This window comes from Heterodontus francisci, chromosome 18 (genome assembly GCF_036365525.1).
Source record: "Heterodontus francisci isolate sHetFra1 chromosome 18, sHetFra1.hap1, whole genome shotgun sequence".
NCBI lineage: Eukaryota > Metazoa > Chordata > Chondrichthyes > Heterodontiformes > Heterodontidae > Heterodontus > Heterodontus francisci.
The window spans coordinates 24,139,447-24,211,535 of NC_090388.1; the positions used below are offsets into that span (position 1 = coordinate 24,139,447).

Genomic DNA, 72,089 nt, shown 5'->3' on the forward strand with positions numbered 1-72,089 from the left:
CTAACTGGTTATCTGGCACAGATTCATAGCTAAAATATTTGTGGCTGTTTATACCCTGAAACTCATAAAACTCAATATTTCAGCCCTCTGGATTTACATTTTCATCAAACAATTGTTACTCAATATATTTAGACACAGATTGTACTAATTTTACAGATTTCTTTTGCAAACTAGATTAATTAATTTATTGTTTATTGTAAGTGCTGGTAGTCTGGATTAAATAAAGCCATTAACCTAGTTGTCTCACATGGATTTACTCTATATTCCTCTGATGGTAATTCAATTTTTACCAGAGAACCGCCCTTATTGTTTAGACATAGTGTCAGCGGAGAAGAAGATATTGGAAAAGTCTGGATGTGAAGAGGAGCAGACCAACAGTGAAATCGGTCAGGGATAAGAATAAAGCAAATTTTACGGGATCTGGCTTTAATTTTATTCAAGGCAATGAAAAACTATGTGTTCAATTGAAAGAATAAGGATTCACTCTGATACATTTACCGTTGGGCATGCTGACAGACGTGCTGATATGTGCATTTTATAGACAGGTTTTATCTTTCACTTTAAATCTGGTGGCATTGAAAATAGTTCATTCAAACAGTGACTGATGATCAAACCGAGGGATTTGGTGGATGCTTAAATCTGGGAAGGACAAATGAAAGCACGAAAGTGCGAGATAAATTTCGAATGCATTATAACGACGTTAACTCACTCTACATTGAAATGTCTTGAGTATCATCAAGAAGGGAGAATGTAGTATTCTAGTCCAATGGTAACATGCATCCAGTTACTCTCTGGAAAATGAGGACGACATTGCATTGATCTCTTAATTTAACAGTGATCCGATTTTATGAAAAAATAATTTCAATCAGATAAATTAGCGTGCGGTTATTTCAGTTTACTCTGCTTAGGCTGCTTGTGCAAAAAATCCCCAAGTATCACATTGTGATGTAAATGAGAGGCTGGAACGTTAATCGAAAATGTTGTTTTGTTGGTTTGCTATAATGAAACAGCAGGTGCATGGTAAATGGGTCAAATCAAAATATATCGATAGACCAGTGCCCATACTTGGGAAAGCAGCTCGTCCTTCCAATACGAATTTCAGTACATTCTCTTTCCAAACAAACGGCTCAAATAATATCTCAAGGTATCCGAGACAACTGTTCAGGGAGTTTCACCGAGTCAGACGTGATGTCCCCAAACCTTTCATTGTGCACTGAAATCCGATTACACGCCAGGGTCCACTATATAGAGTTAAAGCAATATTTGGAGATGCCGCATAAATATTATTTATGCACCATTTCTGCGGGAACGAAAGAGCTAAGAGAACAGGTTCATGAGGATGTTTCCGTGATGTCTCTCGGATGCGCAGAACAGCAGCTCCTCTTATCACTCCATCAGCACTGCAGAGTATTTAAGCACCCAAAGCTGCCACTGGAAAGGACATCATCCAGACTGATTCGCAGTCCCATTGAAGAACACGGTTCTACCTTTTCCAGTCCTTTAAACCTTCCCTCCTAAAAACGTTGCCAAGATGATGATTGGAAGTAAATACTGGGCAAAGAGAGGAATGTCGCTGGACTCGGCCTTACTGGAAGAACAACGATTAAGTAATCAGGTGAGTTCACAGCCGGGGTTTACCTTAGTCTTGGATCCTTAGTCTTAGTTGGTGGGTCAAGATTGAGGGTTCAGAGATGCAAGATTAAATATGAGATTTAGAACAGAAGACAGGAGAAACCTGTTAACACAGATTTATAAAGCTGTGGACTTCACTTCCAGGGTTAGTTGTTGAGGTAGAAACAATATCAGCAGTTAAGATTACATTGGATACGTAGGTGAAGGAAAAGGTGTTGAAGACAAATGGGAACAGAGCGGGCAAATGTGATTTACTGGTAAAGGGTAAATATTGACATTGACTCCATGAACCATCTAGTTCCTTTCCATGTTGTAATGTTCTTTTGCTATAAATGGAACTCTAGATATTTAATTGCATCTAATTTCTACAATCTTAAACAGGAATTAAACTTTGGGCTAAATGATCACCTACAATTCTATTCTCTTGTGACTGCGGGAGTTGCCCTTATATACAACTAATCACTTACTAGTTGGTTTTGGCTTCTTACTCTTTCCTTAGCAACTCTTAAAAACTGTCAATACAGTAATGGTAGAAAAACCCATTGTGAAAATATAGTACTTCATAATGTGGTCATTGCTTTTTACTCATTCTGGGGATAGGGGCGTCACGAGCAAGGCCAGTCCTCGTTGCCCCGATAAGATGGTAATTTTATATTAATTTACCTAAAAATACATTTAATTGACACTTTGCTAAACTGGTAGTGTCAAATCCAGGATTTTATACAAGATGTGTTGAAACTAACGTATAACTAACTGTTCGATGATACATCTTCCGGTTTCTGTCAGTTTATCTAATCTGAGAACTAGAGTGCTTAAACTCGTCCTTTGTACCAGACTCATAAATTTTCGGAATATGACTGTTGGTTGTTTCTACTGATGGAGAATTTTAAATAAACAATGGGGAAGGTGTAGATTTAGCAAAGTTAATATAAACTGGACCACAATCAAGCTAATTGAGCAAAACTTTCAAATGAAATATGATGATTCAAGTGCAAATACAGATTGAATGCTTGTTCGAAATGAACGAACCCATGGTATAAAGTACCATAAACTTCCTGGCGATAGCTGAAGAATAAGAAATGCTGAGGCAGAGGGAAGTGAGACAAGTTTACGGATGATAACAGCGAGTAAGGAAAAGCAGCCGATTCAGTGAATTAGTCAAGAGTTTTAAACTGGTAAGTAATATCCATTATTCATGTTACAGCTGATAAGATTTTTTATCGCATCCTTTTCATCAGAGGGAAAATGACTGCATTGAAAAACAGCAAACAAATAAAGCAAACATATTTACTTTGTAGATTTAAACGTTTCCACGGTGACTAAAAGCCAATATCTGAGGAACGAATCTGTTCCATGGTTTTTTTTAAAGATTGTGAGTTTCTTGGCTCCGAACTAAGTAGACACGAAGTTGCACACATGACATCTGGCACTCAGTCTTAGAGTTATCCAAAAATCCAGAGCACCCGATGGAAATCCACGCGGTCACAGAGAGAACTTGCAAACTCCACACAGGCAGTACCCAAAACCGAACCCGGGTCGCTGGAGTTGTGATGCTAACCACTGCGCCACTGTTATTGTGAAAACCCTGCAGTTTTATTGTAGTTTTGTTACGTATGGACGTACAATAATGTATATTAGATTCAAAATATAAATTAGAAAGGTAATCCATTGACATTAGGTGTATCAGGAGCACCCGAGTCGCATGCCAAATTTGCCTCAAATTATTTATATTTGTCCAGCTGTGAATTTAATTTAAGTTCTCATCCCAGTGCATATGGACAAGTTTGTGGTACAGGAATTGTCTCATTAAATTTGCATAATGTCAACAGTTGAACTGACTCGGAGTTGAATAAACCTATTGCTGTTCACTGAATCCCATTTCTCCACAATATACCAAGAATTCCCTGCACAAATTAAAATAATTGCACCAGAATTTCAATGCCAGTATAACAGGGATACAACAGTAAGAACAAATATGCTAATCTTGGTTGAAATAATCAGTTTGCTTTAAATTGGAATATATTCATTAAACATCAAGGTGACCTGAGCCAAATCATCAGCAATATAAGTAACTTTAAAACTTACTATGCTATGCCTATTCTTTATATTATTCTAAAATAATAACATTATTGCTAAGCCATACCATGTAGTATTCCTTAATGATTCTGAATGCCTAACAACACAAACTCATAGTTTTATACTATGCAGAGGAAGTCTTTTGGTTACAAAGAACAAAGAACAGTACAGCACAGGAACAGGCCACTCAGCCCTCCAAGCCTGCGCCGATCTTGATGCCTGCCTAAACTAACACCTTCTGCACTTCCGGGGCCCATATCCCTCTATTCCTTTCCTATTGTTTATGTTTGTTTATGTTTAGAGATACAGCACTGAAACAGGCCCTTCGGCCCACCGAGTCTGTGCCGACCATCAACCACCCATTTATACTAATCCTATAATAATTCCATATTCCTACCACATCCCCACCTGTCCCTATATTTCCCTACCACCTACCTATACTAGGGGCAATTTATAATGGCCAATTAACCTATCAACCTGCAAGTCTTTGGCATGTGGGAGGAAACCGGAGCACCCGGAGGAAACCCACACAGACACAGGGAGAACTTGCAAACTCCACACAGGCAGTACCCAGAATTGAACCCGGGTCGCTGGAGCTGTGAGGCTGCGGTGCTAACCACTGCGCCACTGTGCCACCCTGTGGCATTTTTCCTCATGTTTGCTTTTTTCTTCTGCAGTAGCACCACCCTCAAGACCACTGCTTTTCACAGAAAAATTATGCTCATTTTCACTGGATGGCACTATCCTTAATTGTAAAGACACAATTGACAAATGTCACTAATCTCATAACATTGTAAAACAACACAGAGGAATGGTCTATCAGAGACCAGATATCTCTCTATTGAATAGTAGATACATATTTCTTTCCAGATATATATGGGAAAATGTTTCTGAATTTAATTCCACCAAGTATAATCATGAATTCACTTTAATTAAAAGTATTAATTCTCATTTCAAATTCAGCCACTACTTAAACTTGTACCTCATTTTCCTGTCTGTATGACACCCAATTAGATTTATCAGAATTACAAGGGATAAATTCATGAACTTCAATAATTATTACACAATACTGCACACAGATTCAGTTAATGGTATTTGAATTAATCATATAATTTACAAATCACATGAAAAACCAATTTATGCATCATACCACCAAGTCTAACTGATTATTCAGGCAAATCCTTTAACCCTATAACCTAGAGACAAAGGGTGAGACAAATTTTTCAGACAACTCGAGCTTCTTATTTCTAAACCGATCGATAGTTTAAAAAAAAATCCTTTTTCTGTTCCAGATTTGAATCTTGGGTAAAAGCCTACATCTTACTTACCTGTTTCTCAGATCCTACTGAGCTCTTAATTGGAACAAAGCAGCTGTTGAATCTCAGTCAAACTCCTCAGGCTCTTTTCAAAGTATAACTATTCCGTCCCTTGTTGTTCTGAGACTAGATGCTGTCCCCACTGTTATTTCCTGAATGCATTTAGTTTACTTAATTTCTTATGCTCACACCAATTTTTTGTCCGCACTAACCATCAACTCCTTACAAGTAGTTTAAGTGGATGCATTGTAAACAATTAGTCATTGGATTATGAATTGTCTTCTTTCTCCCATACCAAAAGTACAAAGAGCAGCCAAGGCCCTACCATAGGAACAGGAATAGACCATATAGCTCCTTGAGCCTATTGCTCCATTCAATGAGATCATGGCTGATCTATGACCTAACTCCATATACCTGCCTTTGTCCCATATCCCTAAATACCTTTGTTAACAAAAATCTACCAACAACAGATTTTTTTTTTTTGTATTTGTCAAGATGTCTCTTAAACGTCGCTATCGTATCTGCTTCCACCACCTCCCCTGGCAGCAAGTTCCAGGCACTCACCACCCTCTGTGTAAAAAACTTGCCTCGCACATCCCATCTAAACTTTGCTCCTCGCACCTTAAACCTATGTCCCCTAGTAACTGACTCTTCCACCCTGGGAAAAAGCTTCTGACTATTCACTCTGTCCATGCCGCTCATAACTTTGTCAACCTCTATCATGTTGCCCCTCCACCTCCGTCGTTCCAGTGAAAACAATCCGAGTTTTTCCAACCTCTCCTCATAGCTAATGCCTTCCAGACCAGGCAACATACTGGTAAACCTCCTCTGTACCCTCTCCAAAGCCTCCATGTCCTTCTGGTAGTGTGGCGACCAGAATTGCACGCAATATTCTAAGTGTGGCCTAACTAAGGTTCTGTACAGCTGCAACATGACATTCCAATTTTTATACTCTATGTCCCGACTGATGAAGGCAAGCATGCCGTATGCCTTCTTGACTACCTTATCCACCTGCGTTGCCACTTTCAGTGACCTGTGGACCTGTACGCCCAGATCTCTCTGCCTGTCAATACTCCTAAGGGTTCTGCCATTTACTGTATACTTCCCACCTGCATTAGACCTTCCAAAATACATTACCTCACATTTGTCCAGATTAAACTCCATCTGCCATTTCTCCGCCCAAGTCTCCAACCGATCTGTATACTCTGACAATCCTCATCATTATCCGCAACTCCACCAACCTTTGTGTCGTCCGCAAACTTACTAATCAGACCAGCTATATTTTCCTCCAAATCATTTATATATACTACAAACAGCAAATGTCTCAGCACTGATCCCTGCGGAACACCACGAGTCACATCCCTCCATTCAGAAAAACACTGATACCCTCTGTCTTCTATGACCGAGCCAGTTCTGTATCTCTTTCCAGTGGAAGCTGCTATTGTACATAGGGTATGCAATGTTCTATATTGCAGTAATGGTTAGGAATGTAGGCCTCATGCAATTTCAAGAAACATCAACTAAAGTCATAATGAGGAAGCACCTCACAAGATAGCTCAGGCTAGAAAATAACTAAATAATGGAAAGTGACGGTAGACATATGATTGGAAAGGCAAAACTGGAAACAACCAGCAGAATAACCCTACAGTACCTGGGCAATGATGCCTTAAATAACTGTATCAATAGTGCTGTACTGATGATCATTTCTATGTTGTACATTATGTGATGAGGTGTTCCATTAGTGAGAACAATTATTTGTTTGAAAAAAAGTATTTCCCTGTAAACGCTACACAAACTGACTTCATAAAATATGGATACATCTGATGACTTCCTGAAATATATACATGGATGCAATGTCTTTCTTTTCAATTAAAGCCACCAATTAAATGCCACCACATATAATAGCTATTGTTATTTTACTTGGTTTCCTTAAACATACATTTCTGGACATATGGATCTAAAGAGATTATCGCAGTAAGAGGAGTCGCAAATGATATCTGTTTGCATTGAATCGCAAGTCAATGCAGGAAGCAATAAATTTGACGCATTTAAATAACGTTATTTAAATAACGAACATCATGGGACAGGATGTCACAAATGCCCCATCCATAAATATCGGCGACCACACTCTGGAAGTGGTTCAAGGGTTCACCTACATAGGCTCAACTATCACCAGTAACCTGTCTCTCGATGCAGAAATCAACAAGCGCATGGGAAAGGCTTCCACTGCTATGTCCAGACTGGCCAAGAGAGTGTGGGAAAATGGCGCACTGACACAGAACTCAAAAGTCCAAGTGTATCAAGCCTGTGTCCTCAGTACCTTGCTCTACGGCAGCGAGGCCTGGACAATGTACATCAGCCAAGAGCGACGTCTCAATTCATTCCATCTTCGCTGCCTCCGGAGAATACTTGGTATCAGGTGGCAGGACCGTATCTCCAACACTGAAGTCCTCGAGGCAGCCAACATCCCCAGCATATACACCCTACTAAGCCAGCGGCGCCTGAGATGGCTTGGCCATGTGAGCCGCATGGAAGATGGCAGGATCCCCAAGGACACATTGTACAGCGAGCTCGTCATGGGTATCAGACCCACCGGCCATCCATGTCTCCGCTTTAAAGACGTCTGCAAACGCGACATGAAGTCCTGTGACATTGATCACAAGTCGTGGGAGTCAGTTGCCAGTGATCGCCAGAGCTGGCGGGCAACCATAAAGGCGGGGCTAAAGCGTGGTGAGTCGAAGAGACTTAGCAGTTGGCAGGAAAAAAGTCAGAAGCGCAAGGAGAGATCCAACTGTGCAACAGCCCTGTCAACCAATTTTATCTGCAGCACCTGTGAAAGAGCCTGTCACTCTAGAATTGGCCTTTATAGCCACTCCAGGCACTGCTTCACAAACCACTGACCACCTCCAGGCGCTTACCCATTGTCTCTCGAGTCAAGGAGGCCAAAGAAGAAACTTCAAAAGTGAAATTTCCAACTTACATTTGGTTACTTGTGTCTGAAAAGAAGCCATAGGAACTTTCATTGCAAGTTATGATATATTCAAATTTCACTATTATGATCACATGCAAAGGGCCATTTTCCAACTTCACGCTGTTAGAAGAGAGCTTTGACCATATTGGAAGTTTGCAACTATCTAAATTTAAGTTTGGAAAATCGTGCACTGTATGTGCCTGAATTTCTGAGATGCGCCCTTGGCAAATGAGGCTCCCTGCCTGGCAATGCAAGGTTGGAAAATGACCCCTGTCTCATATTCTCAGTTATTAGAGAGGCTACTTCTTCCTGACTGTAAAAATGAATGAACATCACATGCTGAGAAGGTAAATGTTTTTGTGTTAATTAAATCTCACTTGTTCTTTATTCAATGAGTAAGAATTAAAAGTACCAGTTGACATACTTTTGCAAAGAGAAAAGAGACAAACAAGGCAACATGTGAGAAGAGGCTTAACAAATAGAGCCTAGGTTAACAGCAGAAGCAATGTTTCATAAACGAGAATAACAGAAAGGTCGAGAGCAAAAATAAACAGCATTTCAGTGGAGACCCCCAGATAAAGTTATAGCTAGAAACTTCGTATATTACCTTTATGCCTATGAGATAGATACATCACATGGAGGTACAGAACAGCTGTAAAAAGGATATGATGATTCAGATCTGCTTATTAATATATGTGGCAGGGGAAGAAATAGATATTCTCATTTCATCTAACCTGAAATAGAATCTGAATGGAGTTGTAATTTAGTAGTGGAAAAATTTGCAAAACCATTTTGCGATGAGGAGAAAATATAATCTGAGAAATTTTACAAAAGGAAACAAGAGGGGAAATATGCAGGAGGTTTCATCATAGCTGTATATTGGTTAGTAAATCACTGTGTGAATGGCACATTAGGGGCTGAATTTTACCAGCCTCTCGATGCATGGGTTACAGCAGGGTGGGGAGGGGGTGGGGCCGGTAAAATTCTGCGGGGAGAGGCCCGCCTTGACCCACGACATCGAGAAGGTCCCGCCACATATTATCAGCGGCGGGTCGAACTGTGGTGTGGCCCCACCCCCCCACCCCCCACCACCATCTGGCGGCGGGCCCTTCATCTGCATATTAAAATGAACCTAAATTATATGCAATAAAACTTACCTGCAGGCGGCGGCCATCCCACGCCGATTATACGGCCGTCATTCGTACTTCGCACGCCTTCGGAACTCCATATGGAGTTCCAAGGCGTTCACCTGGTGAGGACGGGGGAGGAATAAATTTTCAGGGTGGGAGGGTTGGGGGAGTGGGGAAAACACTGTTTATTGACTGTGGGAAGGTGTTGAAGGGCAAATGATAGAAGGTTGGGGGGGAAGTTTGGGTATGGAATAAAATGAGTTTTGTCAATGAGGGCCAATTAAATAACCATTGGGGGGTTGGGGTATCCTAATTGTATATTTTTTAAAAATTGGCACTACTATAACTTTATAAATTAAAATCTGTGTTAAGGGCTTAAAACCCTTTAAAAATGGCGCTGGCGCCTGCCCGGTGGTGTCAGACGCCATTACCGGGGATCCGGTGGCCGCCCTCTCTATGCCATCTGGGGCGGTCATTCCACCCCCTCTATTTAAATCAGGCCCCACATGTAATATTGCAGGGCCTGTGCGGTGGCCTTTCCATGTTGGAAGGCTGCCGAGTTCAACACGCGTCAGTGTGCAAATAAAATACAGCCCTAGATGAAGAAGTGATTTCTGACCATGTTGCAGTTGGCAAGTGACAGTCTGGGAAGCTTCAGATCAATCCTGACCTTACATTTGAGAAGTTAATCCAAAGACAGGAGAGAGTGACGCTATTAAAAATGCAACAGATGGTAGTTAGAAACCAAACTGATGGGAAAGCGAATGTAGATCAGCTGAAGATGGGAAAGCCCCATCAGCTTACATAAGTGACCCAGCCAAAAGCAAAGTCATAAATGGAGGGAGAAAGACCCCGATGAACCAATAGACTGCAACAGCTGTGGACTTTTGCCCCCATACCTCAGAGATATGTGCTCTGCTGGAATCACAAAGTACCGTACATGTCAGAGGAAGGGATGCTTGCAGGTATTATGCCAGAAGCGGTACAATTCAAGAGAGTGAAAAAGAAAATATATTCCCAACTGAAATACAACAAAAAGATCGAAATCCCAGGTCATTCAGGTTGCTCCTTATAAAATGTCACATCATTTTCTAGACATACATAGGACTGCCCACGACAACCTTTTTGGAATCCTAGTAAGTGGAAAAGCTAATGATTGCATTAGAGGGAACCTCACCAAAGAAACTGACCAAAATCCTATATTGAACAGGACAGAAATGCACCTGACAGCTCTTGGGTTACCTTTCTAAAGAAAGAGAAAGTAGGGAGGTGGTAGCATAGTGGTAATGTCACTGGACTAGTAATCCAGAGCCCAGGCTACTGTTCTGGGGACATGGGTTCAGAGACCACCATGGCAGATAGTGAAATTTGAATTCAATTAATAAATCTGGGATTTAAAGCTTGTCTAATGGTGACCATGAAACCACCGTCGACTGTTGTAAAAACCCATCTGGTTCACTAATGTCCTTTAGGGACTCCAGACCCACAACAATGTTGTTTTACTCTTAAATACCCTCTGAAATGGCTGAGCAAGCCATTCAGTTCAAGGGCAAATAAGGATGAGCAATAAATGCTGGCCTAACCAGTGATGTCCACGTCCCACAAACAAGTAAAAAATTAACAAGAAATCTCTAAAGTATAAAGATTTCGTGCATAATTTGAAATCGATGATTACACGTCCTTCAAAACCAGAATGGACAATTTCAGCTCTGCCTTTTAATATACCTTGGAAAAGAAATCCCAGGAATCCAGAAATTGATGGCCAGATGGCAGAAAGTTACATATTTAGGTCATTTACATCACCCTTACTGACAAACAGGCTTCCTCTTAAGACCCCTACCAGTTTTCATCCATGTAATATCATAAAATGGTTTAGTGCACTGGACAAAGAAAAGGCTACAGGACCCGACAACATCCCAGCTGTGCTCCAGTATTAACCACACCTCTAGCCCAGCTGTTCTAGTAAGGCTACAACACTGGCCTTAACCCAACAATGTGGAAAATTGCTTAGGTATGACCTGTCCACAAAAAGCAGGACAAATCCAACCTGGTCAATTAGTGCCCGATCAGTCTTCTCCCAATCATCAGCAAAGTAATGGAAGGAGTCAGCAGTGCTATCAAGTGGTATTTACTCACCAATAACCTGATAATGCTCAGTTTGGGTTCTGACTACAGACTTCATTAGAGTCTTCATCCAAATGTGGATATGAGCTAAATTCCAGTGGTGAGGTGTGAGTGACTGCTCTTGACATCAAAGCAGCATTTGTCTGAGAGTGGCAGCAAGGAACTCTAGTAAAACTGAAGTCAATGGGGAATTGGGATGAAAACACTCCAGTGGCTGGAGACATACTTAGCACAAAAGAAGATACTTGTGATTGTCAGAGGCCAATCATCTCAGCCCCTGGATGTCGCTACAGGATTTCCTTAGAGCAGTGTCCTGGGCCCAGTTATCTTCAGCTGCTTCGTCAATGGGCCTTCCTTACATTACAAGGTCAGAAATGGGATTGAAGATTGCACAGACTTCAGTTCCATTTTAAATTCCTCAGATAGAGATTGTTATGACCAGGTGGGAAGGGGTCTAGGGGTTCCCTCACAGCCTTTGCCTGGTTTAACCATAACAGGGTTCAATTTTAGAAACACCTTGTTTTTAGCTCCGCCTCAGTGAATCCTTGTTCACTGCTCTAATTGTATGGCAAAGAAATCAGACGGGTTTCCTTAGATTTAAACAAGAAAGGTGGAAGCTTATTAATCGTAAACTCTAATCCAGTTAACGACCATGAATATGCGGCGTGACCACCCTAGCATGCATACGCAATAAAGACACGTGCAGAGAGAGACAGAAAAAGTAGAAGGAATAAAGGGGAAAAGTTTGAGGCAATATCTGGTAGCTACAGTCCTTTAAGTTCAATGTGGAGTCTTTGGTTGCCAGTAAGTCTTGCAATTCGTTCGGGCCCAGTTCACGTTTCAACTTGTTCCGATGTAGGAGTCTTTTCTCTCTTGAGGTATACATGTCTACAAGGGTCCAGTGGCTTGGGAGAAAGTGAGAGAGAGAGAGTGGCTTCCTTGTTCCAGCTTCAGTTGTGAATTGCCTTCTCTTCCTTTCACAATTCACAATTCCTGGCACAATTCAAAAAACCCCAGGTTGCCCAGCAGGTTAGTCATATGACTTGGTCCTTATTTGGAACAGTCTCTCCTGCGAGGTTTGTGGATTGTATTACTTAAGCAGTCTCTGGAATGTGCTTCCTTACACCTTCAATGTCTGGTGATCAAAATCCATTTGGGTTAATTGGAACAGGGAATAGTCCTATGTCTCCACAAGCAGGGTCTCTCAGGATGCAAATGTCCTTCCAGCCCAGAGTCTGGTGATCTTCAAACAAGTAACTTCTTCACTCCAGCAACAATTTAAAATCAGTGTTCATATGACAAAATTAATATGCCTCATTCTTGGCAGGTGGAGGTCTGCATGACAAGATGCAGTCCCAGACCACATTCAGCAAGACCTGGACAATATCCGGGCTTGGCTGATAAGTGGCAAGTATCATTCGCGCCACACAAGTACCAGACAATGACCATCTCAAGCAAGAGAGAGTCTAACCATCTCCCCTTCATATTCACTGACATTATCATCACTGAATGCTATAGAGTCCCAGTAAAGATGTCCCTTATCACTGTATGTTCTACACAGTAATTACTACTTAAAAAAATTCTTCTGATTTTTCTGACAATAGACACAAGACTTCTCTTTTGTTCTAAATGTAATTATTTTGTTTGAAACATTTTAGCAGGTAAATAAAGGACGGTCCAGCAAATATGATGAGAAGAAAATCAGCAAAGAAAACTGCAAGAATGAGACTTCCAGGACCACAATTCTGTTTGCTTTGAAGAATGAAGTTGGTGGATTAGTGCAAGCCCTTCAGATCTTTCAAGTAAGATCCTATAGTGTGCAGGGAAACAACTGTTGCTGAAGAGCTTGTTTACCTACTAAAAATTATTTTTAAAAATATCTATAATATATTATAAAAATGTTTGCATGTAATTCCTGTCTATTAAATCTTATTTCTTGTCACATTTTTGTTAACATTCCCATTACGCAGCGAGTTGTAATGATCTTGAACTTGTTGCCTGTGAGGGTGGTGGAAGCGGAGATGATCAATTCAAATGGAAATTGGATGGACACTTGAGGGAAATAGACTTGCAGGGCTATAGGGATAGAGTGGGGGAATGGGACTGACTGGATTGCTCTACAGCGAGCCAACATGGACTTGAAGGGCTGATTGGCCTCCTTCTGTGCCATAATGACTCTAACAAATTCCTATGTCCATTTTTACATTGGAAATGGCCATGTAAATGCGCCATGGTGTAATTCCACCCCCCGCCAGTGATGACATTGTAGTGCCACAGTTTTCCATCTCCCAGCTCCTTTCCCTGCAACTCTTGAGAAACCCCAATGCAAAAGTAAAATACTGCAGATGCTGGAAATCTGAAATAAAATCAGAAAATGCTGCAATTACTTAGCAGGTCTGGCAGTATCTGTGGAGCTAGAAACAGAGTTAATGTTTCAGGTTGATGACATAAGAACATAAGAAATAGGAGCAGGAGCAGGCCATTCGGCCCCTCGAGCCTGCTATGCCATTCAATAAGATCATGGCTGATCTGATGGTGACCTTAACTCCACTTTCCCGCACGTTCCCCATAGCCCTTGATTCCCGTGTAGATCAAAAATCTCTCTAACTCAGCCACTCTTCTATGGGTAAGAGAATTTCAAAGATTAATCACCCTCTGAGAGCATAAATTCCTCCTCATCTCCAGCTTAAAAGGGAGACCCCTTATTTTGAAACTGTGGCCCCTAGTTCTAGATTCTCCCATGAAGGGAAATATCCTCTCAGCATCTACCCTGTCAAACCCCCTCAGAGTCTTTGTTTCAATAAGATCACCTCTCATTTTTCTCAACTCCAATGGGTACAGGCCCATAATGCTCAACCTTTCCTCAAACGACAACCCCTTCATCCCAGGAATCAGCCTAATGAACCTTCTCTGAACTGCTTCCAATGCAAGTACATCCCTCCTTAAATAAGGAGACCAAAACTCTCTGCAGGTGCAGTCTCATCAATGCCCCGTACAGTTGTAGCAAGACTTCCCTAACTTTTATACTCCATCCTAACATTCCTTTTGCCTTCCTAATTACTTGCTGTACCTTTCATCAGTGAACACCAATTCTCTGGGTTTCTTAAATTTCCAAATGTTTGCTATTTAACCATAACTGATAAAATTAAATCATCGAGGCTTAGTCAAAAACAGAGGCAGAATGTATGAGTTTAAAATAGAGACAGAATTGTACTGTATCCCCAATCTATTTATGGCTGAGACAGACAGAGTTTCCGTCTCTCAGGGAATCAAGGGATATGAGGGGCGAGTGGGAAAGTGGAATTGAAGCCCAAGATCAGCCATGATCGCATTGAATGGCAGAGCAGGCTAGGTGGGCCATAAGGGGCTAGTCCTGCTCCTATTTCTTGTGTTCTAATTATCCCCCACCCTCTAACACCACTTCACCTTAATACTACATTTCATTTTGACTCTCCCTGTGTAAATTCTAACCCTTGAATTAAATTCTGCTTCATCAGGAGAAACACATCAATCTAGTTCATATAGAGTCCAGAAAGTCAAAGAGAAGAGCTTCAGAAGTCGAGATATTTGTGGATTGCAGCAGCACAAAAGAAGATTTTAATGAACTGATTCGGTTACTAAGAACCAACTCAAACATTGTTTCTTTGAATCCACTGGCCAGCAACTGGACAGAGGAAGAAGGTATGAGCCACAGCCACAGTCTACACATTGTAGTGTCATATTATTAGGAAAAGTGAGTCAAAGCAGCTGGGTGGTAATGTGAATTTGAATTTGCCTTTTCATCTCTGGGAGCTGAAATGCACCGAGTATGTGGTACAAGGGTCAACGGAGAAGTTGTTGTGTATTGTCTATTTCTTACTGGACTTGAGGCCATAGAACAAAACTGCTCTCACAATTTAAACCTGTCACTGAATATAATGATGGAAAAGAATTACTTTTCAGAATTTTCTATCTTTACAAGACATTCACATAACAGGGATGAGATTGGGGCATCACCATGTTGGAAATCACAGGCTGGATGCCATATTTTAAAATTCATTACAACTGTACAGCTGGAATTCTAATGGTCACCCATGTTGCCTCCAACATTTCACATTGTTATATTTTGTGCCTAAAGGATCAAAGAGGATATTTATTTTGTCTGCTGGAGGCTGGCAATGAGACCATGTGATAAGTTTGCTCATTTTTTGACATACTTTGACTTGCATAAATGAAGTAAACACGCAGCAGTCCTCGCTCCAGTGGCCTAAGAGGTGACTTATCAGCTATGGTCACTATTAGCTTCTTACATCCCTACTATAGACTAAACAATGAAAAGGCAGATAGCCATTATTGCTGATCTATTTCCATATGGATTAATTTGATTTCTTACTTGAATTCCAGAGATAATTTACGACCACACATGAATGCTAAATATGTGGCTCATGGTCCCAACTAACTGGTGCTTTCATTTCAGGTGTAAACTTCGGTTTCTCCTATTTTACAAGGCATTCCAGTTCTGTAATGATCACCGTAACTCTAAAGTGGTCATTACGGACAGATTCCAATACATTCTCATGTAACCTTAACAAAAAAATAGCCTGTCCAAAGAAGGGAAAACTGTCCAGTCACTACTTATCTATCAGGCCCACCCAAGGGTAATGCTGACCAATTAAACTATTGTACAACATTTATTAGCCTATAAACGCTATATGTAAGATAGGTACATGTATAATATATAGCATTTTATAGATATTATTACTTTAAAGTAATGTCATTGGCATCAAAAAAACCGCAACCAACCAGAACCTCCCATTATTGCACAAAAATACATAAGAGAGTTTCATTGGTCTGCATCCAAGTCCCCCAGTGTGCAGAGCCAAGAACATCTGCTCTGTTGTACCTATTTAGAGCCATGCCACTCATGCTCTTTTGTAATTATAGTCAGGACAATGGCATAATTAATGTTGTGAAAGGAGATGCCACACTAACATATTTTATTGGAGTAAAAATGGATCATTGCTTCTGTAAAGAAAGCCTTTTTAGAAAGGGGTCTATGGGGGCACATCTATGTTGTTTCCAGGAAGGGTTAACAACCTGATCAGAAACTGCAACAGTCGCTGGATTTTCTTTTAGCATATTGAGACAAGTGGGTGCCTGAGATGTACCACTGCTGATCTGGAGCCCACCAGCAACGTGCAAAAGAGGAAACCTCCCTATGACTCCAATACCTGCGGTCAGGTTAAAGACTGGTGCAACATTGACAAGATTGCTGGGATCAGCGACCCATGAATTTTCAGCACCATAACAGGGAAAACTATCTTATAATTAGAAAGTTACTCAACTAATTCTGATAGTATTACTTAGAATGCACTGATGGTTCAGGTGTTCTTATATCTTTATTTTACTGTGTATTGTCTAGAATTGTGTGGCCTTCCTTGGTTTCCAAGAAAGATTTCTGAATTAGATAAAAGCTCCCAGAGAGTCCTGATGTATGGATCAGATCTTGATGCAGACCATCCAGTAAGTACAAACAAAGTATCAGAGTTCAAATAGCAAAAGGAAAGTTATTACGAAACAGAGTTGTCACTAAACTCAGAGGCTAGTCTTTGTGGAAATGGTGGTTTAAATGCAATTCTGGATAAGAGTCCAAAATATTTCATAAAGGATCAGCAAAATAAGGCTGGTTACCTTATTCTAGTTAGCTCTGCCCAGTCAATAAAGAATTGAATCTAGTCCGTTGTGTCTCCATTATGTAGCATAGTGGTTATGTTACTGGACTAGTAATTCAGAAGCCTGGACTAGTAATCTGGTAAGACATGAGTTAAAATCCTATAATGCCAGGTTGGGTATTTAAATTCAGCTAATTAAATAAATCTGTAATAAAAAGCTAGTACCAATAAGTGGGGACCAAGAAACTACCAGATTGTAAAAACCCAACCCAATCCTTACCTGGTCTGGCCTATACATGACTCCAGACTGACAGCAATGTGACTGCCACTTAATCACCTAACAAGTCATTCACTTGTCACCACAACCTTCTCAAGGGTGATTAGGGATGGGCAATAAATATTGGCTTTTCCAGTGTTACAGTCAAGTGAGGAAGGGTCAAAGGGCTTCCTTCTTTTTTCTCCTTGTTTGACCACAACAGGTTTAATTCTTTCTTAAAGTGGATGTACTGGCCAATTCAGTAGGTGTTTGATTACTTACTTGCTAAGATCATAACAAGAACCAATCGGACAGGTTTTCTTGAGTTAACAAAGAAACAGGTTAACTTTATTGTACCTAAACCAAACTAATAAAATAATAATCAATGCGCCAACTTTCACTCACACACACGCTAGAGGTTTACATACACACAAATAGGTTACAGAGTGTGGAAAGGTAGATTGGTTGAGTTAGGGTCCATAGAAAAATGCAGTATACAGTCTGTGGCATTTGGTGATTTGGCTGGCTTCTAGCTGAATTCAGTGGTCCTGAGGCTTTTAGTTTAAAGAGGTAGATGACTGGTTTGGTGGGTTTCTTGGAGATAGCGATACGGATGATTTCCTCCAACGGAGTTTCTAATTGTAGCCGGAGTATGCAAAGGTGGTCAGTCAACAGGCAGGATTTGAAAGCTTTCAAGCTGGAATGGAGAGGGAGAGACCCCCACTCCGGTCTGCACGTGTCAGAGTCCACTTGCTTCTCCTCTGCTGCAGAGAAAATACCAGGTTAAAACTACAGATGGGGAGGGGCTTGTCACATGACAGTCACTCAGTGACTTAAACATAGCAGTTGGCAGTATTTCTTCTTCTGGCTAAAAGAAAGAGAAGAAACAGTTCCCTTAAACTTCCTAGGTCTTGGTTCTTGCTGGGGAATTACCAGACATTTTGTCTCCCTCATCACAGTCCTTGCAGGTAGGATACAGTGTTGCAAATTAGGTGACCATCCTAAGCTACTAGCAAAGTCATCTTTTTTTAAATGTTTTTAAAAATATAAATTCACATCTCAAGTCAGTGGATTAAAGAAACTTATCACTCAACAAAGCATATTGGCACAACACCAGTGATGTCCACAACCAGTGAATTAAAAACTTAGGACATGGGCAGCACTAGTTGCCCTCAGGGCATTAGGATTCAGAAGCCTTGAAACAAATGCCTGCCTACCTTTCCAGGTGATGACTAACATTTACAGAGTGTCTCATGCCAACACTGCCAGCGCGGGAACAAGCTCTGATGTCATCTGAGTGTGTCCGCAAATTTGCCACCTTGCCAGGATTAACTCGTGCATGCGCACGGTGATGTCAACACGTATTGTGATATCATCACGTGCGCTGTGCCCAGTCGGGAGCGAGGGAACGAGCAACAGGGTGAATGGGGGGACGGAGAGGGAGTGGGGCTGGGGGGTGGGTGGGGATCCAGCGGTGATGGGGGGAACAAGCGGCGAGGGGGACGGGAGGAAGTGAGACAGGGGAATAAGCTGAAAGGGGGAGTGGAGGGGGGTTTAAATGGCAAGGGGGGGAATAAGTGACTGGGGGAATAAGCGACGGGGCAAATAAGCGATGGGGGGAACAAGCGGCAAGGAGGGGGGAACAAGCGGCAAGGGACTGGAATAGGTGGCACGGGGGGGTAATAGGCGGCAAGGGAGGGGGAATAAGTGGCAAGGGGGGAATAAGCGGCAAGTGGGGGGCAAGCGGCGGGTGAAAGGGCAAGCGGGCGGGTGAGAGGGAGCAGGGGGACAAGCAGCGATTGAAGTGGCGGACGGACGGGAGTGAGTGAACTGGGGTAGAAGCGGCCATTGAGGAGGGCAGGGGGAGTTGCACTTTTTCAAATGACTTTCAGACTCCAATGCATGGCGAACAAAATTTGCCAATGCAGAGTGTGTTTACTTTTCTGTGTATGAATGAGCAGTGCCATCTGTATTCCAGGCAGCTGCCTGAGACATTGCTGACATTTCAGTCAATGACACTACATTTGTGCATGTGTGAGTAGTGCACCATCCAGTGGTTGTATTGTCAACAAACGCGTCCTTCATAGCAGTTTCTGCCAATCTTCCGCTGAAGTTACGGTGAGAGATCGGGAACCCCTGTGGAAATCATACCTCCAAGTCCTTATATTATAAATGAGAAAAATGACTCTATTAAGCAGTAATTTTCTGATGTTGTGCTATTGCTAGGGGAGGGGCCCATCTATCAGAGGTAATCATTAGAAATTTGGGCACAAGCTGGGCATGAATTTCTGACTGTTTAAATTAGTGGTTGAAAAATTAAGTGCAACCTGTGCCCTAGTTTCTAATATTCAGTTCCAGTGTAGAGACTCCTGTAGCTCATTATGAAGTTGAAACATATCTGAAATGCAGATGAATAGTCTGATACTTTAGAGAATTTGTACAATGGAAATCATAATGTTTTGTTTTAAAAGCTGATTTTAAAGCTGCAAAACTTCAGTTTTCTATTCCTGAATTTCAGAACTTCACACAATCTGGACTTTCTTGATGAATATAGTTAATGCATGAGCGACTGAAAATACTTCTTTTACAGTTTCATTGCAATATAAATTCACACTGCTGTGCTTTCTTTAGTATGGACATTCTGTTTGCACTGATAATGATACTATATTGTGTAGCAGCCTTTAAAATGATGTGTCTTAGGCTACATTTACACTGCAACTGTAAGTGTCAGTGCGAAGCAGTTTTGGTTTACACTGATGCTACTGTTGTAGTGTAAGTGCAGCCTAGATCTCCCTCTGTTCCCAGGGTTTTAAAGACAATGCATACAGAAGGCGGAGGAAATACTTTGTGGATGTTGCCATGAATTACAAAATGTAAGTGTTAGTAGGTAAAAAAGAGAATTTCATAGATTTTTAAAAAAAATCTGTAGATCAGCTTGTTTCCAATAGCTTAAGTTAATACATACAGTTACTGTCTCAACTTAAAGCTCATTTACGTAATATTAGCTTTACCATCAGAAACTGCAAGCCTACTATCAAGAGGCTGTCCTATTGGTCTACAACCATTGCGATTCTTACAAGGAAAAATCCAAACATCTGAAGTCAGGAAATTACAGTTAATGTTGTTACTCTCCAGTTCACATGAAGAGCCATGGGACAGATCTTCCGATCAGTGGGAGTGGTCTTGGTGTTGGTAAATGTGTGAGCAGAGACTGCAAAAACAAAACTCCTTGGCTCCTCAATTCTATGGTGCCCCATTCTGCTTCCCACCTTAAGTTGTCCAACCCTGTTCTTTGCTGTTGCACAAAATGTGTAAAAGCTTTATTATGGATGGATAATCTATGTTAATTAGGGCATTGTAACGCAGCCTTCCATTTCCTGTATTTTAACTCTGAATGCAATCTGACAAAGAAATAAATAATTCTGCACTTTGTTGCTGCAGCTCTTTAAATCCCTGCTTCTGTACTCAGACCTCCATGCAGAGTGTCAGTCCATTCTGGGTGTGAGCCTCCCTCATGCACAATAATTAGGAGTCAAATCAGAGGTTATGATGTGACCAGCCGTGTGCAATAGGTGGATGTTTGTTCATATTAACCTGCCCTGGAATCACCTGTTGTGGAAGTTTTACACTTGCATCTTCCTGCTTTGCTCAAAAAAGGCATTAAAAAGTCTTTTTCATCAATATTGTTGGTCGATAACAAAACGGCAGGAAAATGTGATTTTGAATTGTATACTTCTTAGATGTAATTAAATTTGCTATGATAAAAACAAGTCCTATTGTTGAACACCAGTAATAATGAACCTTTAACACTTCTCAAATAGTTAATGAGCCACTTAATTGGAATAAATGACAAGAAAAAATTGGTGATCCAGGTATAGATTTTGCTAACTGTTCACCTGATGTTCTTCTTAACTGTGTTGCTGTGATGTGGGATAATGGCCCCTATACGACCTGGAAGCAACTGATTTGGCACTAGTAGCAGCATAGGCCATATATGGAATGAAGGAAAATCAGAGTGAAAGATCTGTATAAAAATGCTGTACTTACAGAAAAATGCTTGCAAATCAAAATAGCAGAGGCAGGTGGATCATATTATTCGATCAGAATGTCCTGACTTAATCCACACTGCTTCTATGTCTAAAGGCAAAACTCGTAATTAACTGGAGGGCACTGATGGTGGACTCAACACTCATTGACTGTGATGAAGAAATAGTCGCTTTATTTGGGAGGGGGTTGGAGGCTCAAAAAGATGTTCGGACTGTGGATGTTATAGGGATGCGTGCAACAACTGGTATGTACCATATCAGCCATGATTTGCATATTCTATATTAAAAGACTATAAAGACTGATTATACATAAGCCTCTTCTAGTGCATGGAATGACAATTCAGTGTGCAAACGGATAAATGTGCTCATGCATTCACAATGTTCTATCTCTTTGCAGAGCAAGGAGAACACGATGATTTACAAGTTGTACACACAGAGAGAATGTACCACAAAACAAACCATTACTATCTACACTTTGAAGATCAGCCATGATCTAGTTGAATGGTGCAGCAGGTTCGAGGGGCCAAGTGGCCTAGACCTGCTCTTATTTCCAGCACACTAGGAAGAAGATCCTAGTGGGATTGAAGATGAAACAGTAAAGTACAGAGCATCAGTTTTAATTTTTAAGATATTTTTAGTTTTCAGATGCAGTATCTATTGTCACTCGTTCAGGACTATGTGATGATACATGACTACCTATCAGAGCTGGAGGTTGATGAATGTCAGTATACTGGTTGCAGCTTCAGAATGCTGATTGGCCCTGCTGTTTTTGCAATATCATTTATGTAACACTTTTAATGTAGAGAAACATCCCAAGGTGCTTCACAGTGCTATAATCAGTCATAAAATTGACATAGAGCCAAAGATGAAGTTATTACAAGGGATGACTAAAAGCTTAGTGAAAGAAGACTTTAAAATGAAGAAAGAGGTGGAAAGACAGACAGGACTCAGCAGATGGAAGGAAAATAGTTATTTGGTAGAATAACAATCAGCATTGTTGTTGCTATTGATAATATAGAAAAATTAGCAGTGATGACATTAAGAATGCAATTAATAAGACCCAGTGGTAATATCTCTCATGAATGCTGCTGCTCTGGAGACTTTGGGATCCAAAGTATAAGAAGTCCTCACAACAAAATCCATTGTACTGGCAGAATGGATACAGACAACCTCAGGAAGGACCTCATAGATTCCCACTCTCTGTACTCACATCAATAAGTGGACCCTGTAAGGGTCCCCCAGTGGTTGCATACATGGCCTTAGCAGAGGAGCAATCAGTGTCAGTGATAGTTCTATAGCCCTGCACAAGTGACAGTAGATGTTTTCTCTAAAGCAAACAGCCCGCACTGGCTCTGGCAAAGGATATTACAGGGACTGATGTAATCACATCTGCTGGTAGGTACAGGCAGCGGTGTATCTACTACAGTTGGCCATTCAGCTATGCAGTAGCCACCAGTCAACTCCTTCAACTATGGGAGCATCCAGTGGGAGGCCACACCAACGGCCAACATACAGAAGTTTATGACACTCAAGGGAAAATGCACCAGAATAAATGACAAAACCCTACACATATGCACTAAAATATAAAATAAATTGTATTCACTTTTAATACTTCTCACAGTCTGTCATTCTTTCAATTCGCAGAAAAGGAAGTGTCAATCATCCAACAGTAAAGCTGATACATAGTTTATTATACAAAGAAATACTGGTAATATAAACAGCAGTTCTGTAGTTATAAATATGCCCAATGGAGGAAGTCATTAGAAGAACTAGCTGTTGAGATCCTAACACACATCTCTCACTGATTGCAGTGGCTGGTCAATGATAGTTGGTTATTGAGCACCATCATTCTCCACCTCTTCTATGATTTTCAACTGCTCACCATCGAAATCCAGACTGTGGCCCCCATCATGGCAGCATTGTATATTGTACACCTATCATTTTGCACACCTCTGGGCAGATTCTAAGGTCCCCTTCGACTGGCCTCAAGCAGCGAAAGGGTTGCTTCAGCATCCTAAATGTCTGCTCATTGAGGGCCTTGGTTTTGCCTTGTCGTTGTTCTCTGCAATGGTCTGAAAGTTGAACAGAGGTGTCACTGGCTATGGTTGCTGCACATAACCAATACATTTTAGGAGCCAGACAGCAATCCATGCTTCTTCTTCACAGAGCTGTTGCATAATTCTAATTGCTAAAGAATGACAACAATCTGCGCACTTGCCTGTGAAACATGCATTAAGGTGCAGTGTTTTCTTGTGTGAGCCACATACCATTTGATCTCTTATAGAACAATTGCCCTTCCTATTTTGATATGTTTTGGGTTTGATAGTTCTGTCTAGTGATAACTTGAAACTGAGTAAACTGACTAATTTTATCAATGGCCATTGGGAATTTGAAAATGTTTCTACATTGTCGTAGCATCTCCATGTTAACCTGCTCTTTTCTTTCATATGCCAAGGGTTTTGCTATGCTTTTTCATAATTTTCTTTTTTTTTCAGACTTCCAGCATTCACTGTTTTTTTCTATTTATCACTATTGGTTCTAGAAAGCAACAGTTTACTTGGACCAGCCAGTTTAAAAAAAAATAAGCTCACATACTATGATAATGCAACTTACACCAATATACTGAATTATTACTGGAATATTTAACCCTATAAAGCACAGATTACCAATGTGTGTATTGCCTTTATAATCGCCAGCTGTAAGATGCGGGCAGCTACGCAAATTTTAATCGACCAGTTGTCTGTCGAGAGACACTTATTTTTTAACCAGATGATGGAAAACTTGTAATTCCACATCCAGCAGAAATGATGATCGTTCAATAACATGTCCCATTCTCCCCTCTAGCGGTCAGCCTATTCCCAGAGTTGAATACACAGAAGAAGAAATTAAGACTTGGGGGACGGTGTTCAGAGAGCTGACAAAACTTTATCCAACTCATGCATGTCAAGAGTACCTTAAGAATTTCCCTCTTCTAACAAAGTACTGTGGCTACAGAGAGGATAATGTTCCACAACTGGAAGATGTGTCAGTGTTTTTGAAAGGTATTTGGGATTACATTTATTATGCACTAATATGCATTTTTTCTCCTTAATTTATGGACTGAATTTAAGTACCTTCATGTTTCAGAACGATCAGGCTTTGTAGTCCGACCAGTAGCTGGATATTTGTCCCCAAGAGACTTTTTGGCTGGATTAGCTTTTCGAGTTTTCCATTGCACTCAGTATGTGCGTCACGGTTCGGATCCCTTTTACACACCAGAACCGTAAGTTCTGTTTCCCAGCCTCCTTTTCTTCAATGTACTAAGTAACTCGGAGATCGTTTTGCGATTTAGTTAGTAATGCTTCTCCAAAACCATTCAGCAATCTGCCTGTAATTTAATGGAACCTCAGGCATGTGAAATTATATAACCCATGCTTGTCTCCAGAGTAAAACCTTGACTTTTACTTTTTATCTACCATCCTGAGGCTATTCCTGTCGTTATTGCATTTATGCTGAAGAGGCATTTTTTAGATGTTTTGCTTTTCCAGATCCTCTTGGCTGCTGAACAGATTCTGCTACTTATTACATTGCCATCATGGGATAAAGAGGGCTTTTGCCTAATTTTGGGAGGAAACTACTCCCAGAGGAGACACAGAAGGAGCTGTAATACCCAGAGACAATGATCATCTGATTGCAACTGCATTTCTGAATCATGGGTCAATATCAAATCATGGGTTGCATTTATACTACAACTGGAGAGTTGGTGAAAGGTGTTTTAACTTCGTACAATGCAGATCCGTCCTTCAGGGACTTTTACTCTGGAGTTAGGTTATGTGCTGCTGCTGCATTTATAACTTATTGCTGCAGCGTAGATGTGGCAAAACCATTTTGTAGCAACACTGCAATTGTAGTGTAAATGCAGATTAGTGTAAAATGATAGCAAAATAATCCTGCGAAAGATTAAATTAAATGCATGGTCTATTTCAGTGTTTTAATCCCACTATCGATTCTTCAGTATAACACACCCTTGGCTAAGAGGGTAAATAACCATTGTATGGGTTCGTAACTCTATATCTGTTTCTACAGATGTCATTCTCTAAATTGCCTCCAGAAGGTTTGTAAGAGTGAGCTGGAGTGACAGGCATAGATATTTTCTCCCTTATTCTGCAGCAGCAAGCTGTCAATGGGTGCCTTTTCCTGGGAGCACAGCTGGAATAACTAGTTTATAAGCTACAAGGGAGCATGAGATTTATGGCCATTCTTGATTGCAGCAATAAGATCTGTGCAGTACTCAATCCGAATAAAACTTGTCTTAGAAATAATTAGTAATGGTGGGTCTGCAGTCCAGCGCTCCCAGTGTGAGCAACACTCTCAGGGCATGCTGCCATAGGGAGGTGCTATTTCAAGCATTATGCACAGCTTTGGCACCAACTCTTTCAGTGTGTTAAAGCTGTACAGCACACGTTTCTTCCAGTTAGAAGTGATGGATGTGGAAAGACATATGCTAGGGCTTCTAGCTCTGCTATTGAAGTGTTTCTCAGTGGCATCAGGGTCCATGGATGTAGAGGTTAGCCTTGGTCACCTAATAGCCATCTGCCCATTATTTCTATTCCATCTGAAAATGAAAATGCCATGGATTTTCTTGGGTGTTGGTTGCCTGGGCCTGGGAGCAGCCTGGCAGGACATAGTGCTGACAGAAGAAGGAGGGGATTTAAGTGCAGTGCTTGCAGCTGCATGTCAGGCCTCCGAGATCAGGGGCTTCTGGCTGCTAATGGAGATCAGAAATCCCCGATTACCTGAATGTACCTCGGTGGGAAGGTGGAGAAACTAAATGAAGGCACCTACCTTTTTCTGTTGGCCTGCCTCGGGACCCTGCATGCCTTCTATTGGCAGGTGTCCAGAGGCAGGTCACAGTGCCATGTTTCATTGGGAATCCCTCACCTGAGGCACCCAGATAGCGATGTCAATTCCTGCCTTGTTAACATGGCTGCGATGGGTTTGCACCTGCAGTAAGTAAAAGCCCAGCTCAGAATACTGAGAAATCCTGGGGCAGTGCAACCTGCTGAGACAGATCTCTGTTAAAACAAAAGGGTTATTATAAAGCCTGAGTCTTGTAGTATGGTTTTAAAGCTGTACCACAGAGCACTGTGACTCTCTAATGGAAATTTATACCATCGGGCACTCTTGGGAACATTGGCTTTTAGTCAGTTTTACTGTGGCACATTAGTAAATAACAGAATTACTTTGGATTTACAGCACAGAAACATTTGAAAGACAAACTAGCGCCTTTTATGACAACTGGACATTTCAAACTGCTTTACAGTCAATGAAGTACTTTTGAAGAGTAGTCAGGGTTGTAATTTAGGAAACGCAGTAGCCAGTTTGCACACAGCAAACTCCGACAAACAGCAATGTGATAATAGCCAGATCATCTGTTTCTCATGATGTTGATTGAGGGATAAATATTGACCGGGACACTGGGGAGAACTCCCCTGCTGTTCTTTGAGATAGTGCCATGGGATCTTTTACATCCACCCATGCAAGCAGAGGAGGCCTCAGTTTAACATCTCATTCAAACAACAGCACCTCCAACAGTGTAATGCTCCCTCAGTACTGCACTGGAGTATCAGCCTTGATTTTAATCCTCAAGCCCTAGAGTGGGACTTGAACCCAGAACCTGGTGATTCAGAGATGAGAGTGCTACCAACTGTGCCACAGCTGACACCTAACTAGGCCCACCTAGTCCATGCTGGTTTGTATGCTCCACACGAGCTTTTCCCCACCTTAATTCATCACACCCTTATCAGCATAACCTTCTATTCCTTTCTCATGTATTTACCTAGCTTCTCCATATTGTTACGACCGCTCAGGACAAAGCCCCCAATCAATATATATAATTCTGATTGCGGTGAGAGCAATGCACTGTCAATTCAGGTCGCAAATTATTTCTTTAACCTTTCCAAATCAAAGAAAAAAGCAACCAAATTGAACAATCTAGTAACCCCCGAATGAAGCAAATCAAACCAGGTATCTTTAGATAAAAGCAAAATACTGCGGATGCTGGAAATCTGAAACAAAAACAAGAAATGCTGGAATCACTCAGCAGGTCTGGCAGCATCTATGGAAAGAGAAGCAGAGTTAACGTTTCGGGTCAGTGACCCTTCTTCGGAACTGACGGAACTTGCTGCTGTTCAATATTCAGTGTATTTACACCTAATCTGTACTAATGCTTTGTCTTACAACACACCATTAACATATTGTTTGCCTTTGCTCCGTGACCTTTTTGTCAGCTATGTGGTCCAATCTGCACCTTCTCCTTTGTTATCTCTTGCCCCACCCCCACCTCACTTGCTTATAATCTGTGACTTTTCTAATATTTGTCAGTTCCGAAGAAGGGTCACTGACCCGAAACGTTAACTCTACTTCTCTTTCCACAGATGCTGCCAGACCTGCTGAGTGATTCCAGCATCTCTTGTTTTTATTTCAGGTATCTTTAGATATCAACAAATTAACTATTTATTAAAAAACTAAAATCTTAAACACTACTAAGATAAACCAATATCTAAAGACTTTATAACTTATTTAAAAATCTATCTTCTGCATTCGCATACATATAATTGGTTTTAAATTAGCTGACCAAAAAAAATAAATAAAATAAAGTATTTGCAAATTACATTCCTGACCAATGGTCTTCCAATACAACACACTCAAAGTTCACTTGCAGTCTTCCAAGGTCTGATGAAAACAGAAGGTCCTTCCAAAGATAGGGGTTCAACAGTTCGGCCGGTGTAGTATTAAACTCTTTTTTCCCCAGAGATGAACACAGCAGATATCAATAATTTGTTGTGAAAGGAAAAAGCTTTTCTCTTATTTTTTATGAAATTAATTCAGCTTGAAGCTATATCGAATTTTGAGAGAGAAATAATACAGCTTTTCTTCCTTCAGTTTAAATTGTCTTAGAGCTCTCAACTGAATGCTGCTCAGCTAATTTTAAAAGTCAAAACTGCAACATTGAATCTCATGTCCCCTCTCTCTCTCTCTCTCTCTCTGGCTGTAGCTTGGCAACCAGAATGCACTCTGGCTCACTGAGCCTCCGGAACATTCTGTCATAAAGATGTACTGATCTTATACAGTCTTAAAGGTGCACCGCAATATTTCTGAAGAGAGAGAAAAAAAACACAGGACCGTGACAATATATGCACCTGTACTATCTCCTCAATTACTTCTTGTGGTAGCATGTTCCATATTTTGACTACCCTTTGGGTAAAGAAGTTTCTCTTAAATTTCCTATTGGGGTGACTATCTTATATTATGCCCCCGAGTTTTGGAAACCCCCCCAAAAGTGAAAACATCTTTTGTACATGTACCCTATTAAACCCTTTCATAATATTAAGGACCTCAATCAAGTCACACCTCAGTCTTCTCTTTTCTAGAAATAGAGCTCCAGCCTGTTCAATCTTTGACAGTTATAACCGCTTGTGTGAAGAGTGCTCAGTTGGATTAGGAGCAATGGGATAAAATGACAAAGAAAAATAACACTTTTCTTCCTGCTTGCATTTTTACCAACAAATTACTTTTATTTTTCACTTTTTTTCATATATGAAGTGGTATACGGAGAGAATGCAGATCCAAATATATACAGAGTCCAGGATGCTGAAATTGACCTTACATCACATCTCTTCAGAACACTGCTGTTAATTTTATATTAATTGTGTTTAATTGTATACAGGTGGTGGGCATTAATTGGGGATTTACTTGAGCCCCTATAAATAGAGAGTAAAAATGTTGTGGTTGTTAGGTTAAGAGGTGTATGCTTGTCATGTATAACGCTGTAAATAAATATAAAAGTGTGTAAAGATTGGCTCCAGTTCTCTCCTTCACCAACTGGCTTTCTGGAATAGAACAACTGCAACCTGAGGCATGGCATGTCTTCAGTTGTCAAGGATACCTTGGTATCTTAATGTTGGCTTGATGCATAAAGGATTTAGCCCAGACTTGTGCTGTGGGCTCCTACCCATGTAGAGACTCTATCCATATTAATTTCACTCAGGACAACAGTTATAAAAAGGTTATCCCCACTTCTATGACTATATATGAGGGTCTTTAGTTATGAGGTCCTCGAGGCGGCCAACATCCCCAGCATATACACCCTACGGAGTCAGCGGCGCTTGAGATGGCTTGGCCATGTGAGCCGTATGGAAGATGGCAGGATCCCCAAGGACGCATTGTACAACGAGCTCGTCACTGGTATCAGATCCACTGGCCGTCCATGTCTCCGCTTCAAAGACGTCTGCAAACGCGACATGAAGTCCTGTGACATTGATCACAAATCGTGGGAGTCAGTTGCCAGTGATCGCCAGAGCTGGCGGACAGCCATAAAGGTGAGGCTAAAGAGTGGCAAGTCGAAGAGACTTAGCAGTTGGCAGGAAAAAGACAGAAGCGCAAGGGGAGAGCCAACTGTGTAACAGCCCCGACAACCAATTTTATCTGCAGCGCCTGTGGAAGAGTCTGTCACTCTAGAATTGGCCTCTAGAATCAGCGCACACCCAGTGCTGCTCCACAAACCACTGACCACCTCCAGGCACTTACCCATTGTCTCTCGAGACAAGGAGGCCAAAGAAAGTTATGAGGAGACAGCCAAGAGCTCTTCTCAATAAATAAGGAAGGTTAAAAACAGTTCTGATAGAGATTTTCAAAATTGTTGGAGTTTTTGATGAAGTAAATTGAGAAAAACTATTTCCACTGGTTAGTGAGCAGTTAGACATCATCCCCCAAACAATGACGTGAGAGGTTAGGAGATACTTTTAATTAGGTGTGCATGGACTTGAAGTATCTAATCAAAAAGGGTGATGGAAGCAGAATCAATAACAGCTTTTAAAAAGGAAGTGGAGAAGGCTGGCAGCTTCAAAAAGGTGAGAACTGCTGGATTCAAGAGTTAAGTACCTTTTCCATTTAACTGCTAGATCAAATCTGGCTGCGTCACCAATCCACTGTGATTGGACACATCCTCCCCTAATCCTTCTGATCTTCCCCCATGGCTTTCGATCTCTCCTAGGCACCTGACGTCCTACCCGCTGAGGCCTCTGAACACTCAGGCTTCCCATTCCGACCCCTTCCACCCACCCCATCCACAGTCCCCCCCAAACTACGTCAGGGCTTGTACCAACCTTGTCATGCAGCCTCTTCTCCAGTGTTACTCATCCGACTGGAAACCAAGCCTATCAATCAGGCTGACTTCCGGGTGGGAAACCTGCAGGGATGTCACATGCACACTGGGGAGTTAAAACTTCAGAGTGTAGGGTTCCCTGACGTCTGGGTTTCTTGTACAGTCCCAGGCCTCCCCCACTCCCAGTGGGTCACAGAGCCAAAGGGACAATATTTAAATAGCCGTCTCCACCTAAAAAGCAGTGTGTAAGCAACAAAACCCTCACAAATTAATGTTATGACATTTATAAAGTTGTAATTGAGTATTGTATTTCATAGCTAACTGGATATGCCTCTGTATTCGATGTATATGTGTGCCTGCATGTACCCGGTGATGCCTATGTACAAGTTAATTTAGCTGTTATAAATTGCTGTTGCTGTGCACAGTGTAATTCTCCTTTCAAAATATATTTTTCAGTGATACATGCCATGAGCTGCTGGGACATGTACCTCTTCTGGCAGATCCAAGTTTTGCACAATTTTCACAAGAACTAGGCCTCGTTTCTCTTGCTGCGTCAGACGAAGATGTTCAGAAGTTAGCCACTGTAAGTTTCCTTTTGTTTGGAATTTCTTACAAGTGTGATAGAGCAGTTCAACCATGTATTCATGTGTCTATTTGTTCAGAGCCTGTGTCATCTCAAGACCATTTTTGCCTCTTTTCCAAGACTGGGGCTATTGTTCAACATTCTGTTTGATTTGTTGATTGCTTGTCTACAATGACTGGATATGGTAAGTGTTGAATTTATTATCACTCCCAGAAGGCTTTCAGCTTCTTCCTAAATCAGTTCAGCAGCCTTCATTGAGGTAGCGTGGCCTTCATTTATTGGTATTGAATTTGTCTTGTTTGCATTGTGTTCTTGATTTCACTCTCGTGCCATTGCCCCTGTATTCTTTGGCGTTTTCCCAATAACCATCAAAACTTTGTAGATTTCTCAGGTATATAAGAGTAAATTCATTCTACACAAATAGAACACTGGTCAGCAATGCAGTGACAAGGAACAGAAGTAGGGGGGAAGACAGCTGAGATAAGGGACAGGCAGAATGCCATGAGTGTGCACTTGGTTATCCAGGGTATTGATGGACTGAAGGCCAAAGGTTTAGCTGTTGATGGGAGGAGAAGAGCAAGGTCTCAGATTTGCTGTGGTTCAGTTGGAGTAAACTTTGGCTCTTTCAGGTACTGGTATCAGATGGGCATTTTTGACAGTATGCCAACAATATTTAGGCCGATGGAGGAAGCAACAAGCTAAAACCTGGTGTTGTCAGCATGCAAGGGACAAAATAGATGCAGCTTTATATAGTATCTAACAGTTTTACACCTAGCTTGGAAGCTATTTTGGATCTGGTTTGACTGAAACCTAACAAAACAGCCACCTTTGTACTATTCAAGGCTGTGCTTTTGTTTTCTGGTAATCTTCCTACACAGGTTTGGACAGGGTAGACAAAGAAAAGCTGTTCCCAGTAGCTGATGGTGCAAGGATTAAGGGACACGATTTAAGGTTTTGGGCAAGCGATGCAGGGAGAATGTGAGGAAGAACTTTTTTATACAGTGAGTGGTAATGACCGGGAACTCACCGACTACGAGGGTGGTGGAAGTGGAGGTTATGAATTATTTCAAAAAGAAATTGGTGGGCACTTGAAGGAAATAAACTTGTAGGGTTGCAGGGATAGAGCGGGGGAATGGGACGAATTGCATTGCTCTACAGAGAGCCGGCATGGACTCAATGGGCTGAATGGCCTCCTGTGCCGTTATGACTCTATGAAACTTCAGACATTTTTGACTACCATCACCTCTACTCACCACTTGCTGATTTTCGTTACCAGGTGAATACTTTTCACAAACCTTTGCCAATAAAGCTTCAGAATGAGTCATATGTCCTAAGTTCAGACAAGGCTGACTTTTTTCACCCATTGTTTTTTTTATTCGTTCATGGTATGTGGGCATCGCTGGCTAGGCCGGCATTTATTGCCTATCCCGAATTGCTCTTGAGAAGGTGGTGGTGAGCTGCCTTCTTGAACTGCTGCAGTCCATGTAGGGTAGGTACACCCACAGTGCTGTTAGGAAGGGAGTTCCAGGATTTTGACACAGCGACAGTGAAGGAACGGCGATATAGTTCCAAGTCAGGATGACCTGTGGCTTGGAGGAGAACTTGCAGGTGGTGGTGTTCCCATGCATTCGCTGCTCTTGTCTGTCTAGGTTGTAGAGGTCGCAGTTTTGGAAGGTGCTGTCTAAGGAGCCCTGGTGCGTTGCTGGGAGTGAATGCTTGTGGATGGGGTGCCAATCAAGCGGGCTGCTTTGTCCTGGATGGTGTCAAGCTTCTTGAGTATTGTTGGAGCTGCACCCATCCAGGCAAGTAGAGAGTATTCTTGTGCCTTGTAGATGGTGGACAGGCATTGGGGAGTCAGGAGGTGAGTTACTCGCTGCAGGATTCCTAGCCTCTGACCTGCTCTTGTAGCCACAGTATTTATATGGCTACTCCAGTTAAGTTTCTGGTCAATGGTAACCCCCAGGACATTGACACTGGGGGATTCAATGATTGTAATGCATTGAATGTCAAGGGGAGGTGGTTGGATTCTCTCTTGTTGGAGATGGTCATTGCCTGGGACTTGTGTGGCGTTAATGTATCTTGCCACTTATCGGCCCAAGCCTGGATATTGTCCAGTTCTTGCTGCATTTCTACACGGACTGCTTCAGTACCTGAGGAGTCGCGAATGGTGCTGAACATTGAGCAATCATCAGCGAACATCCCCACTTCTGACCTTGTGATTGAAGGAAAGTCATTGATGAAGCAGCTGAAGATGGTTGGGCCTTGGACACTACCCTGAGGAACTCCTGTAGTGATGTCCTGGAGCTGAGATCATTGACCTCCAACAATCAGAATATCTTCTTTTGCACTAGGTATGACTCCAACCAGCAGAGAGTTTTCTCCCTGATTCCCATTGACTCCAGTTTTGCTAGGGCTCCTTGATGCCATACTCAGTCAAGTATTGCCTTGATGTCAAGGACAGTCACTCTCACCTCACCTCGAGTTCAGCTCTTTTGTCCATGTTTGAACCAAAGCTGTAATGAGGTCAGGAGCTGAGTGGCCCTGGCGGAACCCAAACTGAGCATCACTGAGCAGTTTATTGCTAAGCAAGTGCCGCTTGATGGCACTGTTGACGTTCCATCACTTTACTGATGATCGAGAGTAGACTGATGGGGTGGTAATTGGCCGGGCTGGGCTTGTCCTGCTTTTTGTGTACAGGACATACCTGGGCAATTTTCCACATTGCCGGGTAGATGTCAGTGTTGTAGCTGTACTGGAACAGCTTGGGTAGGGACGCGGCAAGTTCTGGAGCGCAGGTCTTCAGTATTATTGCCAGAATTTTGTCAGGGCCCATAGCCTTTGCAGTATCCAGTGCCTTCAGTCGTTTCTTGATATCACGCGGAGTAAATTGAATTGGCGGAAGACTGGCATCTGTGATGCTGGGGACTTCTGGGGGAGGTCAAGATGGATCATCCACTCGGCACTTCTGGCTGAAGGTTGTTGCAAATGCTTCAGCCTTATCTTTTGCATTGATGTGCTGGGCTCCCCCATCATTGAGAATGGGAATATTTGTGGAGCCACCTCTTCCAGTTAGTGGCTTAATTGTCTACCACATTCATGATTGGATGTGGCAGGACTGCAGAGCAGAGTTGACATTGGTGTCTTGGTGTATGGGAAACTAATCTACCTTTTTTTCCTATTCGTTCTTGGGATGTGGATGTCACTGGCTAGGCCAGAATTTATTGCTCATCCCTAACTGCTGTTAAGAAGGTGGGAGTGAGCACCATCTTGAACCCCTGTAGATACACCCTCAGTGCTGTTGGAGAGGGAGTTCCAGGATTTTGACCCAGCGACAGTGAAAGAGCAGTGATATAGTTCCAAGTCAGGATGATGTGTAACTTGGAGGGGAACTTGCAGATGATGGTGTTCCCATGCATCTACTACCCTTGTCCTTCTAGGTGGCAGAGGCCGCAGGCTTGGAACGTGCTGTCGAAGGAGTCTTAATGAGTTTCTGCAGTGTCTCTTGAAGATGGTACACACTGCTTTCATTGTGTGCCGGTGGTGAAGGAAGTGAATGTTTAAGATAATAAATGGGGTGTCGATTAAGCGGGCTGCTTTGTCTTGGATAGTGTCGAGCTTCTTGAGCGTTGTTGGAGCTGCAATCATCCAGGCAAGTGGGGAATATTCCATCACACTCCTGACTTGTGCCTTGTAGATGTTGGACCGACTTTTGGGGAGTCAGGAGGTGAGTTACTCGCCGCAAAATTCCCAGCCTCTGACCTGCTATGGGAGCCACAGTATTTATATGGCTAGTCCAGTTCAGTTTCTGGTCACTGGTAACCCCCAGGATGTTGTTGGTGGCGGCGGGTGTGTGGGTAGTTTAGCGATGGTAATGAAATTGAATATCAAGGGGACTGGTTAGATTCTCTTTTGTTGGAGATGATCATTGCCTGGCACTTCTGTGATATGATTGTTATTTGCCACTTATCAGCCCAAACCTGAGTGTTGTCCAGGTCTTGCTGCATGTGGGCATGGACTGCTTATCTGAAGAGTTGCAAATGGAACTGAACAATATGCAATCATCTGCGAATTCCCCACATCTGACCTTATGTTGGAGGGTAGGTCATTAATGAAGCAACTGAAGATAGTTGGACCTAGGACGCTACCCTAAGGAACTCCTGCAGCGATGTCCGGGGTCAACTATTAATGCATATCCCAGCCCTACACAGTACAGCAATGCCTCTGGCTATAACTTCTCCCAGAATTTCATTATACTTGAGCTTGAGTTTTCCTACTGACCTTTGCAATAACACAAGACACTATACAAATCTTCTGTCTTAATAATAAGGTTTAACTGCATATAATACACACATGCCCCATTCACTAATTTGGAAAGCTCCCTTCTGTCAGTCAACGTATAGGTGACCTGAAGCAATTCTTTGTGAGCTATTTTTATGCAAACTATTTGCAAAATCCTGTTGATGTATCCTATGTAATGTAGATGTGACACTTGGGTGGAATTTTGTGCTTGTTACGTAAAGATATAGATTTCTAATGTTGCATCCTCACAAATAATCTATAATTGATTATGTCACCCAGTCCGGATGGAATGCATCCTAGGTTGCTGAGGGAAGTAAGGATGGATATTGTAAACGTGCTGGCCACAAAATTCCAATCTTCCTTAGATTCCGGGGTTGGTGCCAGAGGACTGGAGGATTGTAAATGTTACACCCTTGTTTAATAAAGGGGAGAAATATAAACTTGGCGATTACAGGCCAGTCAGTTTAATGCCAGTGGTGGGGGGAGCTTTTAGAAACAATAAACTGGGAGAAAATTAACAGCCACTTGAACAAGCATGAACTAATGAAGAATAGCCAGCGTGGATTTATTAAGGGCAAATCATGTTTGACTAACTTGATTGAGTTTTTTAATGAGGTAACTGAAGAGGGTGTATGACTGCAGTGCAGTTGATGTGTACATGAACTTTGAAAAGGGATTTGACAAGTGCCTCATCTTAGGCTTGTTAGCAAAATTGAAGCATGTGGGATAAAAGGGGCAGTAGCAGCATGGATACAAATTGGCAAAAGGATAAAAAAGGAGAAGTGTTGAATTTTTTTTGGATTGAAGGGAGGTATACAGTGACATCCCTCAAGGTTCAGTACTAGGACTGCTGTTGTTTTTGATATATATTGTTGACTTAATACTGGGCATATAGAAATTTGCAGATGATACAAAACTTGGAAGTGTAGTAAGCACTGAGAAAGATTAGACAGGCTGGTGGACTGGTTGGATACATGGAGATGAAGTTCAATGCAGAAAAGTGTGAGGTGATAGATTTTGGTTGGAGAAATGAGGAAAGACAATACGTGCTAACTGGTACAATTTTAAAGGGGGTTCAAGAAGAAAGGGACCAGGGGATGCTGTGCACACATATTTGAAGGTGGCAAGACAGGTTAGCAAAGCGGTTAATAAAGCATAAGGGATCCTGGGCTTTATAAATAGAGGCATAGAGTACAAAAGCCAGGAAGTTATGCTAAACCTATATAAAACAGTAGTTCAGCCACAGATGGAGTATTGTGACCATTTCTGGGCATCACACTTTAGGAAGAACATAAAGACTTCACATGGGTACGAAAGAGATTTACTAGAATGGTTCCAGGAATGAGGGATTACAGTTACGTGAATAGACTGGAAAAGCTTGGGTTGTTCTCCTTAGAGCAGAGAAGGCTAAGAGGAGATTTGCTAGAGGTGTCTAAAATCATGAAGGATTTGGATAGAGTAAAGAAAGAGAAAGCTGAAGAGTCAATAAGCAGTGGGCATGGATTTCAGATGATTGCAGGAAAACCAGAGCCGACATGTGGAAAAACCTTTTCACGTGAGTGGATAAGATTTGGCATGCATTGTCTGGTAAGGTGGTGGAGACAGGTTCAGTAGTAGCCTTCAGAAGGGAATCGGATAAATACTTGAAGTAGAAAAAATTGCAGGAATATGAGGAGAGTGGGGAAGTGGGACTAACTAGATTGCTTTTCGAAAGACCTGGTGCAGCCTTGCTGGACCAAATGGTCTCTTTCTGTGCTGTGCTATTCTATGATTCTATGAACTGGTATTATCACTATAACTTGTATGACTGTTGCATGTTGCTATTTTTAAGATCTATAGTCAGAAATGAATGTTAACAATAATATCATGACTGAATAAATTGGTTTATGAGACAATTTCTTTATAACAGCATTTTTCACATTGTTCTTGATAACGCTCGCCTGTGAACAAACTGACTGGTCTATTTACGTCTGATTTGCTCTGCATTTGAAAATCTGCATGATCATAAAAGAACTTGGTAATTATCACAGTTAGTGATCAACAGATTGAGTGCTAGTGATTCATAATTATGCAGGTTGGTGACAGAGAGTATGTAGTTGCCACAGTTACTGTTACCTAGCACTGCTCCTGGGATAGATGATGTGCTTCAGAATGTCCAGCTGCGTAAATTGCCATAAGAGCCTGCATGTTTATCTATTTACTCATTATGTCATGCAGTACATTAAAAAAAAATCAGCAAATTACTCATGTAGTTGTTTGAAGTACCATCGAATGCAAGAGCCATTTTTTGATGACTTTACAGGAAATATAGGCAGTCACAGTAATCTAGAATTTATGTGTCACTCTACAGTGCTACTTCTTCACTGTGGAGTTTGGGCTCTGTAAGCAAGAAGGGCAGCTGCGTGCTTACGGTGCAGGACTTCTGTCTTCTATCGGAGAACTAAAGGCAAGAAATTGCTTTTTGATTTTATTTTCTACCTACAATGAAACGCATTGTCGTTCATAATCAAGTGATTTCTGTTTTACATGTAATTGTCTCTCACAGCATGCACTGTCGGACAAAGCGATTGTGAAGCCATTTGATCCTAAGACAACCTGCACGCAGGAATGCCTTATCACTACCTTCCAGGAAGCTTATTTTTTGTCAGAAAGTTTTGAGGAGGCCAAAGACAAAATGAGGCAAGTAATTTTTTTTCCCTCTAAAATCTAGAACTGACTGTTGATGATATTAGCAGACAAGTGCTTAACACAATATTTGCATTGCATTCCTTTACTGTTTTAGTGGAGGTGTAAAATAAACTGGTCAATGCCTGCATTAGAATAGTAATAGCAGGAATATCAATTGAATCTGTTAAGCATTTGTCTGCTAACGCAGACCCCAGTACTTATAGCAGGTGAATGGCTGTTAACACTGTTTGCCTGTTATAGCTATAAAGCGATCAAAATTGAAAGCGACTGCAATACAAATCTGAGAGAACACATTGGAGTGATGAACATGGAACTAATTAGCAGGTAACTTTATTCATTGGCTGCAGTATCCCAACAGCAATTTATATTTATATAGCACCTTTAACGTAATAAAATGCTACAAGGCACTTCACAGGAGCATTATAAAACAAAGTATGAAAAAAGGGAGATATTAGGTCAGATAACCAAAAGCTTGATCAAAGAGGTAGGTTCTAAGGAGTGTCTTAAAGGAGGAAAGCGAGGTGGAGAGGTGTACATTAGCTCCCGATCAAGGAGCATCTTGATTTTAAAATCTCATCCTTGTTTTCAAATCCCGCATGACCTCGCCCCCTCCCCGTCTCTGTAATCTCCTCCAGCCCCACAAGCCTCCAAGATATCTGTGCTCAACTAATTCTAGCCCCTTGTGCGTCCCTGATTCCAATCGCTCCACCATTGGTGGCACCTTCCATTGCCTAGGCTCCAAGCTCTGGAATACCGTCCCTACATCTCTCTACCTCTCCATCTTGCTTTCCTCCTTTAAAGCACTCCTTAAAACCTCTTTGACCAAGCTTTTGGTCATCTGACCTAATATCTCCTTTGTGGTCGGTGTCATGCTTTATTTTATAATGCTTCTGTGAAGTGCCTTGGGACATTCTTTTACATCAAAGGCGCTGTATAATATTTGTTGTTGTTGTAGATAATCAAGCTGTCGCTGGCAGTTAAGTGGGACACAAGCCCAGTTAGCCAGCCTTTTCATTGTCCTTTGTCTCACTTTAAAAGGGCACTGTCTTCACACAAAACAAGTGTTTGGCAAAACCATTGCCCCTCATTTGTTTAAATAATCGGACTGAATATTGCTAAGCATGGTTTCATCGTGATGAAAATAACATTGAAGTTTCCCAAACATTTTGTGTGATAAGTAAAATTGCAGTTTTTTTTTTGAAAATGTAGTTTGCAGTGACGCTCGACAAAACACATTCTGGACTCTTCTCAGTCGTCCTTGTAAAAACTGAAGTGATGTGAGGACTCCATGTGGAGCACTTCAGAGGATGCCAATTATAACTAAAAAGGAAAAGCTGCGAATGTTGGAAATTTGAAATAAAAACAGAAAATTCTAGAAATGCACCAGCATTTTCTGTTCCTACCTTGTGTTGCCTGGGGAAAAAACACTGTTTGGGGAATTGTGACCAGGAACATTGGAAGAGATACAGGAAGCTGTGGGGGGTAGGGTGTGGGGGGGTTGGTGGTAGAGGGTGGGGGGGAGGCGTTCATTTCTAGAATGCTAATTCTGCATAATAGGGAGAGTGAGCAGCATATTCTGTCCATCATGTTTGCTTTTTTGGTTATGTTTTGAAATTTTTGATCATTTTTCCCTTCACGGGAAGGTTTTGGAATTGAGTTATGTTTAAGTATTGTGTTTGAAGACAAAGTGAAATCACACAGGTTTCAATAAAGCCACAGGCTGTAGCTATTGAAGAAATGTATTAAAGCCAGACAAGCCAGTTTGTGGGCTGAAACAGTCTATAGTCTATTTCAAAAAGATACAGTGAGGGCTAGTTGTCTCATCCAGGCCCCCTTGCCAGAATGGTCCCATTGCTTTGAGAATAGCAAGAGATGTCTCTTTAAACTCACACCCCAAGGGGGAAGAGAAGTAGCTAGCTTTATTTCTTAACTGGGCCTACTGATGAATCACTGAACAGGGAGGAAATCAGAGCCACAACCATTCCCCTTCTAGGAATGCAGAGAAAAGGACAGTCATGTGTTAAACAGGAGACTATGACGTATAGGCCAGGAGCCCAAAGCTGGAAGCTAAAGTGCAGGAGGTCAGTTTTTGCAGTTAAAAGATATCTAGAAAGAAGGATATTACCAATAACAAGGAAGTCAGCCCATGAAAGGGACAAACAATATGGTTTATTACTTTTCCCTCATTTTTCAAGGAGCAAAGTGACATTGAGTAATAGAAGGGGAGGTTGCTTTGGCTGTTGCTCCGTATGTACACTTGCTGTCTTTAAAATAAAGCAGTTTAATGATTTGTATCTGACCTCGCCTAAACGCTTGAGTTTACCTTCAGAGTTGATTGGAGAACTTTGCATGAGGACACTTGTGAAAGATGTGATATCTAGTTCAGATCAAAAAGAGGCCCTATTGTTACGAGGCTATTGTAGAATTAGATATAGGGCAATACAGGCACACCGTTGAACATCAGATTCCCAGGATAACCAGCACTACTGCATTCGAGAGAGTATCTCAGATGCCCCAAAATGTATAGTCGTCATGTCCAAAGATCCAATCCTAATGGCAGAAATTGCTGCGTTAAATTCAAAGGCTTGCCGAGGATAAGCGAGCTAGGCCCAGTGCCCTGCCTTCTTTGTCACCCCATAGTGACATGGGGCAGGATGTCAGAAATGCTCCATCCATCAATATTGGCGACCACGCTCTGGAAGTGGTTCAAGAGTTCACCTATCTAGGCTCAATTATCACCAGTAACCTGTCTCTAGATGCAGAAATCAACAAGCGCATGGGAAAGGCTTCCACTGCTATGTCCAGACTGGCCAAGAGAGTGCGGGAAAATGGCGCACTGACACGGAACACAAAAGTCTGAGTGTATCAGGCCTGTGCCCTCAGTACCTTGCTCTATGGCAGCGAGGCCTGGACAACGTATGTCAGCCAAGAGCGACGTCTCAATTCATTCCATCTTCGCTGCCTCCGGAGAATACTTGGCATCAGGTGGCAGGACCGTATCTCCAACGCAGAAGTCCTCGAGGCGGCCAACATCCCCAGCTTATACACACTACTGAGTCAGCGGCGCTTGAGATGGCTTGGCCATGTGAGCCGCATGGAAGATGGCAGGATCCCCAAAGACACATTGTACAGCGAGCTTGCCACTGGTATCAGACCCACCGGCCGTCCATGTCTCCGCTTTAAAGACGTCTGCAAACGCGACATGAAATCCTGTGACATTGATCACAAGTCGTGGGAGTCAGTTGCCAGTGTTCGCCAGAGCTGGCGTGCAGCCATAAAGGCGGGGCTAAAGTGTGGCGAGTCGAAGAGACTTAGTAGTTGGCAGGAAAAAAGACAGAGGCGCAAGGGGAGAGCCAACTGTGTAACAGCCCCGACGAACAAATTTCTCTGTGGAAGAGCCTGTCACTCTAGAATTGGCCTTTATAGCCACTCCAGGCGCTGCTTCACAAAGCACTGACCACCTCCAGGCGCTTATCCATTGTCTCTCGAGATAAGGAGGCCAAAGAAGTGCTCAGCCTAGTCTCAAATATGGGACAAACCTCTGGGATGTCTTTTCGATGTTCATCATTGCATGTACTCTAGTGGACACTTGCTACCGTAAAGGAAGTGCCTGGGATCCCTATATTTATTCTATATTTATCCATCAGCATCTTCAAAGCTAAATCTGAAAATTGAGGTGCTGTTCCTCTGTCTGGTCAGAATTCTGTCTCTTCACATTTCTTTAAAAAGCCTATAAGAGTTGCAACTTCAGGCTGTTTCCCATATTCCACTGACTTTGAGTATCTGCAGCCAGCTCCAGCCTGAGCTGGGAACTCACTGTGGATAGTTAACAATGCAGAGCTTGGAAAATCACCTGGGGCTGAACCACCAAGATTCCTGCTCATTGCTAAACTTGCTGCTTCATTGTCTCACCGCTTCAGTGCCTAATATTGAAAAATTCACCCAATAGTTAAGTCACTATGCTGAGACAAAGAGATTTGAAATTAGCTGAGATAAGATTTAAATTAACAAAATGTTTGATCTTCCTTTGTTGAATGGAGCAATTTCAAGAGACATATTGATCACATATTAATGAAATGAGGGTACAATCTATTATTCTTGGATAGTGGTAAATGTGCTGTGCTGTGCGTGTCTGGCACAAAACTTCATGTGTAGGGAAATTCTATGGGCTGCTTTGACTTTCGGGCTAGAATTTCTGATATGCACCCTCAGAACTTAAAGTTTAACACCAGGCATGCAACTATGTATAATCTAGCTGTGTATATGTAATGGTCTCATGAATAGATGTGAGTTAATACTGCTTAGCATTGTAATACATAAGTATGCGTCCTGTGGAAAGGGTCATGAGTGTGCCCACGCTTTTTCAATATCTGAACACAGTAATTCTGGATTGTTTGCTGGGCTTTTTTTTAATCAATGATACTTGCTGTTGCATTAAGCTGTAATGTGCTACTATTCCTTTGACAATAATTAGAATTCTACTCAGTCCCACCGTTTCCCCTGTACACAATAAGTAAAATGCATGCTACCTCTCCCCCTTCTTCTTAGGCAGTCCCTTGGGATCGAGGTTGACTTGCTTCTGCTGTTGTATGATGGGTTCTGAGATGGCTGCTAAGTCCAGTGTGTGATCTGCAGACTCCGCCACGTGAGGGGCAGGTGGATGGTTTGAAGGGTCAGATAAATGAGTAGTTGGAAGTTTGTGCGCTCCCTCTGATGCCTCGAATTCACCTCCTGACGAAATCCCTCAAGGTGTACGAAGCCTTCCTGAATGAGCTTTCTCCATCTAGGATTGTCACGAGCCAGGGACTCTCACGAGTTAACGTGGATGTTTGATCTCTTCATGGATGTTTTGAGGACATCTCTAAAGTGTTTCCGATGTCCTCCTGGGAGTCTCCTGCCATGACCAAGTTCTGAGTAGAACAGCTGATTCGGGAGTCTGGTGTCAGGCATGTGAATGACATGTCCCACCCAGCGGAGCTGGTTTTGGGTGATTAGGGCCCCGATGCTGGGCAGGTTGGCTTGGGAGAGGATGCTGCCTTTCTTGCCACTGGATTTGGAGGATTGTGCAGAGGCACCTCTGGTGATACTTTCCCAGTGCTTTGAGGTGCCTGCTTTAGGTTGTCCAAGTCTCTGAAGCATGTAGGAGCACAGTGATCAATGCTGCCCAGTAAACTATGATCTTAGTCTCAGGTTTGAGACCCTGATCCTCAAATACTCTCTTCCTCAGTCGGCCGAATACTGAGCTAGCACATTGGAGGCGATGATGAACTTCGTCATCTATGTCTGCCTGTGCCGAGAGGAGGCACCTAAGATCTGGAAAATGGTCCACATTTTCCAGGATCTCACCATTGATCTTGATTGATGGGGGGAGGTGTTGTGCTGTGGAAGCTGGTTAGAAGAGGACCTTCATTTTCCGAGTGTTTAGTGAAAGACCCATTTTCTCATATGCTTCGGAGAAGGAGTCGACAATGATCTGGAGCTCAGTTTCAGAGAAAGTGCGCACACAAGCATTGTCTGCATGCTGAAGCTTGAACTCTGAGGTTGGAGTGAATTTGGTTTTGGACTGAAGGCAGCGTAGATTCAACAGTCTCCCTTCAATCCAAAATTGAAATGCATGCTTCAGGTCTATGATGTTTATGCAGAAGGATAGGTACTCAAACTGGCAGGATGTGACTCATGGCATCCTGTAAGGATCTGTGTTGGAACTTCAACTAGTCGCTGTTTTTATTACTGCCTTAGATGATGGAATAGAAAACCACATTACAAATTTGCTGATGATACTGAGATAGGTAGGATTGTAAACAAGGTAAATGGAAGCATAAAATTACAAAGAGGTACTGTTAGATTAAGTGAATGGACAAAACTGTGGCAAATGGATTTCAATGTAGGCAGATGTGAGGTCATCGACTTTGGACCTAAAAAGAACAGAACAGGATACCTTCTAAAAAGGGAAAAGCTAGAGATAGAAGTCTAAAGAGACTTGAGGTCCCAGGTGTATAGATCATTAAAATATCATGAACAGGTACAGAAAATAATGAAAAAGGCTAATGGAATGCTGGCAGTTATAGCTAAAGGACTAGAATACCAGGGGGTAGGAGTCATGCTTCAGCTATACAAAATTCGAGTTAGACCACAGCTGGAGTAGTGTGAGCAGTTCTGGGCATTACACCTTAGGAAAGATATATTGGCCTTGGAGGGAGTGCAACATAGATATACCAGAATGATAACTCGACTTCAAGGGTTAAATTACAATGAGAGTTTACATAAATTAGGGCCTTATTACCTGAATTTAGAAGGTTAAGGAATGATTGACTCGAAGTTTTCAAGATATTAAAGAGAACAGATGGAGCAGATAGAAACTATTTACGCTAGTTGGGGAGTCCAGAACTAGTGAGTGTAGTCTAAAAATTAGAGCTAGACATGTCAGGAGTGAAGTGAGGGAACAGTTTACACACCAAGGGTGATAGCAGTTCCGAACTCTCTTCTACAAATGGCAATTGACGCTAGATCAGTTATAAATTTAAAATCTGAGATTGATAGATTTTTGTTATCTGAAGGTATTCAGGGATATGGGGCAAATGCAGGTATATGGAGTTAGGTCGCAGATCAGCCATGACCTCATTGAATGGCAGAACAAGCTCGATGGGCTGAATGGCCTATTCGTGCTCCTATATTCCTATGTTGTTTGAGAGGGTGTGCGGACTCTTGTTACCTAGCTGATCGGCAAAAATAACCAGCCTGATAAACATAATGACAGATCAGGGGCTAAAGAAAATTATCTTTCAGCAAAAGAAAAAGTGCAATCTGTTTTATTGTATTTTTGTGGGAACTAATTGTTCATTCAATCATTAAAGTTATACTAATTTTAACCAAGAAGTACTGTTTATTTTTTTCTCTCCTATTTTCTCCCTCCTCCGCAGGAAGCCATTTTCAGTTTGTGCGATTCTCACGTGAGGGAGGCAAACCCTGGTCTGTAGTTACTTTCATGGACACTGATGTGCTGCTCTGTCTTTGATCCACCAGGTGGTGTAGTTGCAGATCTAACAAATCATTTGGAGTGAAGCCGAATTTGTTTTTTAAATTTCGTTTCTAAAGTTAAACATGACCATATGTTTGAATGGGCTTATGATCTGTCTTTCTCTTTTTGATCAGCCTGTTCCTAATTGTTCTGTGGTTGAGGGATACAGGAAGGGATCTTTCCCTGACAAGTTTTCTCTCCCATCCCCTATGCGTGTAAAGACTGGCAGTGATCTTCATCTAACAAAACCTAGCTAACGCAGAGCGCTTTTTGCTATCAGAGGATCGGAACTAAATTTGCTGCCAAAGTGCTGGTGCGGTAAATGACAAGGCTGCTGTCAATCAGCCTTTGAACATTTGAACTTTAGTAGCGTAATATTTTGTTGTCCTGTGGCTGTGAGGTACTAGGATATTAGCCTCCTTGGGTAGGTATTCTCATTTGTAGAAGTGGGAGGATAGGGAGGTTTCAGGACTGTGTTGAGTTAGTACTCTATGGGACATCATAGCCTTCTCCTCATGCGATGGGATTTGGAGGGCAGCCGCCTGAGTTTGAAGATAGTTGACTATTCACCTTTTGCTGGGTCAACTTCCTGGAACTCCTCGCCTAACAGCTCTGTGGGTGCACCTACGCCACACGGACTGCAATGGTTCAAGAAGGCGGCTCACCACCACCTTCTCAATGGCAATGAGGGATGGGTATAAATGCTGGGTTTGCCAGTGACTGCCACATCCTGTGAATAAATATAGATATATATTTTGGATTTTTGCCTAACTACCTTTGGGAATCAGAGCATTCTTTCAGGAGCTGAGGCACGTGAGAAGGAGTGCATAATAGGGTAGATTGTACATGGTCTGTGGAAGGAGCAGTCTTTATGGGACAAAAGGCTTTTTCGAATTCTATGCTACCTATCTTCCTGAATTCCTGTTATCCAGTGCTACTTGTTAAACTGTTTTAGATACAATTCTAACTAAACTTTATTACAAATCATGCATTTTATTCTTTCAGGGAATTTTCAAAATCAGTCAAACGCCCTTACTCTGTACACTACAACCCATATACCCAAAGCATTGAAATGCTCAAGGATACCAGAAGCATTGAAAAAGTTGTTCAAGACATCCGGAGTGATCTCAGCACAGTGTGTGATGCTTTATCAAAAATGAACAAACACTTAGGAATTTGACAGTGTGCACATAGATCTCATATTCATTTTGGTGTAAATGCCACTAGCAGAAATGACACTAAGTACTGTGACGTAACCTGCCCGCAAAATATTTAATAACTTATTTGGATGTTTTAGTAAAGTTTCTATTGCTCTTGGATGTGCTCCACAGTCCTAAGACACAAAGAATATTATGGAAAACCCCAGTCAATTCTGCATTAATTTGACAACAAGTAACAGACACATCCCACAGCTCGGAGGATGATCTCATAAAATTAATGTCTGTCTCTAGTTTAAACTGATTTAATTGAGAGGGAATGCGATAAACTGCAATTTATTGACCTGAATACATTCCCTGTGAAACCTTGCAGAATTAACCAACTGAACAATGGTATAATTTATAGTGATGTCAGTAATAAGCTGATGCTATCATAAACTAATGATATAAGTAGGCTTGCTTATGTTTCCACAAACAATAACATAAAAATATGCCCCTCTCTAAATTCATTCTGATTATTAAATTGATACCATTGTATAAAAACAAACACCAGGTTGAGGGTATGATCAAATGATTAATAGATTAATTTTCTTGATTTCTGAAATGTAAAATATTTTGAAACAAACTTTATATTGATTTAATGGTTCACCACTACAGGCACAGATAGACTGTGGCACTCCAGAATTGTCTTTCTAAGCCTCACTTGTATGAAACTCTGCTACAGTGACATCGATGATGCCAGTCTTTTTGATACAAAAGCAAAATACTGCAGATGCTGAAAATCGGAAATAAAAACAGAAAATGTTGGAAATACTCAGTAGGTCAGGCAGCATCTGGGGAGAGAGAAACAGAGTTAACATTTCAGGTCAGTGACCCTTCATCAACTTTGATGATGTAGTGACACTTTTGATGTAGTGTCAGCCTTGACTAGGTTAATATAGTTGCCACTGGGTCAAAAGACTCCGAGGGTTAAATTACGAGGAGAGATTACACAAACTAGAGTTGTTACTCCCTGGAATTTAGAAGGTTAAATTTGATTTGATTGCAGTTTTCAAGGTATTAACGGGAACAGATAGGATAGAAAGAGAGAAGCTATTTCCACTAGTTGGGAAGTCTAAGACTAGGGGTCATAGTCTAAAAATTCACCCTTAATGAGTGAAATCAGGAAGCACTTCTACAGGCAAAGGGTGATAGAAATTTGGAACCCTCCTCCGCAAATGGCAATTGATGGTAGATCAATTGGAAGCTTTAAAACTGAGATTGATAGATTTGTGTTAGCCAAAAGTTTTAAAGGATATGGGGCAAAGCTTGGTATATGGAGCTAGGTCGCAGATCAGCCACGATCTCATTGAATGGCAGCAGAACAGGCTCGAGGAGCTAAATGGCCTGCTTCTGTTCCTCTGTCCAGGTTGTAGTTTCCAGGTGCATTCCCAAGATGAGCTCAAAATCTAGGCTGATACTCCAGTGCTGTACTGAGTGAGTGCTATATTCTTACAGGTGTTGTCTTTTGGATGGGGCATGAAAAGAGACTTCATATGCCTATCAATGGTGGATGTAAAAGGGAGTTGTCCCAATGTGTTGGCTAATACTTATTTCACAAATGCCACCACTGTTCGTCTCATTGCTATTTGTGAGACCTTGTAATGCATAAATTAGTTGCTGCTCTTACCCTGATGATAACAGTAACTGCACTTCAAAAATAATCAGCTGAAAGTGTTTTGAACTGTCCTATGGACATGAAAAACATTCCATATGACTTAATTTTCACCTGAGAATGAAAGAACTTCCATTTTATGTACCTTTCATGGCCTCAGGTTGCTGCAAAGTGCTCTCAGAGCCAGTGAACGACAATTTGAAGTGTAGTCACTGTTGTAATGTAGAGAACGGCAATCCAAGGCCAATTGAAATGTATTTGATCTCCAATCCTTATTCTCCAATTAATCACTGGTGTTATGAGATTACTCTCAGCTGTAAGCTACCAAATATGGATTATTGAACAATTATTACACAGACAGTCTCGCTCTGTGCATTTTCTTTTTTCATGATTGCAGGCAAAAAGATAGACAAAGAGATGAAAAGTATTCCCTGGAAATAGGTAGACAAGCATTCTAAAAACAGAATCAGAATAATTTAAGGATTTCAGAAGAGATGTCCAGTTGCAAGTTTGTCTGGACCAAGGATTTTGTTTCATGGTTATCATCAGTAATACTCTGTATTAATTGACAAAAGATATACTTTGTAAGGTATTAATTTAGTCCTATGTATAACCTCTCCCCCCATCCACCCCACTTCCTGTACTCAGTTAAGTTACTTTAACTATTGGCTCAAGAAGTCACTCAAATTTGAATAATGGTTGAGAATAGGAATTCAAATACAAGCCCTCAGAACAGAGGTTTGGTGCAACTATACTTGAGCTATGAGGTTGTCTGATATATCAAACCATATTAAGTCAGTGAGCAGTACATTTTTGCCTCATCGGTGTCTGAGCAATATTGAACAATGGTATGAATCCATGGGTTATAAAGAGTGAAACCTACACCATAAACCAAAAGTATCCCCATAAGTCTTGATACCCAAATGATACCCAAATGAAAGTGCAGAATAGCTATGACATGGGTTCTCTATTCCAAATATTCTTTCCAGTCACAGCATTGATGTGTCACCTCATTGCTCACATGTTTGTGTCTTGCACTACTGACACTGCCTGGTTCAAGCTGTTTGCTTAATTGTGACAGGAACTCAAGTAATCAGACCACTGACGAGATGTTCCTCTGTCCTTTCTGTGATAATCAGTAGTGTTTTAGCAATATGTTAACATCTAAAATATAACTTCAGCAGTTCAATATAAAAGTTAAAAAAGTGCAAAATAAAAGAACATATAGTCTGTTCAGTTCCTTGTGCCTGCCGTCAATTCTTTTTGCAAATAAGAGCCCTTCTTAGTGACAGCCTTTGATACATAATGAGGATGCTACTGTCCAGAAAGCTTCATGGTTATAGTCTTTAGATTCATATTGAGATGATACTCAATAATGAAATGGTTCATAATACAAACAGCAGAAACTCATGTGCTTTTCCATGCTTTTGGTTCATTTGAATCTGATTTGATCTGCGACACTGAAGGCAGCATTCTTTAGTATAAGAACTAATGCAACACAAGAGGAGCTCTGCATTTAGCAAAATGATGATTTGCAACAGCTTTCCCATATTTTCCTCTTCCAACAACTTGGTTAAGGAGAAATCCAGCATGCACAGCGAAAATGGGGATTCTCCTGCTTCACAATTTCTTCTATAAAACCACTTTGACATTCCATAAGTTTTATAGAAAAGCGAACAGCAGAGACTGGCTACAATAGAGTAAGTCATTTTAGAATAAATTACGATATAAAAGAATTTACCATTGCTTTTGATGAAACATAGTTACCAACCGGTACCAACGATGTAGGTAGAAAAAGGGATGAGGTCCTGCAAGGTGAATTTAAGGAGTTAAGGAGCTAAATTAAAAAGCAGGACCTCAAAGGTAGTAATCTCAGGATTACTTCCTGTGCCGTGTGTTGGTGAGTATAGGAACAGGAGAATAGACCAGATGAATGCATGGCTGGAGAAATGGTGCAGGAGGGAGGAATTTAGATTCCTGGGACACCGGGACTGGTTCTGGGGAAGGTGGGACCTGTACAAGTGGGACGGGTTACACCCAGGCAGGACTGGAACCAATGTCCTCACAGGGGTGTTTGCTTATGCTTTCGAGGATTTAAACTGGAATGGCAGGGGGATGGGAACCTGAGTGGGGAGACTGAGGAGGAGGAAACAAGGATAGAAATGAAAGACAGGGAACAAAAAGACAGAAGTGGAAGGCTTAGAAATCAAGGGCAAGAAACAAATAGGGCCATAGTGCAAAATAATGCTAAGATGACTAAGGATGTTAAAAAGACAAGCCTAAAGGCATTGTGTCTCAATGTGCGGAGTATTCAGAATAAGGTAGGGAAATTAACCGCGCAAATAGATGTAAATGGATACAATATAGTTGTGATTACAGAGACATGGCTGCAGGGTGTTTAGTTTAGTTTAGTTTAGAGTAGAGTTACAGCACTGAAACAGGCCCTTCAGCCCACCGAGTCTGTGCCGACCATCAACCACCCATTTATACTAATCCTAAACTAATCCCACATTCCTACCACATCCCCACCTATCCCTATATTTCCCTATCACGTACCTATACTAGGGGGCAATTGCTAATGGCCAATTTACCTATCAACCTGCAAGTCTTTTGGCATGTGGGAGGAAACTGGAGCATCCGGAGGAAACCCACGCAAACACAGGGAGAACTTGCAAACTCCACACAGGCAGTACCCAGAATTGAACCCGGGTCACTGGAGCTGTGAGGCTGCGGTGCTAACCACTGCGCCACTGTGCCGCCCACTTTTTTTAAAAGCTGCACTTTCAAGCAATTCCTGCTGCTTGTCCTTGATCTGGAGTATCCTGTGTTCATCAAGGCCCACAGAGGCACCAGAGCTAATACTTGTCAGAAGGTTTGATGCCCGCATTCATTGCAATACTCACTCTCTATGGGCTCCACCCCCACTTTGCCCTGCGTGGCAGGCTGCCCTGCTGCAACCCTTCCTATCTCCATCGCCTCCTCCTCCATCACTGCACCAATGATGGGCACACCACCTCTCATTGGTGACCAAGGATGGGAACTGAACATCCAAGAGTATTCAATATTTAGGAAGGACAGGCAAAAAGGGAAAGGAGGTGGAGTAGCGTTGTTAGTAAAAGAGGAAATCAATATAATAGTGAGGAAGGATATTAGCTCAGATAATCCTGATGTGGAATCTGTATGGGTGGAGCTAAGAAACACCAAGGGGCAGGAAAAATTGGTGGAGGTTGTATATAGACTCCCAAACAGGAGTGGTGATGTGGAGAATGGCATTAAACAGAAAGTTAGAGATGCATGCAGTAAGGGTGCAACTGTAATTATGGGTGATTGTAATCTACATATAGATTGGGCAAACCAAATTAGCAATAATACTGTAGAGGAGGAATTCCTTCAGTGAGTATGTGATGTTTTTTGCACCAATACGTTGAAGAACCAACTAGAGAACAGGCCATCCTAGACTGGGTATTGTGTAATGAGAAAGTATTAGTTCACAAACTTGTGCGGGGTCTCTTGGGGACGAGCGGCCATAATATGATAGAATTCTTCATTAAGATGGAGAGTGAGAGAGTTGATTCTGAGACTAGGGTCCTGAATCTAAATAAAGGAAACTATGAAGGTAATAAGCGCCAGTTGGCTATGATAGATTGGGGAACGTTACTTAAAGGGTTGACAGTGGATAGGCAATGGCTAGCATTTAAAGAGCGCATGGATGAATTAGAACAATTGTTCATTCCTGTCTGGCGCAAAAATAAAACAGGAAGGGTGGCTCAACCGTGGCTTACAAAAGAAATTAGGGATAGTATTAGATCCAAGGAGGAGAAATATAAAATGGCCAGAACAAGCAGCAAGTCTGAGGATTGAGAGCAGTTGAGAATTCAGCAAAGGAGGACAAAGATGTAGATTAAGAAGGGGAAAATAGAGTATGAGAGTGAGCTTGCAGAGAACATAAAAACTGACAGTAAAAGCTTCTACAGATATGTGAAGAGAAAAAGATTAGTGAAGACAAATGTGGGTCCTTTACAGTCAGAAATGGGGGAATTTATAATGGGGGATAAAGAAATGGCAGACCAATTAAATACATACTTTGGTTCTGTCTTCACAAAGGAGAACACAAATTACCTCCCAGAAATGTTGGGGAACATAGGGTCTACTGAGAAGGAGGAACCATATGAAATCAGTATTAGTAGGGAAATGGTGTTCGGGAAATTGATAGGATTGAAGGCCGATAAATCCCCAGGGCCTGATAATCTACATCCCAGAGTACTTAAGGAAGTGGCCCTAGAAATAGTAGATGCATTGCTGGTCATTTTTCAAAATTCTATAGACTCTGGAACAGTTCCAATGGATTGGAGGGTAGCTAATGTAACCCCACTATTTAAAAAAGGAGGTAGAGAGAAAACAGGGAATTATAGACCGGTTAGCCTGACATAATATCACCAGTAATCTGTCTCTGGATGCAGAAATCAACAAGCGCATGGGTAAGGCTTCCACTGCTATGTCCAGACTGGCCAAGAGAGTGTGGGAAAATGGCGCACTGACACGGAACACAAAAGTCCGAGTGTATCAGGCCTGTGTCCTCAGTACCTTGCTCTACGGCAGCGAGGCCTGGACAACGTATGCCAGCCAAGAGCGACGTCTCAATTCATTCCATCTTCGCTGCCTTCGGAGAATACTTGGCATCAGGTGGCAGGACTATATCTCCAACACAGAAGTCCTTGAAGCGGCCAACACCCCCAGCTTATACACATGACTGAGTCAGCGGCGCTTGAGATGGCTTGGCCATGTGAGCCGCATGGAAGATGGCAGGATCCCCAATGACACATTGTACAGCGAGCTCGCCACTGGTATCAGACCCACTGGCCGTCCATGTCTCCGCTATAAAGACGTCTGCAAACGCGACATGAAATCGTGTGACATTGATCACAAGTCGTGGGAGTCAGTTGCCAGCATTCGCCAGAGCTGGCGGGCAGCCATAAAGACAGGGCTAAATTGTGGCGAGTCGAAGAGACTTAGTAGTTGGCAGGAAAAAAGACAAAGGCGCAAGGGGAGAGCCAACTGTGCAACAGCCCCGACAAACAAATCTCTCTGCAGCACCTGTGGAAGAGCCTGTCACTCCAGAATTGGCCTTCATAGCCACTCCAGGCGCTGCTTCACAAACCACTGACCACCTCCAGGCGCGTATCCATTGTCTCTCGAGATAAGGAGGCCCAAAAGAGCCTGACATACAGTAGTGGGGAAAATGCTAGAGTCCATTATAAAAGATGTAATAGCAGAGCACTCGGAAAACAATAACAGGATCGGACAAAGTCAACATGGATTTACGAAAGGGAAATGATGCTTGACAAATCTACTGGAATTTTTTGAGTATGTAAATAGTAGAATAGATAAGAGAGAACCAGTGGATGTGGTGTATTTGGACTTTCAGAAGGCTTTCGATAAGGTCTCACATAAGAGATTAGTGTGCAAAATTAAAGCACATGGGATTGGAGATAAGGTACTGACATGGATAGAGAACTGGCTGGCAGACAGAAAACAAAGAGTAGGAATAAACGGGTCTTTTTCCGAGTGGCAGACAGTGACTAGTGGGGTACCGCAGGGATCAATGCTAGGACCTCAGCTATTCACAATATATATTAATGATATAAATGAGGGAATTAAATGTAATATATCCAAGTTTGCAGATGACACAAAGCTGGGTGGGAGTGTGAGCTGTGAGGAGTATGCAGAGAAGCTCCAGTGTGATTGGGACAGGTTAAGTGAGTGAGCAAATACATGGCAGATGCAGTATAATGTGGATAAATGGTGGCAAAAACATAAAACACTTTGGTGGCAAAAACAGAAAGGCAGATTATTATCTGAACGGCGATAGATTGGGAAAGGGGGAGGTGCAGTGAGACGTGGGTGTCCTTGTGCACCAGTCGCTGAAGGTAAGCATGCAGGTGCAGCAGGCAGTTAAGAAGGCAAATGGTATGTTGACCTTCATAGCGAGAGGATTCGAGTACAGGAACAAGGATGTCTTGCTGCAATTATACAAGGCCTTGGTGAGACCACATCTGGAGTATTGTGTGCAGTTTTGGTCTCCTTATCTGAGGAAGGATGTTCTTGCTATGGAGGGAGTGCAGCGAAGGTTCACCAGACTGATTCCTGGGATGGCAGGACTGACGTATGAAGAGAGATTGGGTCGATTAGGCTTGTATTCGCTAGAGTTTAGAAGAATGAGAGGAGATCTCATAGAAACCTACAAAATTCTAAGAGGACTGGACAGACTAGATGCAGGAAGGATGTTCCCGATGGTGGGTGAGTCCAGGTCCAGGGGTCACAGTCTAAGAATAAGGGGTAAACCATTTAGGACTGAGATGAGGAGGGATTTCTTCACACAGAGAGTGGTGAGCCTGTGGAATTCTCTACCACGGAAAGCAGTTGAGGCCAAGTCATTAAATATATTCAAGAAAGAGTTAGATATAGTTCTTAGGGCTAATGGGATCAAGGGATACGGGGAGAAAGCGGGAACAGGTTACTGAGTTTGGATGATCAGCCATGATCATATTAGAACATTACAGCGCAGTACAGGCCCTTCGGCCCTCGATGTTGCGCCGACCTGTGAAACCATCTGACCTGCACTATTCCATTTTCATCCATATGTCTATCCAATGACCACTTAAATGCCCTTAAAGTTGGCGAGTCTACTACTGTTGCAGGCAGGGCGTTCCACGCCCCTACTACTCTCTGAGTAAAGAAACTACCTCTAACATCTGTCCTATATCTATCACCCCTCAACTTAAAGCTATGTCCCCTCGTGTTTGCCATCACCATCCGAGGAAAAAGACTCTCACTATCCACCCTATCTAACCCTCTGATTATCTTATATGTCTCTATTAAGTCACCTCTCCTCCTCCTTCTCTCTAACGAAAACAACCTCAAGTCCCTCAGCCTTTCCTCGTAAGACCTTCCCTCCATACCAGGCAACATCCTAGTAAATCTCCTCTGCACCCTTTCCAAAGCTTCCACATCCTTCCTATAATGCGGTGACCAGAACTGCACTCAATACTCCGGGTGCGGCCTCACCAGAGTTTTGTACAGCTGCAGCATGACCTTGTGGCTCCGAAACTCGATCCCCCTACTAATAAAAGCTAACACACCATATGCCTTCTTAACAGCCCTATTAACCCTGGTAGCAACTTTCAGGGATTTATGTACCTGGACACCAAGATCTCTCTGTTCATCTACACTACCAAGAATCTTCCCATTAGCCCAGTACTCTGCATTCCTGTTACTCCTTCCAAAGTGAATCACCTCACACTTTTCCGCATTAAACTCCATTTGCCATCTCTCAGCCCAGCTCTGCAGCCTATCTATGTCCCTCTGTACCCTACAACATCCTTCGGCACTATCCACAACTCCACCGACCTTAGTGTCATCCGCAAATTTACTAACCCACCCTTCTACACCCTCTTCCAGGTCATTTATAAAAATGACAAACAGCAGTGGCTGCAAAACAGATCCTTGCGGTACACCACTAGTAACTAAACTCCAGGATGAACATTTGCCATCAACCACCACCCTCTGTCTTCTTTCAGCTAGCCAATTTCTGATCCAAAGCTCTAAATCACCTTCAACCCCATACTTCCGTATTTTCTGCAACAGCCTACCGTGGGGAACCTTATCAAATGCCTTACTGAAATCCATAAACACCACATCCACTGCTTTACCCTCATCCACCTGTTTGGTCACCTTCTCGAAAAACTCAATAAGGTTTGTGAGGCACCACCTATCCTTCACAAAACCGTGCTGACTATCGCTAATGAACTTATTCTTTTCAAGGTGATTATAAATCCTGTCTCTTATAACCTTTTCCAACATTTTACCCACAACCGAAGTAAGGCTCACAGGTCTATAATTACCAGGGCTGTCTCTACTCCCCTTCTTGAACAAGGGGACAACATTTGCTATCCTCCAGTCTTCCGGCACTATTCCTGTCGACAATGATGACATAAAGATCAAGGACAAAGGCTCTGCAATCTCCTCCCTAGCTTCCCAGAGAATCCTAGGATAAATCCCATCTGGCCCAGGGGACTTATCTATTTTCACACTTTCCAAAATTGCTAACACCTCCTCCTTGTGAACCTCAATCCCATCTAGCCTAGTAGTCTGAATCTCAGTAATCTCCTCGACAACATTTTCTTTCTCTACTGTAAATACTGACGAAAAATATTCATTTAACGCTTCCCCTATCTCCTCTGATTCCACACACAACTTCCCACTACTATCCTTGATTGGCCCTAATCTAACTCTAGTCAATCTTTTATTCCTGATATACCTATAGAAAGCCTTAGGGTTTTCCCTGATCCTATCCGCCAATGACTTCACGTGTCCTCTCCTTGCTCTTCTTAGCTCTCCCTTTCGATCCTTCCTGGCTAGCTTGTAACTCTCAAGCGCCCTAACTGAGCCTTCACGTCTCATCCTAACATAAGCCTTCTTCTTCCTCTTGACAAGCGCTTCAACTTCTTTAGTAAACCACGGCTCTCTCGCTCGACAACTTCCTCCCTGCCTGACAGGTACATACTTATCAAGGACACGCAGTATTGAATGGCGGAGCAGACTTGAAGGGCCGAATGGCCTACTCCTGCTCCTATTTTTCTATGTTTCTATTATAAGAGGATGCCTGATGTCAAAACTTGCAGGCCTAGAAACTTAGTGAGCCCATAAGGCAGCTGACAGGACCACGGCAAATTATACTGTCAACCTTATTTGCTTATTAATGTCAAGTCAATTGTAGCCCCAGAGGCAGCTTGACAGCCCCAGCAGTCACCTGACTGAGGCTGACCAAGGTAGAAACGAAAGTCTAGGCGTGGAAGCAATTGTTGGGGTGGAGGTAGGAGGGGCAAGTGGCAGCTAGCAGCAGCCCACAGTCTTAAAGTGAAGTCAGGAGGAGCACTCCTGCAACATCCAGCTTTAGAATAAGTGAACAAAATCAAACTACCTTTCCAGCAGCAGTCTCCCTGTCAGGCCTGCCAGCTTGGCTGCCAAGTGCCTTTATTGGACCTTTAGGTGTCTGTTTTACGTCTGTTAAGCAGGTGCAGTGTGATCCATTTTCTAGGCGGAGGGATTTATACTGTCCTTCACAAGCTTGAGCACACTCAGAGAATTTTTCAACAATATATAGACCATAATGGCATAGACGGAGGCCATTCAGCCCATCGAGTCCATGTCAGCCCTCTGCTGAGCAATCCAGCAAGTCCCATTCTCCTGCTCTGTCCCCTATGCATGGTGATAGATTTGAGGATATTTGATGGAAAAGAGGTTAGTGCACTTTATTTCAAGGATATGGCAGGCGTCAAAGGTCACAGCTACTGAAGCTTTGAGCAAGTTATGTCAAACTGCCGAGCTCATGCTGTAAAGCGTATATAAACCCAGTTCCATTCAGTTTCTGTCTGGACAACGGTATTTTGTGAATTTTTGACAAACTTGAAATATGGAACCATATGGAAGGCCTACAGAACACCATTGGTCTAAGTCAGCTTTGTGAAATTAACATTTCATCATAAAAAAAATCATTATACAATACGCAGTACACAATTTCAGAATTTATTTTACATTGTATGTATTTTAGTCAAAGTGAGAGTCAGATCAAGTTAAAACTGCAAAATTATTATGATTAACTTCTATTCAGGTATTTTGAAGAAACTGCATGTTCGTGGCTTAATTTTGAGGTGATAGAATATCTTAAGTGTGAGCTGCACATCCTGGCAGTTGTATATGGTTATATATTCAGCCTGACAATTCTTTCTCTCTTCAGATATTAAAATCTCTCGTGATCACCATACTACAGTTCCTTGTAGCCTCTCTTCTATGCCTAAATAGCATGCTGTCTACTTGTTGGCTGTGAGCTGACAAGTCAATAGCAGCTGCCAGTTACTGATATGTTTGGCCCAATCGATATTTTTTACTTAAATTGCTTCTGCTATTTCTCCTTCTGTCATTAATTCCACTCTTCTTATCATCCCTGATCAATAATGCTTACCAGAACTGATAGATTTACATATATAAAACACACTTTTCAATCCTCTTGGCATCATGTCTTGTCATTCGGCAATAAATAGATGTGTTCTGTGATGATAATAGTGTAAACACTTATGCTAGCTGTATGAATTATGTTATGAAAGTTCTTCCATTTTTCAATATTTTTTGAAGACTTGTGTTTAAAAATTGTTGGAATTGATTTTCATTTGAAAGACAGACGAAATTCCATAGATGCTAGACTTTGTTTTTTTGCCTAAAATGTCACTGTAAGGACTTGAGATTTTGTTTAAAAACAAACCCTTACTGGATGTCACAGGTCTTAAGCCAAGTAAACAGCAGGAGCCTTGATGACTAGGGGAGTTGTTGACAGAGAAGTGACATTTCAAGATTTATGGTGGTCAAGAGTTGGTTTTATTTTGGATATTGTTTTGAGTCAGTTGGGGGAAAGCCTGCTAAGAGAGAATCCACCAGCTCATCCTTTTCCACCTCTTTGAGAAACCCTGAGAATCCAGTGTGGGAAATGGAGAAACTGATGTAGCATTTCTCCTGAAAAGCCTGCCAGACTAATCCTCGATGTCGCCTGAAGAGAACTGTTCCAGAAAGATCCCCGTGACAGCTGTCTACGTGTATCAGGATGCCAGACCAAAGGGCATTCCATATCTTATCCTTTTCTTCTTGAAGAATGAACAAGTATTTGGCCAAAGTATTTTTTATTTTATTTTTTTATTTTGTAAAGAGAATACTTCTTTATTTTTTCTTCAACCGGTGTGTGTGCGTGCGTGTGTGTACTTTCATATTTCAGTCCGTGTGTTAATGCTTTGCATCAGTATTGAATAAGCTTTGTCTTATAATAAATTAATAATTTTGTTGTTTATTAAAGAAACCTGGTTGGTCAATTTTATTCTGAAACTAAAATAAATAAAGTATATAATTGGCTGTATCGGTAACTGGGTAAACATTTAAATATATGTTGTGACCTGTGGAGAAGTGGAACTAGAGAAAGACAGTGCACTCCTCCTGCCTCAGTTGTAATAATTATTTTTTGTACGTGTATAAATGCAAAAGCCTTCAAGCTTCTTCAGCATATGTTTATCCGATTTGATCTTTTAAAACATATTTATTTGTCCCTGTCTTTTAACCCTGAACAACATTCTTTTGCTAAAATCAGAAAATGCTGGAAATACTCAGCAAGTTAGGCAGCATCTGTGGGGGAGAGAAACAGAATGAATGGGCTGGATTTTAAAGCCCCTCCGCCGTCTGGAATGGTGGGGAGTGGGGGGGTGGGCAATGAAGATCGGTAAGGCGGACGCCCGCCACCAACCCCCCCCCCGGCAGCAGGCCCTGTACCGATCTCGGCGGTGGCAGCGAGGCCTCATGGCGGCCGTCCGACTGCTCGGTGACGGGACCCCCATGTCAATATGTAAATTAATTTACATACCTGATTTAATGAAGCTCCCATCACCTCTTTAATCGCTGCGCCAATCTTCATTCGGGCCGCCGACAATGCTGCATCTTTGAATCCCCATTCGGGCAGATGTGGCGCGACACCTCTGGGGAGGAGGGAGGAGGTTTTTTCTCTGTGTGGGAGTAGAGAGGGAGCAGCATGACAATGCTGCGGATTGGTCGGGGTGGGGGGTGATGGGAAGGGGTAAAGGACAAAGATGCCGCACTTTGGACAGGGGAAAGATCAAATTCTCAATATAGGAATTTCAGGGAGGAAAGGGCAGGAATGTTTTGAAATGCCATTGGGGGAGGGTGGGAAAATGCATGAAAAGGTCATTTCACTTTTTTTTGCGAAACTCTAACTTTAAATTTGAATTGTCCGTTGAGGGCTGCAGCTCTTTAAAAATGGCACGGGTGTCTGCACAATGGCGCCAGACGCCGTTGCCAGCAACAGCTTGCCCACCGCTTCCACATCATCATGGGGGGCAGCGCCACAGGCATGCAAATGAGCCGTCGCGTTTGAAATCGCGGCAGCTCCATGACGTGGTATGCGCGGGTCGCATTTTTTTAATGTCCTCCGCCGAAGTAGGCAGCGGAGTCTTAAAGTGCAGCCCAATGTTTCAGGTCAATGACCTTTCGTTGGAACTGGAAAAAGTTAGACAGACAGTAAGTTTTAAGCAAGTATGGAAGCAGGGAAAGGGAGTGGGGGGAAAGAACAAAAGTGGCGGTATGTGTCAGATGAAAGCAGGAGAGACTAAATGACAAAAGGGATGATGGTGCAAGGCAAAAGGAGGCGGTAATGAAACAAGTAAAGAAATAAAAGATGGTCTAAAGGAGGTGTAAATGAGAATATCAGAATCATCACCAACTGCTGCCATCTAAAAAAATAGAGGCAGAGGTTATAATCAGAAATTGTTAAACTCAATGTCGATTCCAGAAGGCTGTAAAGTGGCTAATTGAAAGCTGAGGTGCTGGACCTCAAGCTCCCATTGAAACAGCGTATGATGCCAAGGACAGGGAGGTCAGAGTGGGAGTGGCTTGATGACTGGGTGGAATGGGAGAATGGAAAAGAGTCTTTACATGAAGCAGGGTGGGATGAAATGTAATCAAGGTAGCTGTGGAGTCAGTGAGCTTATAGTGAATATTGGTTGATAGCCTATTCCCAGAAATGGAGGCAGAGAAGTTGAGGAAGAGAAGGGAAGAGTCGCCTCTGAGCAACACCTCTTTTATTTCCTCCTTCTCACCATCCAAGGCCCAAATACTCCTTACAGGTGAAACAACAATTTACTTGTACTTCGTTGTATACCATATTCGCTGCCCACAATGTGGACCCCTCTACATTGGGGAGACAAAATGCAGATTGGGTGACTGCATTGTGGAACACTTCCATTCAGTCTGCATGTGTGACCCTGAGCTTCCTGTCGCCTATCATTTTAATTCTCCGGTCCACTCTCACTCTGACCTCCCAATGAACCTCTGCTTATGCTTGAGGAACAGCATCTCTTCCTTTGATTAGGCACTTTACAGCCTTCCAGACTCAACACTGGGTTCAACAATTTCAGATCATAACCTCTTCTCCCATTCTTTTAGATGGCAGCTGTTGATGATTCTGCTATTTCCATTTACACTTCCTCTGAACCCAACTTTGTTTCTTCAGTTGTGCCATTACTATCTCCTTTTGCCATTTAATCTCTTCTGCCTTCCACCCTATCAGTGAGCATCCCATTTGTTCTCCCCCCGCCACCACCGCCCCCCCGTCCCGCTTCCCTGCCTCTGTACTTGCTTAAAACCTGCTACATCCCTAACTTTTTCCAGTTCTGATGAAACGTTAACTGTTTCTCCACAGATGCTGCCTGACTTGCTGAGTATTTCCAGCATTTTCAATTATTTCAGATTTCCAGCATCTGCAGTATTTTTCTTTTGTATTAATATATATTTTTATCCTCTCAGCAGCAATAATCATAAATTCATTTATATTTATTCATGTAAATGTCTTAGCACCTTTCTTGCCAAGTTCTTTTCACAAGAATTGCATCCCAATTACCGTTTTCATGCTTTGAGCCAACAGCTTAGTTCCCCGTCTGGTTACGTGCAGACTTTGCTTCTTTTTAAGTTCCATTTCATCAACATCCTGGGGGTTACCATTGCCCTGAAACTTAACTGAACCAGCCACATAAATACTGTGACCACAAAAGCAGGTCAGAGGTTGGGAATTCTGCAGTAAGTAGCTCACGTCCTGACTCCCCAAAGCTTTTCCACTGTATAAAATGCATAAGTCTGGAGTGTGATGGAATACTGTCCACTTGCCTGGATGAGTGCAGCTCCAACAAAACTCAAGCTTGACACCATTCAGGACAATGCAGCTCGCTTTATTGGCACCCCATCCACCACCTTAAACATTCACTCCCTCCACCATTGGTGCACAGTGGCAGCACTGTGTACCATCTATAAGATGCACCGCAGCAACTTACCAAGGCTCCTTCGACAGCACCTTCCAAACCCGCGGCCTCTACCACCAGAATAAGGGATGCCGGTACGTGGGAACACCACCACCTGCAAGTTCCCCTCTAAGTCACGCAACATCCTGACTTGGAAATATATCGCCATTCCTTCACTGTTGCTGGGTCAAGATCCTCGAACCCCCTTCCTAACAGCACTGTGGGTGTACCTACACCACATGGACTGAAGCAGTTTAAGAAGGCAGCTCACCACTACCTTCTTAAGGGAAATTAGGGATGGGCAACAAATGCTGGCCTTGCCAGCAATGCCCACATCCCATGAATGAATGAAAAAACTTCCCTGCCAAATGCTTCCCTACTGTTTTTCATGCCAAATCCCTCTTGTTCATATAATTTTAATAACCATTCAGTGGAATTTATTATTCTGCTCAACATTTCAATGCCTCTACATAGTGACCCAGGTATTGTCTCCTTTTAAACCTTGTATTTTAAATGTATCAACTATTTCTTTGCATTGTTTATTTGATTACTTTGGATGTCTGTCCACAATATAATTTTTCTACACTTATAATGTTAATACTGGTTCAATGCATTGCTCCCCTTCATTATTTCTAAGGGTTGATAATCCTTGTTACAAACAGGTAGTTAATTTTTTTTTCTCTGAACCAATTTCCCTGTTTTTTTCAATTTCCCTGTTTTTCCAACCACCTGTCCGTAAATAGATTAGTGATTGAATTTTTTTCCCTCCTTTAAACCCTGATAATAAATGACCTCATCAACAACATGTTTTTTAAAGTCAAAACAAAGAAGTAGGGTTTATTAACACACTCTTAAACTCGGGATGGGGTTTAACTTCGCCACGCACGCTTACAAACATTTAGGGAAAGATTAAAGGCATAAAAAAGGCAAGGACGTTTACTAACTGAATCTTATTTTAACTACCAGCTAATATGGATTTCAGTTAAAACTAGAGTTCCTTTTTCTAAATATCAAAAAAGTACAAAGATGGAGATCACTGACTGTAAATGCTAGGTAGGGAAAGGAGTTGCTGAGAATGACTCTTCTCTGACAATTTCTTCTTCTTCTGGCACTCTCAGATATAAATGGAAACAGCTAAATTGCTGAAGTCACCTTCTTTTGAATGGAGAGGAAACTGGTAAAAATCAGACTTTCCTGCTGTTTTTTCAGCTTGTTTTCTTGTTAATTTTTCTTGCTGGATTTTTCAAAATGTGGCTCCTTTTTAATTTTTCTTGTTGAAAAGGCCTTAGAGAGAAGTCAATGCAGCTTCAGGCAGGCTGTGGCTTCTTGCAGGGATGTCTTAGGGAGAAGTGTGTCCAGGCAGCACACGGCAGCTGTGTAAATTAAGACAGGCTGTACCTTCAAACTGTTACAGTTTCAAGTCCAGACAGGTTGGATAGGGGTTTCCTGGGTCCTAAAGCTAGACCCTTTTCAAGTTGCTGTCCCACCTGACCTCTCCTCCATTTTGACAAGTGGAACATAAAAGTAAAACTTAAAACATGCTGTATAAAATGGTGGTTGACATTAATACTAAAAATGCACAAAACACAATTTCCAGGGAGTTCGCATCTATTCATGACATCCTGCCTATGATGGCTGGACCTTGGGTATTGACTGAGCTTGCAGTGCTTTTTGGAGACTTTACGCAATCGTGTGAGGTCAGTTCATTTTCATAATTTAACATGGCTCCCGGTACACAATCCAAGAGGTGTTGGAAGCATGCAGGGGTCAAAGCACATACTAGTCACCCTAAGCCCTTAAAAGGCTGCTCATCACACGTAAATGTTGTGGGACCTGATGGGTAGAAATGACTGTAGCAATTACTCCACTAAATAAAGCAGCTTTGAAGATCCTGCTTCAGGAGTTTCTGCAGAGAAGACAAGAACTTTTTGGATCTGAAAGCAATTGTCCAGTCCAGAGGAATGCTCGGGCAGCCTGCATGTGAGGAACTGTGGCAAGTCCACATTTATTGCTGTTCCCTAGTTGCTCTGAGTAAATTGAGAGGCCTGAGTGAATCAAATGTAAGACATCTGTAAAGTTTCTGAACTTATTTGGGTTCCTGGACATGACAAAACTGTTGCAGACAGTAGTTCCAGTGCAACAAATTAAGAGGATTTATTAAGTAACAAAATTATACTTAACAACCAGGCGATAGTTTACAAGTCACACATGACTTTTACTCTCCAGGGCACTTGGTCACAGGTCGACACTAGTTCTGGCCACTTCTTACTTCTTTCTTCTTTTTCTTTCTTCAGTAAAGCTGCGTGCCAGAGGTTACTGGGCATAGTCTTTTAACCCTTTCTTGGATGTTTACACCCTAAATTATTTTGATTGGTCTCAGGTGGATATGATCAATTTCTGATTGATTTCTTAAAGTGACAGAAACCTAGAGATAAGGGGTCACATGTTACATAGGAATTAGATGCTCATAGTATGTAATTATTCTTCAATTATGGTTTTATTTCTGTTGTGTATTTGCCTTTTATGGGTATATTTAAGTCTCACGTCCTGGAATGTGCAAAATTAAGATTATTCACCCAGGTGCGGCACGCCTACAAAAAGGAATGTTACACTTGAGTGGAAGAAGAGGATCGCAACTTCCCAGGACACTGGGACACAGCAGGCTAAGTATGTGGCAGCAAAGCAGAAGGTGCTGGGGAAACTCAGCAGGTCAGGCAGCATCTGTGGAGAGAGAAGCAGAATTAACTTTCAGGCCTGTGAACTTGGTCAAGTTAACTCTGCTTCTCCCTCCACAAATGCTGCCTGACCTGCTGAGTTTCTCCAGTACTTTCTGCTTTGCTGCCAGATTGACAGCAGTCCCACTCTTCAGCAGTCAGGAAGCAGGTGCTGGGGTGCTTTAAATAGGGCCCTAGCACCTGCTGCACAGCTGTCAAAGGGTTCCTCACTGCGCCAAATATCCCGCCTCTCCCTACAAACTATGGTGGGGGGGTGGGGGGGGGTGGTGGGTGGCTTGGCACAGTGATGCTAATGAGCACCCGCGCGAAATATCGCGAGGGCTCTGCAGCGGCCGCTAAATGCGGGCACCCTGCTGAGTTAAAGACCATCGCCGCGCAGTACGGTGCCCAAATAAAACCCAGCCCAATCAGTTGTTGAAGTCAAAAGTTTATTTTGATGAATGCTGAAGAATATGGTAGCCTTGTGGTTCTGGTACTACACAAGCAGCCCATATTGTCATGTAGGTGTCACAAAGATCCAATATGCCAAATGAAAAATATTAATTTCATCAGTTGGAAACTTACATTCGACTTTTAATGGAGAAAATCTTGCAGTTAATTTAAAAAAAAAACTAGCAGTCAAGATGGCCACCACAATTTGCATCTGAAATACCAGGAGATCGAACTGGAGACAAAAGTCCAACAAGAAGCCCAGCCAGAACAATGCTTTGGCTAACTGAGTAGATTATCCAGATCATCTTCGTTAGTGGGACATTCAAAGTCATCCTAAGGCTTTCATAAGGAGAGATGTCCCTCCAGGGAGTAAACACTGACAGCACCACCTGAGAGAGCTTTTGGGTTTTAGAATTTGGACCTCATTAAATACAAAGGGGACTGAAAAAACCATGTGACCGTCTGTCTATCTCTGAAAAAACTGGGAGTTTTGTTTCACACACACAAGACAAGCGGAAATTGAGACTGCAGCAGCAGTGAAAGCTGTGTGCCTCCCTTTCCTTCTTTCTTTCTTTCTTTCTTTCTTTCTTTCTTTCTTTCTTTCTTTCTTTCTTTCTTTCTTTCTTTCTCTCTCTCCCCAGAAAACACCAAGTTTGAAAACTGTCTGCCACTGTGGACCTTCCAAGCCTACATACTGCTTCAACCAGAGACCAGGGTAAGAGAGCCATCTACCAGTCTGCCTTCCAGAAAACCCTGAACAAAGCAGGCCAACCACAAAGTCCACTTTGACCAGCCAAGGACTTCAAGAATACAGCTTCAGCTGGAAGATGACCGAATCATCCATTCCACAGACTGTGTATTTAAGTTCCATTTATTCTGGACTCTAATCCAACTGCCAAATTTATTTTCCCTCTGTAATCTATTTGTGTGAGTAATTCTCGTGCAAAAGTGTAGCGTATTTTTTATTATTTTTAGATTCGTTTTTAGATTAAGGATAGTAAACTTACCTCTTGTTTAATCTCACGAAAAGCAGTCCGATTGGTTCTTTCACAATCACATTAAAGGAAAAAGGTAAAACACTCACTGAGGTGGAAAGCATAACCACTGTTTTAAAAAGGAATGAACGGCGTTGTGGTCAAATAAGAGGAAGGACAAGAGGTGCGACTGTGCATCCCCTCCTCACTTGGCCACAACACAGGTAATATGTTGTAAAGTGAATCCAGTATATCTGGAAATTTGAGGGCTAGCACCAGAAAATGGCTCTGAAAGCTGTCAACCAGTCATTCAGGAAAAGGCCCTGCGACTGTTACCCAGCCTGGTCTACTTGTGATTCCAGTTTCATATATATATTTTACTCTTAATGCCTCATGGCAACAGGGAAGAGTAATAAATCTTGCCTTGCCAGTTTTGCTCATATTCCAAGGAAAATATATATATGATTGCGTGTGCTAAATAATGTGACACACCTTATGATTTGAGTTAATAAAGTAACAAATTACTGACACTCTGCTCCCATATTTCATCCCATCATCTGTTATTTTTACTGCATTATAATTCTTCTATCTAATACACAACAATAAAGCAAAGCCAAGAAAATCAAGTGTGCCACTCTCTTGCAAACACCACCAATCTCCTGTGATTCTTTATATAACAAGTAATACAACCTTGTAAACAACTATCACTCATTTCTCAATAAACTAGCAATCGTTGATATTGCCATATAAAAATGACATGGAATACACTAACTGCCTTCCGCCCTGACAAATAAAAAATACACACAGCAGACCCTGCACTGAATAAAGCCACACAATGGAATTCATGTTATATATACGAAACCTGAGAGAATTTCAAGACTGTGGCCTTGAAATGACATTGTGCGAATGTGATGGCACTTTTTGTCAGATAGCACAATCAAATAAAGTTCACCTTCCAGAAGCAGTAAATGACATCCAAACATTTAAAGGGCGAACCTGTGCTCGCGTGAAACTGCAAAGGTACAAGTGGCATAATCAATGTTTTGAGTGTTTTTCATGATACTTCCCTGTTATGACATTAATTCGTTAAATGAATGTTTTCTTTTTATGAATCTGGTGGTAACAGGTTAGCAAGTTAATAATTTCTTTTATTTTAAATTATGTTACGACCGACCGCTCCAGTCAAAGCCCCCAATCAAGATATACGATTCTGATTGTGGTGGGAGAAACGCACTTTTAATTCAATCCCGACCCTCCACAGATCACCTAACATTAAACATTCCAACTTAAAGAAAGACCCAGCCAAATTGTACCATCTATTAACCCCCGAATGAGGCTAACCAAACCAGGTGTCTTTAAATCAACAAATTAACTGTTTAATTAGAAAAACTAAATTCTTAAACACTATGAAGATATAAACAACATTTAAAATAGAAAACAACTAGAGTCCTTGCAAAATTACAGTCCAATGTTGCTTGAAATCCTCACAGCCATCCGATGGGGAAAAGAGGTTCTTCAACAATAGAACAGTCCATAGTCTAATTCGAGCAGTAAGTGATCCTTTCCTTCTCCAGTGATGGATTTTAACAATTAACAACTTGCAAACACTTTCAATAGAATCAGTCTGACTTTAGAGTTTTTGAGGGATAAAAGATTGTCACAATCTAACTTCCCTTCCTTTGCTTTAAATTATCAGAGATCTCTGTTTTGGCTTGACTTTTTCACCAGCTGTCTGTGTCCTTTGTTAGAATAGTCTGTTTGCACTATAAGCATATTCCCGGAAAAAAAAAACTACAGGATCATAACAATAGGCTAATACTTCAGTTCCAAAGCAGGCAAATAAATCTCAAATAAATGTTTTAAATGCTCAGGTACGAATTATTTGCATAATGCAATTCCAAGGTCTGTGAGTGAAATTGTGGGGTCAAATAAATCTATTAACTTGAGTTTCAATCTCACAGTCATAACGTTATCATCTGGACCCTTTAATCATTGCTCGATTGTGAAATATAGGTGAAGGGCCAAAGCCCATCGAAAAGACTAGATAAATCTAGCAGTTGTATTAGGTGACTGACTTAACTAAGTTTTATAGCTTAGGATCATGCAGTATCAACGAAGGCCATTTAGTCCACTATGCTTGGACTGCTGCTTTGAATGACCTATCCAGTTAGTCCCACCACTCTTCCCTTTCCCCATAACCTTTGCTTTTAATATAGAAGATAGCGAAGGGAATTCTAATAAAACAGGGTTTCTGCCAGGGTTGATTATTTGCTGGAAGAATATGCTAAACTGCCCTAACTCACTTCCTGACTCCCCAACGCCTTTCCACCATCTACAAGCGTGATGGAATAATCTGCACTTGCCTGAATGAATGCAGCTTCAAGAACACTCAAGAAGCTCAACACCATCCAGGACAAAGCAACACACTTGATTGGCATCCCATCCACCATCTTAAACATTAGACATTCACTCCCTCCACCACCGACGCACAGTGGCAGCAATGTGTGCCAAGTACAAGATGAATTGCAACAACTCAAAAAGACTTCATTGACAGCACTTCCCAAACCCGCGATCTCTACCACCTAAAAGGACAAGGGCAGGGGACACATGGGAACACCACCACCTGTACGTTCCTCTCCAAGTCACACACCATCCTGACTTGGAACAATGTTGCTGCCCCTTCATCGTTTCTTGGCCAAAATCCTGGAACTCCCCTACCTAACTGTTCTGTGGGAGTACCTACACCACACAGACAGCACCAGTTCAAGAAGGCAGCTCATCATCATCATCTTCGAGGGCAATTAGGGATGGGCAATAGATGCCCATAATGAATGAATTTTAAAAAAATGTAATGATAAAGAATCAACTTTTCCCCTGGAAATTTTAAATTTGACTTACACGATCTGTTTGTGTGTTCTCCATACGTCATTAGAATGAACTTTGAATACAAACAAAATAAATCATAAACTATGACAAATATAAACTGATCAATCTGCAAGCACAAGCCTTGTCTATGCTCATAGTTAGAGTTCAGGGGCAGCTATCATTTCTCTGATATCCAGTTCCAGCTTTGCACTCAGTTGCACCATCATTGAGAGTTCAATGCATTTATGTTACTTGACACGTATTGTTTAGACCAGGGGCTCTTAATCGGGATCAGCAGCCCAACGATGATGTTGGGTGGACAAAGTTGGTCAGGGCCTTTTTTATTTCTCCATTTCTCTCATGTGCTATCCGCCGTTACTGGTATGATTAATTCGAGATGCTGGCTTTCATTGATGTGTTGGCCTCATGGCAGACTGGTACAAAAGCTGAAGTCACACGGGATCAGAGGTGAGCTGGCAAGATGGATACAGAACTGGCTCAGTCATAGAAGACAGAGGGTAGCAGTGGAAGGGTGCTTTTCTGAATGGAGGGATGTGACTAGTGGTGTTCCGCAGGGATCAGTGCTGGGACCTTTGCTCTTTGTAGTATATATAAATGATTTGGAGGAAAATGTAACTGGTCTGATTAGTAAGTTTGCGGACGACACAAAGGTTGGTGGAGTTGCGGATAGTGATGAGGATTGTCAGAGGATACAGCAGGATATAGATCAGTTGGACACTTGGGCGGAGAAATGGCAGATGGAGTTTAATCCAGACAAATGTGAGGTAATGCATTTTGGAAGATCTAATGCAGGTGGGAAGTATACATTAAATGGCAGAACCCTTAGGAGTATGGACAGGCAGAGAGATCTGGGCGTACAGGTCCACAGGTCACTGAAAGTGGCAACGCAGGTGGATAAGGTAGTCAAGAAGGCATATGGCATGCTTGCCTTCATCGGTCGGGGCATAGAGTATAAAAATTGGCAAGTCGTGATTTTAGGTTTTTTACAATGTTTGCTTATGATACTTAAGTTTCGACCTTAATCCCTCTTATGTTTGTCCCAATCTTTATTTCGCTCTCTGTAAAATGATTACTATGTGAATGATAATCAGTAAATTTTATCTTCTGGTTTGCTGACTGTGAGAATTCTTCAATGTGATTGGCTGCATAGCCTGCTCGATGCCATTATTGTTGCTGGACACCAGAGATCCTCTATAGCTGATGCCGGAATGGAATTAACAATAGGAAAGGGGAAACTCACCGCAATTGCCAGAGCTTTGAGGTCAGCAGTGAGTGCCGTCATTTCGCCACTGAATGTACAATCCAGGCGATAGTTCAGCTCAGACCCCAGGGTTCAGTTATTCAATTCTCAATGAGAGGAAGTATCATTCAAGTGGCAATTAAAGCTTGATTCTCTCATGAAATCAACATTAGCAAAATATGATGTGAAATTAATTCTGTTATACTATACCTTAGTTAAGATGGTTTCTCATTGTTTGAATTCAAAGATTATAGTTGCTGCTATAATTAGTATCATAACATAGAAACAATGATGTTTTATTAGTCAGTGAAATAAATTTTGATATCACTGTTTATCAAGTGACAGGGCACAGTGCCACTCGTTCGTATGAGCTGGTTGTGAAAGCTTGCTGTCTGTTCATGACTGACATGTTATTCTTACAACAACAACAAAAAGGAAAAGAGTAACTGAAAGGAAGCAGCATGACATCATTGCCCTCAACGCCACACAGAACAACCCACTAGAGTGAATGTTCAAATACAATAATGCACCTGGAATTTGAAATAAAGTTCACCTGTACTGCAGTGCCAACAGGTTATCCGTGAATTCACTGCCCTAGCGCCTGATAAAGAGAAAGAGTTCGCTACTCAATTTGACGTGAGAAAATCTATTAGGTTATTGGCTTTGATTGGGAATAAACACAGTTTACTGAAATAGTTTCCAGCCAATCCAGCACTTTTACACTTTTTCACACCTCGAAAAAGGATGGCGAAATCTAGGAAATGAAGGAAAACAGCTAGGAAAAGTGTTCATGTCGTTTAACCACAACAAAATTATAGATTAGATAGAAATACAAAGATGTTAACACATTAAAAGTGGAAAAAAAGAGAATGAGGAAAAATTTGGGAACAAGGGTGAGCAGGGGAAGCAGCAGCAATTATTTTTAACACTACAATTCCAACTCCCACACTGTAATGCTGATCAGATCCTGATGAACCAACTCAGTGGAACATCCTTTGCTAGGTTCCAGTCTGTCCCCACACTGCTAGCTCTGGAATCTCTCCTCTTCCTCATGTATATGTAACCCTGTGACAACATAATTCTGAGGACATTGGGTCAACTTCCACCTGTAAGCTGCGACATCCAGTCTACTTTCACACCACCTCTCTTGACTTTGGGTTGCCCGACTGCTCGACATCCAGGCCAGAATTTTACGCCCCCCCCACCCCCCCACAAAGAGCAGGAAGGTGGTGGGGGCAGCTGTAAAATGGAGTGGGAGGTTCAGGGGGGCCTTCACAACCTGCTCCCGCCACTTTATACAGGGCGACGGCGATGAAAAACGGCTCACCCGCCTCCGGCTAATCAAGGCCTTGAAGTGGCCATCTAAGGGCCTCTGCCCATTGCCACAGGGATTTTACCCGCGCCTGCGGGCGGCCCAGGCCTGAGAAAAGCCGCCTCTTAAAACCCTGTGCCTGATGGAGGGCCATTGCCCCAACCACCCCCAGCACTCAACAAACCCCCCGTCCCCCCAGTCTACCACCCATGCCTCGCAGGGGCCTGACTGGGTGGCACAGTGGCTAGCACCGCAGCATCACAACTCCAGTCACCTGGGTTCGGTTCTGGGTACTGTCTGTGTGGAGTTTGCAAGTTCTCCCTGTGACCGTGAGCGTTTCCTCCGGGTGCTCTGGTTTCCTCCCACATGCCAAAGACTTGTGGGTTAATAGGTAAATTAGCCATTGTAAAAAATTGCCCCTAGTGTAGGTAGGTGGTAGGAAAATGGGATTAATGTAGGATTAGTATAAATGGGTGGTTGATAGTCGGCGTGGACTTGTTGGGCTGAAGGGCCTGTTTCGGCGCTGTGACTCTCTATGAGCAGCCCTGGCGAGGCAACAAAAACTTACCCGTGTTCTGGGGTTCCCTGATATCTTCCTCATGAAGCTGGGCTGCAGTCCCAGCAGTCGCCAGCAGCTCCCAGCCGCTGCTGGGACAGAGAGCTGCCAGCCTGCTGATTGGATGGCAGCTCTATTAGGCAGGACATCCTGCCACAAGCAGGAAGGCCGGGGACCTGCAAAATGCGGGTCAGATCCCCAGGCTAGGCAGAAGTGGGATCGCCACTGACTTTTCAGTCGGTGGTAGGCTCCCGTCTGCCAAGGGTAAAAGCCCGGCCCAGTCTTGGATGAGCCACATTTTGTTCCA

The 72,089-nt window shown here is 42.2% G+C and overlaps 1 protein-coding gene across 1 annotated transcript; it reads left to right on the forward strand.

The window, feature by feature from the left end:
* The first annotated feature begins 1,531 nt into the window (after positions 1-1,531).
* LOC137379821 (tryptophan 5-hydroxylase 2-like) lies at positions 1,532-46,221 on the forward strand. The gene is made up of 11 exons (XM_068051196.1): positions 1,532-1,615; positions 12,911-13,051; positions 14,747-14,930; positions 16,651-16,751; positions 19,962-20,029; positions 24,047-24,243; positions 24,329-24,464; positions 30,804-30,930; positions 37,580-37,675; positions 37,775-37,908; positions 45,941-46,221. The coding sequence occupies exons 1-11, from the start codon at positions 1,532-1,534 to the stop codon at positions 46,113-46,115; spliced, it is 1,443 nt and encodes a 480-aa protein (XP_067907297.1). The 3' UTR covers positions 46,116-46,221.
* The last annotated feature ends 25,868 nt before the right edge of the window (positions 46,222-72,089 follow it).

What these genes read in the sequence shown, in the direction of transcription:
- LOC137379821 (XM_068051196.1), top strand. Translation starts at nt 1,532, where the DNA reads ATGATGATTGGAAGTAAATACTGGGCAAAGAGAGGAATGTCGCTGGAC. An exon ending in CAACTGGACAGAGGAAGAAG is followed by an intron (nt 14,931 to 16,650) that starts GTATGAGCCACA and finishes TGTATTGTCTAG; the next exon opens with AATTGTGTGGCCTTCCTTGG. An exon ending in TGTGTCAGTGTTTTTGAAAG is followed by an intron (nt 24,244 to 24,328) that starts GTATTTGGGATT and finishes TTCATGTTTCAG; the next exon opens with AACGATCAGGCTTTGTAGTC.